Source organism: Arachis ipaensis, chromosome B10, assembly GCF_059453495.1.
Source record: "Arachis ipaensis isolate K30076 ecotype BB chromosome B10, ASM5945349v1, whole genome shotgun sequence".
Classification (NCBI taxonomy): Eukaryota; Viridiplantae; Streptophyta; class Magnoliopsida; order Fabales; family Fabaceae; genus Arachis; species Arachis ipaensis.
The window spans coordinates 70,876,941-70,949,029 of NC_142435.1; the positions used below are offsets into that span (position 1 = coordinate 70,876,941).

Consider the following 72,089-nt stretch of genomic DNA (forward strand, 5'->3'; position numbering starts at 1 on the left):
AAAGAAAACATGCAGGACACCAAACTTAGAATTCTTTAATGCTTGGACACTAAGAATTCAAGAATGCATATGATAAACATGAAAAGAAACAAAACAAAAAATCATCAAGATCAAACAAGAAGACTTACCAAGAACAACTTGAAGATCATGAAGAACACTATGAATGCATGATATTTTCGAAAAAATGCAAGATGCATATGCAAGTGACACCAAACTTATGATATGACTCAAGACTCAAACAAGAAACACAAAAATATTTTTGATTTTTATGATTTTCTATTTTTTTGGATTTTTATTTTATGTTTTTCAAAAAATAATTTTGAAAAAGAAAATAAGGATTCCAAAATTTTTAATATGAATTCCAGGAATCTTATGCTCTAAAGCTCCAATCAAAGGGTCAGGCATGGCTTAATAGCCAGCCAAGCTTTAGTATGTAACTCAGACATGACACGCCTGACATTCCTTACATTCAACAGCCAATTGGCTAAGAAAGATAAAGAAGCTCTTTTCTTGAGTATAAGAATTGAGACATGGCTTTACAGCCAGCCAGGCTTCAACATGCTCCATGAAACACTAGAATTCATTCTTAAAAATTCTGAAAGGAAAATATATTTTTGAAAACATTTTTATTTTTAAAAAAATTTTTTTTTTCGAAAACAAAGGAAGAATTTTTGAAAGATTTTTGAAAAATTTTTTGAAAACAAGACAAAAAGAAAATTACCTAATCTGAGCAACAAGATGAACCGTCAGTTGTCCAAACTCGAACAATCCCCGGCAACGGCGCCAAAAACTTGGTGCTCTGATCTTAATTCGTAATTGTCACAACTTCGATACAACTAACCAGCAAGTGCACTAGGTCGTCCAAGTAATACCTTACGTGAGTAAGGGTCGAATCCCACGGAGATTGTTGGTATGAAGCAAGCTATGGTCACCTTGTAAATCTCAGTCAGGCAGATATAAAGTGATAATGGTGTTTTCGAATATTATATAATAAAATAGGGATAGAGATACTTATGTAATTCATTGGTAGGAATTTCAGATAAGCGAATGGAGATGCTTTCGTTCCTCTGAACCTCTGCTTTCCTGCTATCTTCGTCCAATCAGTCTTACTCCTTTCCATGGCTGGCTTTATTCAAGGGCATCACCGCTGTCAGTGGCTACATCCCCTCCTCTCAGTGAATAATATGCTCACGCACCCTGTCACGGCACGGCTATTCATCTGTCGGTTCCCGATCATGCTGGAATAGGATTCACCCTCCTTTTGCGTCTGTCACTAACGCCCAACAATCGCGAGTTTGAAGCTCGTCACAGTCATTCAATCATTGAATCCTACTCAGAATACCACAGACAAGGTTTAGACCTTCCGGATTCTCTTGAATGCCACCATCATTCTAGCTTACGCCTGATGCCGAGGCATCTTAGGCTAGTTTCACTAGCATTTTTCTGTTAGTTTTAGTTGTTTTATGCATTTTCTTGAGCTTAAAGTAACCAAAAATGGTTAAATGAAGAACAAAGCAATGAACCATCCAAACAGTATGATTTTAATGCAAATTCCATGAGTTTTAGTTATATTACTTGAATGCTATGAATGGAAGATTTCTCATGAAATTTTGCAAGACTTTGATGCATTTGTTTGGATGATTTCAGGGAAGAAGAGGCTAAGCAAGGAAGCAACAAAATCAATAAAGGAAGCTTGAATATCACATGTGGAGTTTAAGTTCCAGTTTAAGCCTAAATTGGAGCTTAAACGCCAGAATCATGAAGGCTAAGAAATGCAGGAATTCAAGTTTAACCTCCAGTTTAACCTTAAACTGGAGGTTAAACGCCAGAATGATAATGCCACTCAGGAAGGAGTTCCACGTTTAACCTCCAGTTTAACCTTAAACTGGAGGTTAAACGCCAGAATGGGAAAAGCACCAGGGAGCCATTTCCACGTTTAAGCTCCAGTTTGACCTCAAACTGGAGCTTAAACGTGTTCGACCAAGTTTTCTCCTCCAGGGTTGCTCTCTCCATTTCCACGTTTAAGCTCCAGTTTGACCTCAAACTGGAGCTTAAACGTGTTCGACACCTCCAGGGCCACCCTTCTAAGCTTCCACGTTTAACCTCCAGTTTAACTTTAAACTGGAGGTTAAACGTGTTCGACCTCCAGGATGCCTCCTTCCATTTCCACGTTTAACCTCCAGTTTAACCTTAAACTGGAGGTTAAACGTGTTCGACCTCCAGGGCTGCCCTTCCTATATCCACGTTTAAGCTTCAGTTTAACCTTAAACTGAAGCTTAAACGTGTTCGACTACATGACTCTCCAGGGCTGCTTTCTTCCATTTCCACGTTTAAGCTTCAGTTTAAGGTTAAACTGAAGCTTAAACGTGCTTCTACAAAAGGCCTCACTGGAAGTGTCTGGCGTTTAAGCTGCAGTTTAAGCTTAAACTGCAACTTAAACGCCACTCTTGGAAAAGGTTTCTGGACCAAAAATATTGTGGTTTAAGTTAGTATTTGAGCACAAACATTAACTTAAACTTATTCTGGTATGAAACCCAATTGAATATCATGGTTTATGGGATTGGGCCTGAAGGATTGATGAGTTTGAAATCTCAATTTATTGAGTCATGTGTCATTATTTGATTATCACTAAGTTGGCTCAATGAATGTTACAGAATTTGGATCAACAACCCCATCAAGATTATGGATCATAAACCCAAGGCAAAAGGAAAGCAGGGAGAGGCCTCAAAGCCCAAGAAACACAACAGAAGCTCAATATAGAAAGTGTATAAATAGGATAGAATTTAAGTTGGAAAGAACTTTTACCTTCACTTTTAGCTAGTTTTCATATCTTTGTAATTGAATTCAGAGCTATGACTCACTAAACCCCCTTTCATTGGGTTAGGGAGCTCTATTGTAATTCAATGAATCAATAATAGTTTATCTTCTTCTTCAATCTTTTCTCTTGAATTTTGTTAGAAAGCTTCTCGATCTAATTCCATTGGGTAGTTGTCTTGGGAAAGAAACTACCCATAATTGGAGTCCTTCGGAACCTTGGGAAAGGAATGGAGGATTCATGCTAGAGAAGCTTTCTCACAGTGAATTGGATTGGGGTTCGGATGGATATTGTGACATGTAATCCTACCAAATTGTGGTTCATGAAACTGTGTGGTATAATCGGTGATCGAGCATCATCTCTTCTTATGAACATTTAAACCAAGGGATTGGGAATTTGTTTGTTTTTAGAGAGAATTGGTGAGCCAAGGGATTGGGATCCAATCATATAAGATTGCCAAGCAAAATTTAATGAACGCATTGGTTGAGGAAGAGATATACATGTTTTGATTCGGAGATCTCAATATCTCCTAACACCCAATGAATTCCCCATTTCTGATTTCCAATTTCTCTTTACATTTTGCAACTCAATTCTTGCAATCACCCCCATTCCCTTTTAATTTCAGCAATTTACATTCTGCTCTTTAATTCATGCAATTTAAGATTCCGCCATTTCAATTTCTTGTCATTTACTTTTCCCGCCAATTTTACATTCCGCAATTCTCATCTCAATCTTGATTCCGCTCAACTAGAACACACTTCTAATCCGAATTGCTCACTCAACCAATCCTTGTGGGATTCGACCTCACTCTATTGTGAGTTTTTACTTGACGATAACCGGTGCACTTGCCGGAAGGAATTTTGCCGATCGTGCAATTTCCTAAATCGTAGCATAACTAGTTTATGCGCATCAAGTTTATGGCGCCGTTGCTGGGGATTGGTTTTCGATTGACAATTCTCAAATTGGAAGTTAACTAGATTGAGCAATTTTTCTTGCTTTGTTAATTCTGTTCAAGTTACTTGTTGAATTTTAATTTCTGCACTCGGTTACATGCTTTCTTTCTTTATGCCTTTAAATTCAAGCAACTAACTCACTGACTCACTAACTGTTTGAATTAATTCCTCAATTGCTCTAACCATACTCTTCCATTAACCAAGAGTATTTCACTTGTTTGTGCCTGTTCTGTGTTCTTGTATGATAGGTAGGAGAGGAGAGACATCAACTCCTCCATATACCGAACCAGAGAGGACCCTTCATAGACTGAGAAGGGAAGCAAGAGGGAAGAGAGTAGTGGGAGAAGAGGAATCTGAAGGAGAATCTGAGGACAATTTTGAGGAAGCATTAGATCTCAACATGGATAGAGAAGTTCACAACCATGAGAGAGCTGATGGAAACAATGCCATTCCTGAGAGGAGGGTTCTTAGTTCATACATAAACCCAACCTCTGGGAATTGTGGTAGCAGTATCCAGAAACCACCCATTCAGGCCAACAATTTTGAACTCAAACCACAGCTAATATCACTTGTGGAGAATCATTGTTCATTTGGTGGAAGTGCTAATGAAGACCCAAACCAACATCTCACAAAATTCCTGAGAATTTGTGACACTGTGAAGTCCAATGGAGTCCAGGAAGATGCATATAAACTGCTTTTGTTCCCATTTTCACTTAGGGACAAAGCAGCTAAGTGGCTGGAATCATTCCCAAGGGGGAGTCTAACAACATGGGATGAGGTGGAAAGCAAGTTTCTGGCACGTTTCTACCCCCCACAAAAGGTCAATAGGCTTCGATCTGAGGTTCAGACTTTTAGACAACAAGATGGTGAAACTCTCTACGAGGCATGGGAGAGATTCAAGGACTTGACAAGGAAATGCCCACCAGACATGTTCCACGATTGGGTGCAATTGCATATTTTCTATGATGGACTCTCTTATGAATCAAGGAAGGCTGTAGACCATTCATCAGGAGGTTCATTGAACAGGAAAAAGACTGTGGAAGAGGCCATTAAGGTGATTGAGACAGTGGCTGAGAATGAGTACTACTATGCATCAGAAAGGCACAACACTAAGGGAGTCATGGAGCTGAACCATGTTGATACAATTCTAGCCCAAAACAAGGTGTTTGCCAAGCAACTAGCAGAGCTTACCAGGCAATTAGAAACAAAGCAAGTGGCTGCAATACACACACAAGATCAAGAGGAAGTAAGCATTGAAGGAGGTGATTGGGAAGAGGCCAACTATGTGGGAAACCAACAAAGGCAATCATATGATCCACACTCCAACACTTACAACCCAGGATGGAAAAATCACCCAAACTTTGGGTGGGGGAACCAACAAATCCAACCATCATATCATGGCCAAAATAATCAACCTACCCAACTTAATCCGAACCAACAATTTCAAGATCAATTAAACCGGATAGAAGGAATGATGGCAACCATGAGTCAAGACATAACCGAATTGAAAAGCTTCAGGGATGATGTGAGAGCTACCTTAAGAAACCATGGTGAAAAACTCAAGAGGATGGAGTCTCAAGTAGGAGAGCTATCTCAACAGGCCGTCAAATCAACTGCAGTGTTCCCGAGTGACACAGAAAAGAATCCTAAAGGGGAACAAAAGAGAGTGAGATGGGAAGAATGCAAGGCCATCACCCTATTGAAGGAAGTTTCAGAAGAAGAAGGAATCAGGCCCTCAGAGCAGGAGCCAGAAATCTTGAAGGAAGGTGTGGAAGAAGTTAAGCAGGAAAGTGGAACTGAGCAAGCCAAGGAACTGCAAAAAGGCATGCTGGAAATATACCAACCAAAAGCACCATTTCCTCAGAGGTTAGGAGGAGGTGAAAAAGAGAAAACCTATTCAAGGTTTTTAGAGACATTTAACTCTCTCCATGTCAATATTCCCTTTCTTGAGATTCTCCAGCAAATGCCTACACACATCAAGTATTTAAAGGAATTGTTAAGCAAGAAAAGAGTTTTGAAGGGAGGACAAACGGTAACAATGAACAAAGAATGCAGTGCTCTCATCAAGAAGGACACACTCTCTAAGAAAACGGACCCAGGAAGTTTTCATATCCCTTGCATCATAGGGGAAACAAAAATTGACAGAGGATTCTGTGATCTAGGAGCTAGCATAAATGTGATGCCTCTAACTCTTATGAAGAGGCTACAACTGAATGAGGTGAGATCCACTGATGTAATCATACAACTGGCTGACAAAACTCAGAAGCAAGCTGAAGGGGTAGTTGAAAATGTGCTGGTGAAAGTGGGGGATTATTACTTCCCCACAGACTTTGTCATTGTGGACATGGAGGAAAGCTACTTACACCCTATCATTCTGGGGAGGCCATTTCTAGCCACTGCTAGAGCACTCATAGATGTAGAACAAGGAGAGCTAATTTTGAGAATACATGATGAACAGCTCATTTTTAATGTTTTCAAACCTGCATCTGAGCCTGAACCAGAACATGAAAAGCCTAAGGATGAGAGCAGCCATCTGTGTTTGGAGGAAGGCAATCCAGCAGCTGAAACTCTGAAACAGTCCTTGGAAAGCAAACAAGAATTGCAAGAGTTAAAGCCACAAGAATCAATAGAAACAGATCAGAAGGATCCTCCTGGCATAAGGGTCAATGAAGAAAGCTTCAAGAGAAAGGGAAGAATTGTAAAGAAATTGCCAAGAGGGTGGAGAAACAAGAAAATTCCCACTGAAGGTTTCTCTCCGGGAGATAAAGTGATATCAAGTCATTATCTGCCAATCCCACCTGGCCTCAAAACAATTCCTTCCCAGCGCACTCAAGTGTTCACAATCAGGAAAGTTCTTTCTATGGAACATTTAGAGGTCATGAAGGAATCAAGTGGGGACGTTTGCATAGTAAGAGGAGAAGACGTCAAGCACTACAATCCACCCTAACAAGGGACAACCGTCAAGCTAGTGACGTTAAAGAAGCGCTTCATGGGAGGCAACCCATGTTTTTAGTATCCTTAATCTTTAGTGCTTTGCTTTACATCTAATAAAGCATGGTTCCTTATGCATGAACTTGAATCCTCAGGACAACTATTGATAAAGTGCACTAAACTTTGCATGTAAATTACAATTGGTCTCTAAGTTTGGTGTGCCTGAAGGCACTCCCAAATCTTACTCAAATTGGATTCCATCTTTCATTCAAGGTGCACGACCAAACATTAAGTTTGGTGTTCCTCTTGAACACAGTTTATGAAAAGCAAGAAGTTCCTCTGGATTTCAAAATTCATGACAAGTATACCATTCGCATGTTTTAATTTTTTGGTTTCAATTACTTAGGGTAGTAAATTTGTTTAGAATCAAAGAGCCAAGGTGACTATGATTTATTAGAATTAAGCACATTCATTAAGGACAACCAATATGGATTTCATGTCATCAGGAGACTTGACCAAACACTAAGTTTGGTGTCCAAATAATAAGTGTGCATACATGTAGAAGTCACGGCTATAAGCTCATAAAGACAATCATTGATTTACATGTGCAAGTACTATTCATAATTCACATGGACCGAAAAATGATAGCAAACTTGTTTGTTTGTGCAGGTACAAAAGAAAAGACAAAAATGGAGGAAAAAGACAAAGGGAGGTACGATGCTTGGTCAAAAAAGAAAATTCACAAGTCTTTGAAACTAACACATGGGAAAAAGAAGTTCTGCAAGAAAAGATAGCTACATGTACAACCTAATGCACCCAGAATACTTCCAAGAAAATGAAAAGCAATTCGTCCTTCTCCCTAATTCATATATTTACCATCAAGCCACCCTTCACAAATCACCCTAGCCGTCCATTTTGCACTTACGGGCACTATAAAGAACCACTTGGGGAACAAGTTCAACACCACCAAATCTCCTTCATGCACATTTCCTTCATCATAGCATAAACTATCTCTTACCGAAAACAACCTCCCCACACTTCCAACAACACTTCTTGCTTCACCTTGTCAACTTTAGCTTGTCACTTACCAAAACTAAAGAACCAATGGCAGCTTCATCTAGCCACAAAAGGAGAAAAGACAAGCAGCCAATGGAGGAAAACAGGGAATTCGATGCATGGAGATACAGATCAGTTTTCCATGAGATTCAAGCCGAATGGATGAGACCTAAAACGGTACTAGCTGAGGTTCCCTTTGACCTTGAAAAGGATGAGTTCCCAGGTGTTTGGGAAAAGATCAAAAAGAGGAAGTGGGAGCTCCTGACTAAGCCAATCACTAAAATCAACATCAACTTGGTGAAAAAGTTTTATGCAAATGCAGTAAGAGAGGATCCAACCAAGAAACCCACATACAAAAGCTATGTGAGAGGGGTGGAAGTTGACTTCAGTCCCAAAGCAATCATGAAAACCCTTGGCCTGAAAAACATACATTTCAGCCAAGCAAGTTATGAAGAAAGGATGATAGGAGAACCTGACTATGCAACTATTGCTGAAGACCTTTGTGCCATCAGAGCTGAATGGGTGAGAAAAACAAGAGGGGCTCCAAGAGTCTTGAGAAGGGGAGACCTAACACCTGAAGCTAAAGGGTGGTATGCAATAGTTAGGAGATCCATCCTACCCACTGCAAACTCTTCAGAAATAGTCCCTAAAAGAGCCATCTTGCTACATTGCATTATGGTGGGAGGGGAGATCAAAGTTCATAAACTCATTGCTGAACAGATACAAGAGTTTAGTGAGAAAAGTGACCCTGAATCCTGGCTCCACTTCCCTAGCACTATCATTAGACTATGCATCGATGCCCAAGTACCACTTGAGGATGAAAGACCTAATTGGCTATATCCTGGATTGGCCATAACTGCGTACAGAATGACTCTTGGCCCAACTCCTCCAAGACATACAAGAAGAAGAAATGAAGAAGGGCAACAAGTGGAAGCCGAGCAAGAAGCAGAACAAGAAAGACAGGAAGGAGAAGACAGAGAAGAAGAGCAAGAAGAGCAAGCAATTCCAGAAAGAAGACAACGAATTCCCAGAGACCCCATGGATATGAGCAGAATGCAGGAAATCATGGAAGGAATGTCTCAACAATACATGAGGTCTCAGGAGAGACAAGAGGACTTTCACCTAAAAATGATGGATATGCAAAGGAACTTTGAATCAAGATTCTTCGATCTGCAAAGGGAACAGAATTTACACTTACAGGAATCCTTCAGCCACATATGCCAACACCAAGATGCCAATGTCTTGGCAATCAAGGAAGCCACCACTTTACAGAATGCAAGATACTCAGTCCAAGCTGATTACAACATCAGTTCGCAAATCAAGCTTAACTACATAGGGGAACATCTACACAAGATGGACCCAGCATTCCCAGCTTTTGATGAGTATTTCAAAGGGAGGAAAGAAGGAGAAATAAACAAGGCAATGATCATTGAAAAAGGAGTGGAAGAAACGATGAAAAAGGCTGGATTCTGGAAAAAGCTCATAAGAAAAGACAAAGGAAGCACAAGTGGTCAAAAAGAGGTAGGAAGCAAGAAGAAGCAGGATCCCAAGAATTAAGAAGAACCAAGCAATAAATAAGAGGTGGTCTCGTTCCTTAATAATCAAATGATCATTGGTGGATTGTCTTTATGAGCTTTCTTTCATCATAAGTCATTTAAGTGTTATGTGGAGTTTTTTTTTAGTATGAGTGTCTGTTTATTGCTTTGAATAAAGCGAATGCCTAGATGTTTGGATATAACTTCACCTTCTTAAACGAGTGCTTGCCATATTTGTTCTGTTTCCAAAAATAAAAGAAAAGTTTGAACAAAAGTAACTTGGCTAAATTAGTGACAAATCAAGTAGAATTAAGTGGTGGTATGCATGCTTGATTGTTTAGTCAGATCACTGGAATTAGAGTGTAGAATTATCATTCTTTGTGTAGAAATTGAAAACTGTCTATGGATCTTGATGAATAAATGTCTTTGGCCATGAAAAAGAAAGAAAAAGAAGAAGAAAAAGCCACTGAAAAAGGGCAACCAAAAAGCAAAAAAAAAAAATTGAGAAAATAAGCTAGGTACCAATGGTTTGAACTTCTGAGACAAATGCCTGTGGTGTTTATGTATTAAGGATATGCTTGGATGAATAGGTTCTGAGGAGTGTTTCAACACTTGGTAACTTGGGTTAACTAACCCGGGATTATCAACCAAAAGTCCATTATCAAGAGCAACCTAAATACAAAACATTTAGTCACACAAAGAGGTGCTGGGCACCAATGTCTCAAGAAGAAATGTGAACTAAAATGCCTAAAGTGGATATGTGTAGTGCACTGATAAGAAAAAGAAAATGCCAAAGGCTTGTGCAACACATGACACTAAGCAAACAAGGAGCAAAAGAAGCTCTAAGAAAAAGAAAAGAAAAACAAAGAGAAAAGTGCCAAGGACATAAGAATAACAAGAGGCCATAGCAGTGTTTGATGGATGCAATGAAAAAGTGATAATCTTACCTGATAAGTATGAAAAAGTGATGCTGCAACTTTCTGCATAAAACCCTTCTGATGAACTTCAAATGCTTGCTAATATAGCCAATGTAATTGCTTTCTGTTTCATACTTTCTTCTCAAATAACTCAGGACTTGCTTAGGGACAAGCAAGTATTAAGTTTGGTGTTGTGATGCCGAGGCATCTTAGGCTAGTTTCACTAGCATTTTTCTGTTAGTTTTAGTTGTTTTATGCATTTTCTTGAGCTTAAAGTAACCAAAAATGGTTAAATGAAGAACAAAGCAATGAACCATCCAAACAGTATGATTTTAATGCAAATTCCATGAGTTTTAGTTATATTACTTGAATGCTATGAATGGAAGATTTCTCATGAAATTTTGCAAGACTTTGATGCATTTGTTTGGATGATTTCAGGGAAGAAGAGGCTAAGCAAGGAAGCAACAAAATCAATAAAGGAAGCTTGAATATCACATGTGGAGTTTAAGTTCCAGTTTAAGCCTAAACTGGAGCTTAAACGCCAGAATCATGAAGGCTAAGAAATGCAGGAATTCAAGTTTAACCTCCAGTTTAACCTTAAACTGGAGGTTAAACGCCAGAATGATAATGCCACTCAGGAAGGAGTTCCACGTTTAACCTCCAGTTTAACCTTAAACTGGAGGTTAAACGCCAGAATGGGAAAAGCACCAGGGAGCCATTTCCACGTTTAAGCTCCAGTTTGACCTCAAACTGGAGCTTAAACGTGTTCGACCAAGTTTTCTCCTCAAGGTTTGCTCTCTCCATTTCCACGTTTAAGCTCCAGTTTGACCTCAAACTGGAGCTTAAACGTGTTCGACACCTCCAGGGCCACCCTTCTAAGCTTCCACGTTTAACCTCCAGTTTAACCTTAAACTGGAGGTTAAACGTGTTCGACCTCCAGGATGCCTCCTTCCATTTCCACGTTTAACCTCCAGTTTAACCTTAAACTGGAGGTTAAACGTGTTCGACCTCCAGGGCTGCCCTTCCTATATCCACGTTTAAGCTTCAGTTTAACCTTAAACTGAAGCTTAAACGTGTTCGACTACATGACTCTCCAGGGCTGCTTTCTTCCATTTCCACGTTTAAGCTTCAGTTTAAGGTTAAACTGAAGCTTAAACGTGCTTCTACAAAAGGCCTCACTGGAAGTGTCTGGCGTTTAAGCTGCAGTTTAAGCTTAAACTGCAACTTAAACGCCACTCTTGGAAAAGGTTTCTAGACCAAAAATATTGTGGTTTAAGTTAGTATTTGAGCACAAACATTAACTTAAACTTATTCTGGTATGAAACCCAATTGAATATCATGGTTTATGGGATTGGGCCTGAAGGATTGATGAGTTTGAAATCTCAATTTATTGAGTCATGTGTCATTATTTGATTATCACTAAGTTGGCTCAATGAATGTTACAGAATTTGGATCAACAACCCCATCAAGATTATGGATCATAAACCCAAGGCAAAAGGAAAGCAGGGAGAGGCCTCAAAGCCCAAGAAACACAACAGAAGCTCAATATAGAAAGTGTATAAATAGGATAGAATTTAAGTTGGAAAGAACTTTTACCTTCACTTTTAGCTAGTTTTCATATCTTTGTAATTGAATTCAGAGCTATGACTCACTAAACCCCCTTTCATTGGGTTAGAGAGCTCTATTGTAATTCAATGAATCAATAATAGTTTATCTTCTTCTTCAATCTTTTCTCTTGAATTTTGTTAGAAAGCTTCTCGATCTAATTCCATTGGGTAGTTGTCTTGGGAAAGAAACTACCCATAATTGGAGTCCTTCGGAACCTTGGGAAAGGAATGGAGGATTCATGCTAGAGAAGCTTTCTCACAGTGAATTGGATTGGGGTTTGGATGGATATTGTGACATGTAATCCTACTAAATTGTGGTTCATGAAACTGTGTGGTATAATCGGTGATCGAGCATCATCTCTTCTTATGAACATTTAAACCAAGGGATTGGGAATTTGTTTGTTTTTAGAGAGAATTGGTGAGCCAAGGGATTGGGATCCAATCATATAAGATTGCCAAGCAAAATTTAATGAACGCATTGGTTGAGGAAGAGATATACATGTTTTGATTTGGAGATCTCAATATCTCCTAACACCCAATGAATTCCCCATTTCTGATTTCCAATTTCTCTTTACATTCTGCAACTCAATTCTTGCAATCACCCCCATTCCCTTTTAATTTCAGCAATTTACATTCTGCTCTTTAATTCATGCAATTTAAGATTCCGCCATTTCAATTTCTTGTCATTTACTTTTCCCGCCAATTTTACATTCCGCAATTCTCATCTCAATCTTGATTCCGCTCAACTAGAACACACTTCTAATCCGAATTGCTCACTCAACCAATCCTTGTGGGATTCGACCTCACTCTATTGTGAGTTTTTACTTGACGATAACCGGTGCACTTGCCGGAAGGAATTTTGCCGATCGTGCAATTTCCTAAATCGTAGCATAACTAGTTTATGCGCATCAACGCCACAAAGATTCTGGTTAGGAGATCTAAGAGATACTCATTCTAGCTTAATTCATGTAGAACAGAAGTGTTTGTCAGGCACGCGTTCATAAGGGGGAAGGATGATGAGCGTCACACATAATCATCACCTTCATCACGTTCTTGGGTGCGAATGGATATCTTAGAAGCGAAATAAGAAGAATTGAATAGAAAACAGTAGTACTTTGCATTAATCTTTGAGGAACAGCAGAGCTCCACACCTTAATCTATGGAGTGTAGAAACTCTACCGTATGAAAATACATAAGTGAAGGTCCAGGCATGGCCGAGATGGCCAGCCCCTCTGATCTAAGAACCAGGCGTCCAAAGATGTCAAATACAATAGTAAGAGGTCCTATTTATAATAAACTAGTCACTAGGGTTTACAGAAGTAAGTAATTGATGCATAAATCCACTTCCGGGGCCCACTTGGTGTGTGCTTGGGCTGGGCTTTAAGTGTTGCACGTGCAGAGGCCATTTGTGGAGTTGAACGCCAGTATTTGTGCCAGTTTGGGCGTTCAACTCTGGTTTTGGATCCTTTTCTGGCGCTGGATGCCAAATTTGGGCAGAGAGCTGGTGTTGAACGCCAGTTTACGTCGTCTATTCTTGGCCAAAGTATGGACTATTATATATTTCTGGAAAGCCCTGGATGTCTTCTTTTCAACGCAATTGGAAGCACGCCATTTCGAGTTCTGTAGCTCCAGAAAATCCACTTTGAGTGCAGAGAGGTCAGAATCCAACAGCATCAGCAGTCCTTTTTCAACCTCTGAATCTGATTTCTGCTCAAGTCCCTCAATTTCAGCCAGAAAATACCTGAAATCACAGAAAAACACACAAACTCATAGTAAAGTCCAGAAATGTGAATTTAACACAAAATCTATTAAAAGCATCCCTAAAAGTAACTAGATCCTACTAAAAACATACTAAAAACAATGTCAAAAAGCGTATAAATTATCCGCTCATCAATAACATCTATTGATTGCTTAGAATATGTTTCTCACATGTTCTTACATCATTACATACTTTTGTTTCTTTATAAGCACATCTTATGTGGAATTTATGGGGAGTGTTGCGTGTTTTAGGTTACTTGAGCAGTTTTCATGATTTATTTTTCATGTTTTTTAATAGGATTGAGGAGGCCAAATTTCGCATTGAATATACATTTGGTTGCAGCTGAACGCTCGTTTTGATAAGGTTTCTTAAGCACATTGCTTGAAATGGGATACAATTATGCTTTCTGTATATTATGTTCCCCTATATTAACAATGCAAATGAGTTATCAACAATGCAAATGAGTTCTTTTCTATTATTTATTTATTTTGATCAATGAAGAAATTCAATGAGTTACCGCAGCAGCAAGTATAACTTGCAAAGTTCCAAAAGCAAGAAACTAAATATAGTTTATCTTATAGCCTTATTTTGTTGTATATATATTACATTATTAAAAGCATTTTTGCTCTACTGTTCTAACATGTGCATTTCTTTTGCTTGAGGAAGACATGATGTAATGAAGCAAATATGTTCCAAATCAAATATGACATGAGATAGGACTTACAATGACTTTCGTTATCTAAATGCAATATTTTGATGTGTTTTAGCTACTTTTTGAAAAGAGACTTTACTCCGTATTATATGTAATTGGATAAATTACACTCTATTTTGATTTGTGTTGTTTAGATTAAAATTTAAACATATCAAGCTTATAATGAAATTTTTATGATTTAGATTTCTTGAATTTCTTATTTCTAGATTTATTTTGTGATTATCATCTTTTGTGATGTTATTATACTTTAAAAAAAATTAAATCTCATAAAATAAAGCAACTTATAGTCACCATTTTAAAATAGGGTGACCATAGATAACCTATGGTCACGGTAAAAATCGTGACCATAGATAAGGCTATGGTCACAGTTTTAAGGAGGGGTGACCATAGAGGCTATGGCCACGGTGAAAACCGTGACCATAGACTATGGTCACAGTTTTAAGGAAGGGTGACCATAGAGGCTATGGTCACGGTAAAAACCATGATCATAGATCAGACTATGGTCACGGTTTTAATGAGGGGTGACCATAGATAAGGCTATGGTCACGGTTTTAAGGAGGGGTGACCATAGAGGCTATAAACTGTGACCACAGATAAGGCTATGGTCACGATTTTAATGAGAGGTGACCATAGATAAGGCTATGGTCACGATTTTAAGGAGGGGTGACCATAAAGTCTATGGTCACGGTTTTAATGAGGGATGACAATAGATAAGGCTATGGTCATGGTTTTAAGGAGGGGTGACCATAGAGGCTATAAATTGTGACCACAGATAAGGCTATGGTCACGATTTTAATGAGAGGTGACCATAGATAAGGCTATGGTCACGATTTTAAGGAGGGGTGACCATAAAGTCTATGGTCACGGTTTTAATGAGGGATGACAATAGATAAGGCTATGGTCACGGTTTTAAGGAGGGGTGACCATAGCGCCTATGGTCACGGTTTTAAGGTGGGGTGACCATAGAGGCTATGGTCACGGTGAAAACTGTGACCATAGATAGGGTTATGGTCACGGTTAAAAACCGTGGCCTAAAGTGTCAGAATTTGAAAATTGTAACCGTGACCATAGAAACCATGACCATAGATAAAAAAATCGTGACCATAGACTTATGGCCACGCCAGAATAGGCCACGGTAAAAAACCGTGACCATAGATCTATGGTCACCCTTTTCACTAGCTTTGGTCACGGTTTTTTACCGTGACTATAGGCCTTTTTTTTTTGTAGTGGCAATTAACTGGAGGCGTTTAATAAGTGATTCTGCTAACCCATTTTGTGTGTGAACATGAGCTACTGGATGTTCAACACTTATTCCGTTAGCCATACAATAAGCATCAAAGGCTTGGGAAGTAAATTCACCAGCATTATTAAGACGAATTGCTCTGATTGGATTTTCTAAAAACTATGGTTTTAATCGAATAATTTGAGCAAGTAATCTCTCAAACGTCAGGTTGCAAGAAGACAATAAGCACGCATGTGACCATCTCGAAGATGCATCTATTAGGACCATAAAATATTTAAAAGATCCACATGGTGGGTGAATAGGTCTACATATATCACCTTGAATCCTTTCTAGGAATTCAGGAGACTCAAATCCAATCTTTACTGGTGATGGCCTTAAAATTAGCTTTTCTTGATAACATGCAGCACAACAAAATTCACTAGATTTAAGAATCTTCTGATTCTTTAGTGAATATCCATGGGAGTTTTCTACATCATAGTTGTTCATGCATGACCCAATCGATCATGCCAAGTTATGAATTCATTTGGGCTAGTAAACTTCTGGTTTACAATGACATGTGATTCAATTGCACTAATTTTAGTATAATATAACCCAGATGAAAATGAGGGTAACTTTTCTAATATAACATTTTTATTTGAATCATGAGTTGTGATATACAAGTACTCATGATTTTCCTCATTCATGGTTTCAATATGATATCCATTTCAGCGAATATCTTTAAAACTCAATAAGTTCCTTAGAGACTTAGTAGATAATAGTGCATTATTTATTATAAATTTTGTTCCTCCAAAAAACAAAATTATAGCTCTTCTGGAGTTTTCTATCACATTGTCTGAGCTAATAATAGTATTAACATATTCTTCTTTTGGCACAAGATGAGTAAAATATATATTACTTTTGAGAATGGTGTGCAAACTTGCACTATTCACAAGGCAAACATCTTTACTGTATGTCATTGCCATTTTCTTCAAAGACAAATAATAATAAATGAGTAGAAATATTTGCGCAGTAAAATTATTTTCTTGATTGAAAATATTTTTCTAAGAAGTATAGTATATTCTAAAAATTTTATTATTATTATCTTGGCACATTTAGCAATTTTAAAATTCATAAATATTTTATTAAACATTATTTATATACATCGTACTTGAAATTTAAATACATTGAAAATAAAACTTAACAAGAATTTTTTTTGTTACATTATTTATTTATATGAGTACTTTAACAAACCCACGTATTAAACTTTTTCATCATTGATTAAATGGCCAATATTTTCTTCAAGATTCTCAAAGAAATCAGATACATCATAATGAGTGGTGTAATTTTCAACAACATTATTTGAAACAAAATTCGTCTCCTTTCCTTCGTCGTCCTTTTTCAAAGATACTTGATAAAGATCGAACTAGGTTCCTTGGGGTAAGACAGGTACGCGACCAATGGCCCTTTCCACCACAACGGAAACATTTATCCTCTATTGATTTATTTTTCCCATTGTTTCTTTCTTTATCTCACTTCTGGTGAGATCCTTTCTTGTGAACATAATTTTTCTTCATTTCATAATTTTTTTTGTTGTCAAAACCTTGCCATTTACCTCTTTTGGGGTTATGATTTGCCGCATTTGCTTCAGGAAATGGGGCGGCACCAGTTGGGTGCGTTTCATGATTTTTTAAAAGTAACTCATTGTTGTGTTCAGCAACAAGAAGGCAAGAAATTAACTCAGAATATTTTTTAAATCATTTTTCTCGATACTGCTACTGCAGGAGCACATTTGAGGAATGGAAGGTCGAGAAAATTTTCTCTAACATATAATTATCAGTTATCTTTTTTTCACATAATTTCATTCGTGAGGTAATTCAAAACATTACTGAATTATATTCACTTATGGATTTAAAATTCTATAGACACAAGTGCGTCCATTCATATCAAGCTTGAGAAAGTATCACTATCATTTGATGATTATACCTTTCTTCAAAATTTTTTTACAGATCTGCAGGATCTTTTAATGTGAGATACTCATTTTTTAATCTTTCGTCAAGATGACGACGAAGAAAGATCATGGCTTTGGCATTATCCTTTTGAGATGCATTATTTTCAGCCTTAATGGTATTGTCAAGATCCCTTCAATCAAGATGGATTTCACCATCTAATATCCATGATAAGTAGTTTCTAGATATATCAGAGCATTAAATTCAAGATGAGAGAGTTTTGACATAATAAAAATTTGTTACCTAAGTCTTCTTAAAATTTGATCAAAATCTCGTACTGATAACATATTGTAAAATAAATAAATAAATAAAAAAGAGATAATAAATATAAAATAAAGAAGTATAATTAGATAACTCTAATATTAATATTCACCACAATTAATATCTCAATATAATAGAATTGATTCATATATATATATATATATATAAGATAGAAGAGTGTTTTGCCAGTATATATATATGTAGTAAAGTATATAAAAGAAAGAAGAGTGTTTTGACAATATAAATTAAAAGAGAGATAGAATTGTTATTGATTGTATGTATTACTTTAAATACATATCTTTATTTATACATGCATAAAGATCTCTTTTTTCACTCTCATTAAATATAACTTTTTTTGATAACATAACATTTTAATATAAAAAAGTTGAGCCACCCATATTAAATGAACATCTATTTTATTCTTATCACAACAGAATTGAATCATATATGTGTTTTTGTTATCCCCTTCAATGTTTTTAGTAGTAGTAATTTATTTAATGGACCTGTGGTATAACTTGATATTTACTATGTTCATATTTTTCGTTGTCTATCTAACAAAACTGATCTCATTATTAATGAGCACATCTATCAAAATTTTCATCAATCATCAAATATATATGCTTTTATTATATCCCAATTTTCAGTTTCACCAAGAAAAGATGCATGCATGATTCATTTGTGATTTGGTCTTTAATGGTTTACTCTTATTAGCAGTAGATCTAAAAACTAAAAATTAATAGTTAAATTTGTCCTTAAAAATGGTTTATTTTATAAATGTTATTAAATAATTTTTTTAGTTATATTGATCTTTAAAAAAATAAAATATTAGTCAAATTAATTTTTCTGTCAGTTAGATAATGACGTGTCACGTTAAATACTACGTGGTATGATAATGTGGTAAGTTAATGCCATATGTCACAAAATGATTAGTTGATGTATTATTAGTTCAGTGACACCTAACATACCATGTGTCACATGACACGTAAAATTAAAAAAATTATTTATAATTAAAATAATCCCTTAAAGTCTAGGTATAAATCGTTTTCATCCCTAAACTTTTAAAAATTAATCAAATTAGTCCTTATATAAATTTTTTTTATCTTTTTATAATATTAAATTTGAAATACTTTTTTATAAAAACTAATTTTAATATTATTTTTTAGACTTTAATAAATAAAATTCTGTTTACATAAAATAATAAAAATAATTATATTATAAAGTTATTTTGTCATTTGTATTTTAAAATTTTATATTTTCAAAATGTAATTTTTTTATAGTAAATTTTTTTTATGTAAATGAGTTTATCAAATTATTGTTGATTATATATTTAAAATTTTAATATTTTGAATCTCACTAAAAAATATAGTAGTTATTTTAAAATTTAAATTTTTTAGATTTTTTAAATTATAATTCTTATTATTGTTTAATTTATATAGTAGAATTCAATAATTGGAAAACCGATTTATGGGATCATTTGTTAAATCTTAATATTTTAATACAATTTTTTTTAAAAATAACTACTACATTTATTTAGTGAGATCTAAAAGATTAAAATATATAAAATAATTACTATATTTATTTAGTGAGATCTTAAATATTAAAACTTTTAGTATATAATTAATAATAGTTTGATAAATTTATTTATATAAACATTTTTCACCAAAAAAATTTGAAAATAAAAAATTTAAAAATACATATAAGAAAATAACTTTGTAATAATTTAATTATTTTTATTATTTTATTTGAAAAAAATTATTAAGGTGTAAAAATAATATTAAAATGAATAGGATTAAAAAATATTAAAAATTTAATATTATAAAAAAATTTATATAAAAATTAATTTGATTAATTTTTAAAATTTTAGAAATGAAAATGATATATATATATATATATATATATATATATATATATATATATATATATATATATATATATATATACTTTCAGGAACTAATTTGATTATAAATAAATTTATGACATGTCAAATGACACGTGGTATGCCAAGTATCACTGACTTAACACGTCAACTAATCGTCTTGTGACATGTAGTATTAACTTATTACATCATCATGCCACGTAGCACTAAACATTATACGTCATCATCTAACTAACTAATAGAATGATCAATTTAACTTATATTTTATTTTTTAGAAATTAATATAACTAAAAACATTATTTTTTTTTTTTTTTTGAATTAAAGGGAGCTCAACACAACAGAGTGGAGCAAAGAAAGATGCTAAAGGTTCTGAAAATATGAAGTACAAAACAACTCCTATTTATCTACTACATGGTGTCAACATCCAAAGGGTTCACCTCCAATCCATTCCTCAGCAAACGCAAATGACTTGTTTATAATATCCCGCAAACTGGATACGTGATTTCGAAACAGCCTGCTATTCCTCTCTAGCCAGATTGTCCATACAACTGCAAAGAACCCAATGAACCACCTCTTTCTCTCAATCTTCCATATTGCCATGCTTATCCAGCTTTCGAAGTGGTCCTTGAGATTACCAGAGGGGCACCAACTCCTTCCAAATGCATGCAGCCAAGCACACCACACCTGCCACGTGATATCACAACCAAGAAACAGGTGGAACACAGTTTCCTCAGCCTTAGAACATAGCACACACTGGTTGTCATTCTGATCAAGAACACGTAGTCTTCACAGGCGATCCTTAGTATTCATCCTTCCAACTAGCACAAACCAAGACAAGAGCTTAATCCTTGGAGGGACGAACCCTTTCCATATGGCACGAGTGAAGCTATAGCTTGTAATTTCAGCCGGAAGGGCTTCTGCTTGCATCATCTATGTAAAGGAGCTCGTTGAATAAACCCCTGTGTTATCAAATTTCCATGTCACCGTGTCCTCTCTTTCATTTGTTGGCTTGGCTGACTGCAAGGTCTCATGAAGTTGTCTTACCAGATCCAACTCCCACTTGAACAGCTCCCTCCTCCACTGGAAACTCCAAATCCAGTCTAGTCCATCCCAAAACCCACAATCCCCTATGACGGCCCCGGTAAGGGTTGAAACCGAGAAGAGCCTAGGAAACTTATCTTTCAACGCCCCATTAGGCAACCAGCTATCCTTCCAGAATCGGATTGTTCTGCCATTCCCAAGCTCCATAGACAACCCGCTTATCATCTTTTCTCTCAACCGCGGCACACAAACTTGAAGCTGACAGATATCCTTCCAAGGACCTCCTCGTGTGGGCACAGGCTGGTCTCGCAACATCACCGCAGGATTCATATTGGTACAAGAGCAGACCACTTTCTTCCACAAGGGGCAGTCTTCTCTCGAGAACCTCCACCACCACTTAAACAGCAATGCTGTATTTCGAATAACTGCATCCCCGACCCCCAGTCCACCTGCTTTCTTTGGAGCCATAATAACTTCCCATTTTACAAGGGGCAACCCTTGCTTCCCCCCATCTGTACTCCACAAGAACTACCGTTGTAAAGAAATCAGCTTCTCAGCCATGGACTTTGGCATCTTGTATAAGCTGAGATAGTAAATAGGGAAACTACTAAGCACCGATTTAATTAGGACCAGCTTGCCTGCCTTGTTCAGAGTCTTTGCTTTCCACAAGCTCAGCTTCTCCTCAACCTTATCAATTACTGGTTTCCATGTCTTCACCCTTCGTGGATTTGCACCCAGGGGGATGCCCAGATATCTAATCGGTAAGGACGCCTCTGTACAACCCAATAACAGACACATCCTACGGACCCACAAGCTATCACAGTTGATCGGGATAATGTTAGACTTTTCAAAATTTATACTCAGGCCAGACATCAGTTCAAAACACCGCAAAAGCCGCTGATAATTTCTAATGGCCGCCTCCTCAGGTGGGCAGAAGAGAATAGTATCATCGGCAAACTGCAAGTGAGACAACTCAATGCTATCCTTCCCAACCAACAACGGTGATATGCGTCCGTTCCTCACTGCCTCTCCAATCATCCTGTGCAGAACATCCACAACTAAAACAAACAGGAATGGTGACAGTGGGTCTCCTTGTCTCAACCCCCTCTCCATTCTAAATGGCTTCGACGGTGATCCATTGATAAGCATTGACATAGAGGCAGAGCATACACATTCCCTGATCCATCCCCTCCATCTCTGGCCAAACCCCATCTTCTGCAAAACAATATCCACAAAGACCCATTTGACTCTATCATAGGCCTTTTGGAAGTCCAGCTTGATTATCGCAGAGATCCTTTTTCGTGTTTTCAACCAGTGCACAGTCTCACAGGCGATCAAAGCTCCATCATGTATTTTCCTGCCCTTCACGAACGCACTTTGTGTCTCACCTACAAGTCCCGGCATTACCTCTCGCATTCTCCGAACCAGAACCTTAGAAATCACCTTATAAACACAACCCACCATACTAATTGGCCTTAGATCCTTAATTTCTCTTGCACCAGTAAATTTTGGCGCCAGCGCCACCCAAGTGACATTCGACTCACTAGGTAGTTTACCAGATTGGAAGAACCCTGTCACCGCGCCAGTGAATTCGTCACCTAATTCCCCCCAACACTTCTTTATAAAATTCATATTATATCCATCGCTTCCTGGTGCCTTTGTTGACTCACAATCCCAGACTGCCTCCTTTATTTCTGCATGTGTTGGCATCCGCTCTAGCTCCGTTGCCTCTTCCTCCAAGATTCGCTTTACGAGCCCATCCCTAAATCCAATAGTCGGCGAGGGTTCCTGATGGTACAAGTCCTTATAGAAATCCCTTATGGCAATCTTTATCCTTGCTTGATTCCTTACCAACCTCCCATTAACCATTAGAGCATCAATCCGATTGGATCTTCTCCGCGCTGAGGCTAGAGTGTGGAAGTAGCGTGTGTTTTTATCCATCTCCTTTGCATGACGAGACCTTGACATCTGCTTCCAATGTAATTCCTGTCGTATGTACCATTTTTTACAACAACTTACAAGCGCCTTTCTCCTAGCTTCAACAGTCCCATCATCCACTCCAAATCCTGCAATATCATCCACTTTTTTTATTTCATCCTCAAACTGTGTAATCCTTTTATCCACATCTCCAAAGTTCTTTTTATGCCATCTGCTCAGTGGAGTCGTCAAACCCTTCAACTTGTCCATGAACTGCATGTCACCCAAAGCCCTCCACTCCTCTTTTACCATCCTTAGAAATCCAGCATGCGTGAACCAAGAATCCAAACTTCGAAACAGTCTCGGCCCTCCTCTCAACTGAGAGACCTCCATGATTAATGGGCAGTGGTCAGATAACCCTCTTGGGCCACCTCGCAGCCTGGTTTCCGGAAACACTTCTAACCACTCCAAACTCACCAGTACCCTATCAATGCAACTGCATGATTGCCCTCTGAACCAGGTGAACAATCGGTCAGTGATTACCACGTCCACTAACTCCATATCCTGGATCCATGCTTTAAACTCCGCGGCAGACACCGTCAAAGAATCAGCCCCCTTCCTATCCTCTACTTGAGTTATCTCATTGAAATCTCCCAGATAGCAAAACGGAACTTGACACAACCCAAATAGGAAACTCAATTCTTCCCAAGTAGCAAGCTTGGCTCCCCTCTCATACGGGCCATAAACCAGGCAGAAAGCACAGGAGAAATTATTTCGAAGTAACACACCCTCCACACACAACCAACGACTTCCCTTATAGCATGTATTCATCTGAAATACCGTCTCATCCCACATCAATAACAGGCCTCCAGAAGCACCAGTCGACCCAACATACTCCTATTTAACAGCACCAGCACCCCACATTTACACTACATCAAAGGTTGTCACAACTTCTTTTTTTGTCTCTATCAAGCCTAGCATATTTAACTTAAATTTCCTACAAAAATTCTTTAGCATGCTCAATTTACCAACTCCCGCCAATCCCCTAATATTCCAGGAACTAAAAATCATTTTAAAGCACTTACACACACCTTTCTCTGATTTTTTGGTCTACTCCGCCGTGCTTTCTCCTTCTGCTTAGCCAGTCTTTTCTTCTCCGCAAGTGCCTCGTTCTGTGCCTGAAGTATTGCCATGATGTCATCTTCCTCATCATACTGCACAGCTCCGGATTCCACAGCAAGCTTCCATGCTTCCCGGTTTTCCTTCATTTCAGCTTCTCTTTTACTATTAGCGGACACTTCCGGTTCAGGCTCTCTCCCAATCTCACCAGTGTCATTCATCGAATCCGCCAAATGTTCCCCTACACCCCCCAATACCGAATCTGCAGCCCCCTTGGAGCCCCCTTTACCATTATCCTCCCCACAACCCTCTCCCTCCGATCCACTCCTTTGTTTCCCTACCCCACCACCATTCAATATTATTTCCACCCGTGGATTTCCCAGGCTTAACCCATCCCTTACCATCTGGCCGCACGCCATATCCTTCGGGCAGCCTGCATCCGGGCCACTAGTAGCCAATACCGAATCCATTCCGCCACTAGACGGCAGCACCACCAATCCATCATCCATCAATACCGTTTCCCTAGCACCATCCCCCCCAGATTCGCCCTCCCTTAGAGCTTCCCGAGCCCCATTCTGGTCGAACCCCGTTCGTCCCCTTCGAGGCTTCATGCCCGAAATACACAGATCCTGGTCCAGCGCTCCCAGACTCACCCCATCGCCATCAGACCGAACCCACCACGGAGGCGAGTCCCCTGCCGCCAGACCCATCAGCACGCCAACACCATCCCCGACGACGGGTCTGCCACCCGCACCACATCTGGGCGTCGTGTTCGCCGAGTTCCGAGATGCACAGGTCTCCCTTCCGCTTCCCGCACCAAGCTCGCCGTCACTGCCAAGCTCCCTCTCATTATCAACCCAGCAGCTCTCCAATGGACCACTCCTTCCAACCCGACCCGACCGAAGACTCCCCTTCCCATTGCCTTCATTCAGCTCCCTTGGAGGCCCATAACTAAGACCCACTTCTAGCCCAACTAAATTTGCAACAGATGGGCCTATTGATTTTGGTTCCAAATCTACCACCGTTGGTTTAGGTAATCCCAATTGGGCCCCAATCGCATTACTATGCCTCCCCAATCCATTAGCATGCTTCCCTACCTGCACCTTACTTGTGATCCTATTCCCATGCTGCCTCCTACCATTTACTACCGTATCTGCACCAGAATCAGCCAATTCCTTTCTAGGAGAAAAATCCGCACACCTTGCCGTTGAAGTTTTCGAATTCAAAAAATTGTTACCCCATTCGTCCAAGATCTCAGGCTAAATTCCCGTACTACCCTTCTGTACTCCCTCCAGCCTATGCGGTATGGCCACCAACTCAGCCACCGTGTCCCACCTCTCCAGCGTTCTTGGCGTCCGGTGACGGACAGGCTGACCGGCACTAGTCTCTTCATGGCGTTCCACAGCATCATGCGCCATGTCCCCTGTCGATCCATACGCATCCTTGCCCATCTCCGTAACAAACACGTCAAAGCCACACGACCCTACCAGTAGACGGAGTCTTTCAGAGATTGGATCAAATCTCCACGTATCCACTAGCACACGTCCAGCTCAGAACGACGTGGCTGAGCGTGTTCCATCATCAACTTCAATCACTTCACCCCACTGTGTCCCGATTGCACAGAATGTATCTACCGTCCAAGCATGCAGCGGAATACCATAACACATAAGCCACACCCTTCTCCTGTCGCACCGTTTTTGTTCTTGCCAGAGGCACACATGATGAAAGATCTGCCGGATCTCATCCCCAGAACTTTCCAGCGCTTCCTCCACGCTCCGGGTGCTATCAAAAACCAACAAAGCCTTATACCTCCCCACATCACAGACTTGGACAACGTGTGGCCATACCTTCCGGATAGAGTCGTTCAATGATCGAAAATCAATTGCTCTCCCGGCTCTCCCAACAACACTCCTACTCAGCCAATCCAAGTTATCCTTGGAGGCAGATACCTCCAATTCCTTCGTCTCCCCCACCTTCGGTCCCTCAACGCGTGTATAGGTTGAGTTGGCTAAATCCGTCTGACCAATCCCATGGCCTCCGTTATCATCCGGCGTTAATTCCCCTGCACGCACCTCTATGCCAGTATTGACCTCATGCTTCTTAGGATGGATCCTGCTCCCACCCATCCCCACAACAGTAGCTCCCCGCCCCTTAGAATTATCTCTCCTATATTTGGCCTCCCCTACAAAAATCTCCGATCCCCTTAGTCGCAAGTGATTCATCTCTGCAATCGCTTTCAGAGCTCCCCCCTTCGTGGTATACCTGATGAATGCGAATAGGTAAATGATCCTATTCCTCATCTTCCATGACAGATAGATATCGTTAATCCGCCCCGTCCAAGAAAAAAGCTCAAATAACTCCCGTTTTGAAATATCACCTGGTAATCTGTCCACGAATACACTGAACGAATCCCGCTCTAAGCGCACGTACTCCTCACGATTCCAAACTCTTGGGTCCTTCTCCAACCTGGTGGAAGCCCAACCTCTACCCTGCGCGGTGGTTCCCCACCCTTCACCCTCTCGCCTGGAAAATGCTCTCATTATTCTGTCTGCCTTCTCCTCACTCTTCTATATACTTCATTCGTGGAAGTAAGAATAACTAAAAAAATTATTTAAAAACCAATTTAAAAATTAAATGATCTTTAAAGAATAAATTTTACTATTAACCCTTAAAAGTAACTACTCAACTAAGTAAATGACCTAAAGTTTCTGTATTTTAATTTAGCAATTGGCATTGTAATAACAGAACCAACAATTTGAGTGTTTTCCTTTAAGGCCTATGCGATTTCAGAAATTCTAGAAGGCTAAATTGAAAACAGTTCGTTAGCACGTTAAATTTTTTCAATTTTTACATATACATATATAAATTAGTATAATTTGTATTTACATTATACAAAATTTGCACATACAATTCTAAGAGAGTAGTATATAGATATGAACAAACGCATAAGTTTACAAATAATGCTTTTCTTTTTTCTTATGATATATGTTTTTGGATATTTTGAGTTTAATTTTAATACGCTAATAATATAAAACGTTATATATATTCGTTTGTTTATAATTATTTATACAATTAATTTATAAAATAATTATTTTTGTTAATATAATATTATAGAATAATTAAATATAAATATAAAATTATTTTATATTAATAATATGTTAAAATTAAATTTTATTTTTTTTCAAATTAAAAAGTAATGAATTTCTTGAATGATAATTGAAAGATCCTGCTTGACGTACATACCTAGTGTATCAGCTGATCAGATGTAGGCATGTAGGAAACATGCATGCATGCTAGTCAGACTTGAATAAAAAGATAGACACCAAGTTAAATGAAGATATTAAAAAAAATTTTTATAAAGAGTTTTATATTAAAAATATATTTTATTTGTTTAGCCATTAAAAAAAATATTTTATAATATATCAAAATTAAATTATATAATTTATTATTTAATAATAAAAAAACAACTTTACATAAAAATAATTGTAAAATTTTTATATTAGTATCTACTTATAAAATTTGTTACTTAATTATCCAAAAAATTTAAATAGTTAATATTTAATTTAAAAATATAAAATTTAATCATTTTAAATATTAAAATTTATTATAAAAAGAAAGTTAGATAAAAATTAAGCATCCACACCATAAAATTAATCATTATAAAAACATAAAAGTGTACGTCCGAATAATATAATGTATCAGGCTATTAGCAAAGTGCACGGTCTAAACTTAGGGTATTTTTTTCCAAACAGTAAATTGAATTCACTCCCTTTCACCTACACGTAACAAGAGGACAATATAGTAGGAAACTAGGAATCTAAAAGAATAAACTACAAAAAATTGCACTCAAAATATTTTTGTCATATTTTATTCATGATAAAAATATTTTCAAATTTTATCAATAAAAATATTTTTAAATTATTTAAAAACATGATAAAAATACATATATATGAACTAAGAGGTTCTATATTAACGAAAAAAATGATGTCACAAATAAAATTTTTTATGTTGTAAATAAAATTCTGATATTGACAAGTAAATCATGTCATATTTTTTTATTAATAGAGTAGATTTGTGATCATAATTATGTATATGAATGTTGGAAGTCTACTTTTATTTTTTTTTTTTTTCATTTTTTTCATTATTTTCTTTACGCATTTTATTTTTACTTCTGTTCTTTAAGTATTTTTGCTTTTTTTCATTTTCAATTTGAAAGTTTCATCCGTTTTATTGCAATTCTTTATTATTTGTCACAATTCAAACATCTCATACATTTCGACACGAACGCTAAGTAATTTTCGGGTCAAACTCATTCTTTTTCAGAGGAGTCGTATCTGCTTCCGATACTTGAGATCTTGATACAAGTTTGATTTGACACCCTATCAAAAAATCCTGTCGAGGATACCAAAAATCAAGTGAAATAAATTAGCACGCCCAGTGGAATGCTGGGTTAAATAATGTGTCAAATTTTGCATGCGATTATGCAATGACAAATTAATAATGACTGATAGATCTTCTACTTCGACGGATACGTCGAATAATGATGCTGGTGAAAACACATGAGGCTAAGAGGCAGAGGCTGGCCCATTATATCAAATGACAAACCCTGTTATTACAGAGGAAATTTCGTCGGCTGTATCCAGTACATGGCCTTTATATGAAGTATGGCCTCCATACAGAATGCCTCCAAATTATGCTCCATCAGTGAAAAATTCCAGCACGGGATATATAAGAGATACAAGCACTACAAGAAACAACCCCTTGTATAGTTCGACACCTCCTCCAAGTTACCTTCCAGTGGGTATATAGACCCACTATGACCTTAATATAGCAAATCACAATGCTTATTAATATGTGATGAATAATCTCCCATATTTAGGGTCGGTACCCATATCTTTGCAACCTAATATAATAATGCCAAATGTCATTTCAACACAAGGTACAGGAGCAATCCAAGTAAGGTTGCTAGTTAGTGGAGGACTGATAAAAACAAAATCGCCGGCTTAAAATTTTCACAAATTAAGTTCCGTTCCAAGTATAGTTCCAAACCAACAAGTAATGTTCAAGTCAAATTTTTAAATTCTAAGAATGTCACAATACAAAACAAATATAAACTGAGAGTATTTAAACTCCCGGGTCGTTCTCCCTAGGAATTGCAATTAAGTGTCCTATTATTGGCTATGAGAAATTTTGGGGGTTGATTATAAGAGGCAAGAAATTAAAGTGCAAGGAAGTAAATAGACATTCAAGAAATTAAAGCTCAAAGCAAGTAAATAAAAAATGTAATTCAAGTGGCAAAAAGTAGGAACTCTTAGCAAGGATTGGGAGTTAAGGATTCCTATCATAATCATAGACCACAAACATGATAATTGCTAAGAATTAATCCCAATTAGTCTATTCTAACATCGAGAATAAGTCAAAAGGGCATAATTAATCTCAATCCACAAGTCCTAATCAACTCACTAATTAACTTAGTGAAAGACTAGCCTTAGTGGAAACCAAACCAACTAACAATTCTAATCACAATATCGAATGGACATCTATGACTCAAGGTCACCTAATTATCCAATTTCAAGCCAAGAGTGTGAAAAACTAGGCAAAAGCTAAAAGAGACATTTTATCAAACACCTAGCATGCATAAAAGAAAAAACATCATAAATTGTAATAAAAATAAATCTAGACCAATTATAATAAAATGATAATAACAACTCAAACAAGCGTTAAAGAGAGACATAAAATATCAAAATTGCATTAAATGAAATTGAAAGTAACAAGAGTGTTCATAAACTAGAAATGACAAAATTGAGAAAATAACAAAAGAAATGAAGATGATCAAGACAAGAAAGCAAGAAACATAAATGAAACTACATTAAAACAAGAATTAAATGCTGAAATTAGAGAGAAAGTAAACTAAAGAACCCTAATTCTAGAGAGAAGGGGGAGCTTCTCTCTCTAGAAAAACTAAGCTAAAACATGTAAAAATCTAAACCTAAGTGCTCCCCCCTTCATCCTTCTTCAATTTGGCTTGAAATAGCTTCAGAAATGAGTTGGATTGGGTTTTGGGGGCCCAGAAATCGCCCCTAGCGATTTCCAATTAATGAGCTCACGTGCCAGGACTTGTGCATACGCACAAATTTTGTGTGTATGCACACTTAAACGTATGTAAGCTATAGCAAATTATATATCATTTTGAAGCCCCAGACGTTAGCTTTCCAATGCCACTAGAACTGCTTCATTTGGACTTCTGTAGCTCAAGTTATGATCAATTTAGTACCGAGAGGTCAAGATTGACAACTTTCCAAGTCCTTCATTTCTTGAATTCTTCCACTTTGTATGCTTTCCTTTCTCACTTCTTCAATCCATACTTGCCTTATAAACTTAAAATTACTCAGCAAACATATCAAGGCATCAAATGGAATTAAAGTGAATAAAATTTAGCAATTAAAATGCCTAAAAAACATGTCTTTACTTTCAAGCACAATTTAGGAAGAATTTATGAAACTATGCTATTTCAATGGATAAACGCAAGAAAAGTGGATGAAATCCACCCAAATAGAGCAAATAAATACCATAAAATATGGATTCATCAAGGACGTACCTCCATATTTCAAAATATATAGAGACAAATTTCTGTCAAAATAATGGCTCATAACACGGTCGAATCTTTAGCTGTATTTAGACTTCAAATTGAGGATAGCCATAATGATTTGGTCAATATGCTTACACAGCAGATGGCTATAATTTTAAATCCTATAATGAAGAATAATAATGCAAGAATAGAGCAAATAGCTCGACGTGTCGATAATATTGCAGGAGCAGTCAATCGATCGTTTATACCACCGATAGGTGGAATACAGGATGATAATCCTTCCTTAATGTTAAATAGAGGAGATAATCCAAATAGAATTTTGAATGAGGCTAGAGCAAACAATGCTGCTCAAGCTTATGGTCAGAATATAACCCAAGTGTCGAATAGATTTTGAATCAAGCAGGGTTAAATATTAGGGTGAGAAATAAACCCTGTTTCATTTCTCCCTTTCCAGATTATGTCTTGCAAGCCGAACTCCCTAGAGGAGTCAAAACTCTCAAATCCCTCAATAAATTTGTAGGTGAGAGAAGAGAATTTATAGTCGAGCATATAGCTCGCTATACAGTCAAAATTGGTGAGTTAAATGGTAATGAATATTTAAAAATGAGATATTTGTCCTCTTCTTTGACAAAGAATGAATTCACATGGCTTTTAAATTTGTATCCTAACTCAATCTACAGCTGGGTTCAGTTGGAAATGAGTTTTTATGATCAATTCTTTAGAGGTGAAATGAAAGTAACTTTGTCTGATTTATTCACAGTGAGAAGGGAAAATATAAGTGGATCAATGACTATTTGATCCGATTCAAGAATATAAGAAACAAATATTTCACTCCTATTCCTGAACCTGAAATAGTCAAAATGGCCATCAATGGTCTCAACTTCAATATTTGAAAAAAATTAGTAAGCCAACAATTCCTTGACTTGGCTCAGTTAGTTGATAAGGTTCAACAAATTGAAAAGTTGAATAAAGAAAAAGAAAAACTTAAATCGAGCAAAAAAACCTTTCTTTAATAAAAAATAAATTATGTCGACTGTATTGGTGAAGGAGAGTCGAGCAATGAGTCTGCCTTTGCTGTAGAATTAAAAGATGGACCCCATATGTGTGTTGATCTCTTAATCCAGTTGAAGACAAAACTCTTTTGACAGGAGGAAGAAGTTATTCTTTTGACTTGACAAAAGCTGAACAAATTTTTGACATGTTATTAAAAAACAAACAGCTTGTACTCCTTGAAGGGAAAAGAATACCATTTGTTTTTGAAATTAGAAATAAAATGTTTTGTAAATTTCATCAAACCTCTGGACATTATACTAATAATTGTGTCCGTTTTAGGGACATGATACAGAAGGCAATTGATGATGGTCGATTAAAGTTTGCAAAGAAGGCTGAGATGAAAGTAAACTCTTATCCTTTCCAGGTCACGTCAAACTTTTCAGAAACATAGAAATTGACTTTCTCGATTAACATGGCGTTTGTCGAGCCTACAGGAAAAAATAGTCAGTTCGAACTCGACATGTTCAAAATAGAAAGAACCATTTATCCAAAGGCAGGAGATGACCTGTTGGATTTTTTACTATGGCAAAGAGAAGAGGAAGGAAATGTTGCTATTTGTCCTCGATGCAGTGCCTTGTTCGACGCCTTAACTGCTAAAGCTTTTGACTTATACAAGAGAACCAAGAATGTGTTTCTCAAAAGAAACTAAGGCAAGCTCGACTGAAAAACAGGGAAGTAAGGGTCGAGGCTGGTGCAAAATTTACAATCCACAACTTACCGACAAGTAAACCGGATCGTACCAAGTAATAAACTCAGGTGAGTGAGTATCAATTCCACAAGGATTAACGGATTAAGCAAACAATAGTAAATTAATTATTCTAGTCAGGCAACCAAAACTTAGGGTTTCAATAGCAAATAATGTAAAAATAGAGAATTAAATAAAAGCAAACAAAAATTGGTTAAGAAAATAATATGATAAAGATAGTTAAGGTGTCAAAGATATTTAAATTTTTGAATTAATATTCAATCTTAACTACCTTGCATGCAAAGATTATGTTTATGGAAAACCCCAAGTGATTAAATTCCTATTCCTAGGCAATTCAATCTCCTCTAATGCAACCAACCGCCAATCTCTTGATCACTCAATTGCATTAGAGGGTGAAATTACAATTCTGATGTATATGCCACACAACCCTTAAAACCCAAAAGCATAATGCAGTTATATGTCATGTACCATATTAAGTCTAGATAATTAGGAACTATGAGAGATTGGTTTCAAGCTGTAATTCTAATGATATAACCTTTCCAAGACTCAAATAGAATTCAAGTTGAATTAAATTTATTTCCCAATAATCACTAATTCTTAGAATGAAGAACGAAACCAATTCTTAAATAATAATCAAAATATTAATCAAGAGTAGAAGAACAAATAATTATTAATCTATCAAAGTAAATAGAGCTCCAAACCTTAACAATGGAGGATTAGTTTCTCATAGTGTGGAAAAAATCCTAGCAGAGAAAAATTATAAAAGTGCAGAGGAGGAGGAGGAGGAGGATGAGAAGAAGAAGAAGAAGAAGAAGAAGAAGAAGAAGAAGAAGAAGAAGAAGAAGAAGAAGAAGAAGAAGAAGAAGAAGAAGAAGAAGAAGAAGAGCATGGCCAGGGGCCGAGAGAGCGTAAGTGATAAGCGGATATTTTATACCTTTTTGGGCTTATTTTCTTAGTGTTTTTAATATTTTTTATTAAGTTTTATTATGTTTTAGTAGGTTTTAGTGCAAAATTCACATTTTGAATGCTACTTTGAGCTTTTGTAATTTTCTTATGATTTTAGGTGATTTTTGGGTGAATTTGGTAAGTTTTGGTAAAGTCTGATTCAGAGGCAAAGAAAGGAGTGTAGATGTTGTCAGATCCTGACCTCTATGCATTCAAATGAGCATTTATTGAGCTAAAGAGGTCCAATTGACACTCTTTTAACGGCGTTGGAAAGCTAACTTCCAGAGCTTTCTAGCAATATATAATGATCTATACTTTTCTTTGGAATGGATTGCCCAAAATGGGCGTTGAACACCCGATTTACCCCCTTTCTGGCCTTCAACACCCCAAAAGGACCAAGGCCAGTGTTGAATGCCCAAAATTGGCATTCAACGCCACCATGGGAGCGTTCAATACCCACTTTTCCAAGCTAAATGCCAGCTTATCCCAAACACTCACCAAGTGGGCTTAGAAGTGGATTTTCGCACTTTTCTGCTTAGTTTATTTCATTTTTGTAATTCTTAATTTTTAGATTAGTATATATAGGCGAAGATCAACCGTGTTTAGGATCTGCAGCCTCTCAGAACTTATTTCCACTTTATCTTCTGTAAAATATGAGCGGCTAAACCTCCTAGATTAAGGATAGGAGCTCTGCTCATTCCTATGGATTAATATCATTACTTTTCTACTTTAATACATGCTTGATTCCATTCTATGATGTATTGTCATTCTTAATCTTTATAAATCTGGGGTGGAACAAAAGTATGACCCCTTATTCTACATGAGTTCTTACGAGTCCTAACCCGGATAGTATTGAGCTATAGCTTGAGAGTACATCACAGGTTCCAACAAGTTATTTGGGCTAATTAGGATATGTGACATGAAATCTCATTAGTCATGGGTAATTGAGGTCCCTGTGGCATTAAGGCTAGAATCATAAAGCTTCATTCTCCAATTCGAAAGATCCGACCTTGTCTGTGGCATTTTGAATAGCATCATCAGAGATTGAATTGCGTGAGCTTCACCCTCATCCAGATTGACTGACTTGTTCGGCCGTTTGGTTTGGACAAGAGGAGATTAATGACTACTACCCCTGGCTTAATCACTTACAGCCTTGCCGTTGAATGAGTCGCTCATTGTTAAAGTAGTTAGTAAGAAGTATTAATCCGGAAGAACAAGCATCTTCAAGGCCTTAACTATTTTCTCACTATTGTTCTACATCAATTCTTTATTGCTTTCGGTATTGTTTTGTCTATGCGCCTACGGCAACAACAATCAACTTTCTATTTGCCTGACTAAGATTTGCAGAATAACCACAGCTTGCTCAATCCAACAATCCTCGTGGGATTCGACCCTCACTCACCTAAGGTATTACTTGAACGACCGGGTACACTTGTCGTTTAAGTTGTGGGAAATTCGATTTTTCCGCATCAAGATTTTGGCACCATTGCCGGGTGTTCGAGATTGACAAACTAACGGTTGTCTTGCTCCTTAGATTAGGTACTTTTTACTGTTTTTCTTTTAATTGTGCTTCTTATTTTCTTTTTCAAAATTAATCAAAAATATTCTCATCTTTTATTTTGTTTGAGTCTTGTGTCAATTTTTAATTTTTGTATCCCTGTGGTTTTTGTTTCTTTTCTTGAATTTTCGAAAATTGTTCTTGTTTTTCTTTCTTGGTGTTCAAAATTTTGATTATATTTTTCTCTATTTGATTTTAAAATTTTTAAGTTTAGTCTCTTTTAGTGTTTATCTTTCTGTTTTTCAAAATTTATAATATTTGATATCAAAATATTTGAGTTTGGTGTCCCTTTAATTTGTTTCCATTTCGAATTTCAAAAATATTTTGAAACTCCTTTCCTTTTTAAGCCTTAAAATTTGAAAATTTTAGATTAATTCTTCTCTTTCTATTTTGAATTTTACGTCCTTATTATTAGCAATATTACTTTAATTTATTTCATATCTCTTTAGGACATCTGACTAGGAGCTCTCTATCCTTTGACATAGAGGCCCCTGATATTTTCTTGCTTTGCTTCTTGTTTGTGCAAGCAGGAACAGGAAAATATCATTACGGATCCACTTGAGAGTGCACAACCAAGAAGAACTCTGGGGTCTTATACAGTCCCCACTCCTGACTTCTATGGAAGAAGTATTTGTGTGGCACCTATTAGAGCAGCCAATTTTGAGCTCAACCTACAACTAATTACCTTATTACAGCAAAACTGCCAGTTTCAGGGACTTCTACAAGAAGAACCCACGAAATTCCTTGCAAACTTCCTGTAGATTTTCGAGAGAGTAGACCAGGATGTCTACAGACTCCTGCTCTTCCCATTTGCTGTAAAAGACCAAGCAAAGAGGTGGTTAGATAACCAACCCAAATTGAGCTTGAGAACATGGGATAAGCTGGTGGTCAAATTCTTGAACCAATACTTTCCCCCAAGGAAGCTAACCCAGCTAAGGCTGGACATTCAAGACTTTAGACAAGAAGAGAATGAGTCTCTTCATGATGCCTGGGGAGATACAGAATGAAGCTACAGGAATGCCCCACAGAAATGTTTTCATAATGGGTAAAGCTAGACATCTATTACGGACTCACAGATAGAGCTAAGATATCCCTAGATCATTCTGCAGGTGGTTCAATCCACATGAGAAAGACAATTGAAGAAGCTCAAGAACTAATTGAGACAGTCACCAGCAACCAGCATTTATACTCATTTGGTGAGACTACAATAAGAGGAGAGGTCAAGGCAGTGTCCATGAAATCATACCTTCCAAAACAAAGTGAATCATTGACCCAGCAGCTACACGCCCTCACACAACAGTTGCTAAATTTGAAAGAAATGTTGCAGAAAACTCATGCCTCCAACAAGAATATAAAGGCACGATTGAACCAGGTTGAACAGCATTTGTCTGAACAGATAAGAGAAGAGTGGCAAACCATCCAATTGAGGAGTGGAAGGTTTCTAACCTCCCAGTCTCAGAACAGTAAGAAATAGGGGGAAGGGGTGATGCACCGCTATTTGGTGATGCATTCTATGCTGAATTTAGGGGATTTTATCACCCTTGTCCCACATTTATCCACTAAAATAGCATGGTTTTATATATTCTCCCTAATTTGTGCTTAAGAGTGAAAACATACTTTTTAGGCCTTAAATTAGTTAGTTTTAATTCACCTTTAATTCCACTAGATGCTTTGCTGTGTGTGTTACTGATTTCAGGTTGAAAAGGCTAGGAATGGGTCAAAGGAATGAAGAGAAAAGCATGCAAAGTGGAGAAATCATGGAAAATCAAGGACTGGAAGAAATTCAGCCCACGAGCATGCGTAGCAGACGCGCACGTGTGGAATGTGAAAGTCGCCAGGTGATGCGTACGCATACATGACACGTACGCGTGGAACACAAATTGCCAAGCAACGCGTACGCGTGACCGACGCATACGCGTCGACGCTCGCACGTGACTTCATTAAAGGCAAAATGCTGGGGGCAAATTCTGGGCTTCCCAGGCCCAAATCCATCTCATCTCTGAGCCTATTATATGCAGAAATCAAGAGGAGATCAAGTAGCTTTTAGTTTAGGGAGAGTCATAATTGAATTTTGGAGGGAAATGCTTTAGTTAGATTCTAGAGAGGGAAGCTCTCTCTTCTCTCTAGAATTAGGATTATGTTAGATTAGGATTTCTTATATCTAGGTTAATTTCATGCTTGGATTTACTTTTCCTTTTCAATTCCTTGTTCTTCTACCTTTCCTCTCTCTAGTTTTGTATTTCATTCTTGCAATTCTTTACTTTTATATTGATACACTTTTGTTTCTTCTATTTCTCTTTTAATGCAATTTATATCTCATGTTTTTTTATTGTTGAATTGATTTGTTGTTGTTGATTTCCTTGCAATTAGTAGTTGTAGATTTATAATTCTTGCACTTTTATCTTGCTTTCCTTTTATGCCTTCCAAGTGTTTGATAAAATGCTTGGAAGGATGTTAGAATAGAGTCTTCTCCTCCTGGCTTTGGTTGAGTAATTGGAGACTCTTGAATTATCAAATTACTTTGTTGATTGATAATTGAAAGTTACTAGTTGACTTGAATTCCACTAACTCTAGTCTTTCCTTAGGAGTTGATTAGGACTTGAGGAATCAAGTTGATTTATCCATTTGACTTACCTTCATAGTTAGAGGTTGACTAAGTTGGAGCAATGGACAATTGATGTCACAATTGATGATGATAATGAGGATAGGACTTCTAATTCTCATTCCTTGCTAAGAGCTTTCTTAGTTATTAGTTTACTTCTTTTGCAATTCATCTTTCATGTTTCTTATCCAAAATCCAAAAGATATATAACTCATAACCAATAGCAAGAACACTTCCCTGTAATTCCTTTGAGAGACGACCTGAGGTTTGAATACTTCGGTTATTATTTTTAGGGGTTTGTTACTTGTGACAACCAAATTTTTGCATGAAAGGATTATTTGTTGGTCTAGAAACTATACTTGCAACAAGAACTTATTGTGAAATTCTATACCATCAAAAATCCACTCATCAAGGGGAAACGTCAGAAGGTGGAAACACAGCAACCCAGGGCATTGCCAAGGGCACTGAACACCCATAGGGGAGAAACATTGGCGTTCAACGCCCAGTAGGGGCCAATGATAAACTCCCACATTTATTCAATGAAATAGCATGGTTTTTTGAATTTCTCCTGAATTGGTAAAAACATGATTTTTAGGCCTTAAATTGGTTAAATTTAATTTACTTTAATTCCATTCGATACCTTGATATATTTGTTAAGTGATTTCAGGATTAGAAGGAAAATATTGGGTTGAAGGAATGAAGAAAAAGCATGCAAAAATGGAGAATTCATGAAGAAATGAGGATTTGCTGAACTCAAGGCCACGCGCACGCGGCACCCACGCGTACGTGTGAAAAAGAAATTCTCCATCGATGTGCGCGTCACCCACGCGTACGCATGAAGAAGAATTTTGCTAGTGACGCATACACGTGACCCATGCGTACGCGTGACAAGCGGCACGTGACCTCACTAAAGGCAATACGCTGGGGCGATTCTTGAGCTCAAGGAGGCCCAAATCCAGCTCATTTCTGATGCTTTTGAACCCAAGGATTCCAAGGGAATGGGGGGAGGGGTCATAGTTTAGTTTTCATCATGTTTTAGGTTAGAATTCTAGAGAGGGAAGCTCTCCCTTCTCTCTAGAATTTATGGTAGTTTAGGTTAAATTTTCTTAGATCCAAGTTTTAATTCTTGTTTCATTTTAGTTTTCCTTTACTTTTATTTGTTCTACCACCTTGGTTTATCTACTTCTCTTGTTAATTTCTTATTTTTCTCTCTTTTATGTTTATGAACCCTTGTCGGATTTCGATTTCTTCTAATGCAATTTTATGTTTCCATGTCTTTTTATGTTTATTTTAGTTGCAATTGTTGATTTCTTGCTTATGTTAGTTATAGTTTTTATTAATTCTTGCATTTTGTGATGTTTACTTTTATTGCACTCTAGGTGTTTGTTAAAATGTTTTCTTTACTCTTGGCTTAAGCTAAGAGAATTGGGTGACCTTGAGTCATTAGGTCTCATTCAGTTGGTGATTTGAGAATCCTTAGTGGTCAATCAGTAGCTAGGTTGGGACTTATGGGTTGATGTTGATCAAGCCTATTTAACGTACTTCAAGCATAGAAGTAGACATTTGACGTACTTCAAGCAGAGAAGTAGACTTGATGGGTTGGTCCCTGATGAGCGGATAATTTATACCCTTTTTGGCATTGTTTTTATATAATTTTTAGTATGTTTTAGTTATTTTTTATTATATTTTTATTAGTTTTTATGCAAAAATCACATTTCTGGACTTTACTATGAGTTTGTGTGTTTTTCTGTAATTTCAGGTATTTTCTGGCTGAAATTGAGGGACCTGAGCAAAAATCTGATTCAGAGGCTAAGAAAGGACTGCAGATGCTGTTGGATTCTGACCCTCCTGCACTCGAAGTGGATTTTTTGGAGTTAAAAAAGCCCAATTAGTGCGCTCCTAATTGCGTTGGAAAGTAGACACCTTGGGCTTTCCAGCAATATATAATAGTCCATACTTTTCCCGAGATTTGATGGCCTAAACTGGCGCTAAAACCAGCCAAAAACTTTCTGGCGTAAAACACCAGAACTGGCACCAAAACTGGAGTTAAACGCCCAAATTGTCACCCAAGCTGGTGTTTAACTCCAAGAATGGCCTATGCACGTGAAAGCTTCAATGCTCAGCCCAAGCACACACCAAGTGGGCCCCGAAAGTGGATTTCTGCACTATCTGCACTTAGTTACTTATTTTTTGTAAACCCTAGTAACTAGTTTAGTATAAATATCACTTTTTACTATTCTATTCGTATCCTTTGTCAACCCTAAGACTTTGGACATTTGGAACCTCTTTGGGAGGCTGGCCATTCAGCCATGCCTAGACCTCTTTTCACTTATGTATTTTCTATGGTGGAGTTTCTACACCCCATAGATTAAGGTGTGGAGCTTTGCTGTTCTTCATGAATTAATGCAAGTACTATTGTTTTTCTTTCAATTCACGCTTACTTCTTCTTCAAGATATACTCTTGTACTTAATTCAGTTGAGTCAGAATGAAGGGGTGACCCATGACAATCAGCCACTATTTTCGTTACTCGCTTAGCCAAGATCCGTGTGCCTGACAACCACAAGCGGTCTACATGATGTTCAACATAGTCATTGGACGATAGCCGGAGTATATTCTCTTGGGTCTCTAATCCGTGATTCACATCGTCTCTCCTGACAACAGAGCATCCGAATCTGAGACTAGAACTTTCGTGGTATAGGCTAGAACCATTGGCAGCATTCCTGAGATCTGGAAGTCTAAACCTTGTCTGTGGTATTCCGAGTAGGATCTGGGAAGGGATGACTGTGACAAGCTTCAAACTTGCGAATGTTGGGTGCAGTGACAGTGTGCAAAAGGATAGAGAGATCATATTCTGATGCTAGTGAGAACCGACAGATGATTAGCCGTGCGGTAGCTGTACCTGGTATTTTTCATCCGAGACGAGAAATCCGGCAGTTGATTAGCCATGCAGAGGCAGTACCTGGTATTTTTCATCCGAGAGGATCATACAGCTTGCCATGGAAGGAAGCACGCATGATTGGATGAAGACAATAGGAAAGCAGAGGTTTAGAAGCAACAAAGCATCTCCGAACGCTTATCTGAAATCCCCACCAATGAATTACATAAGTATCTTTATTTTATTTTATGTTTTATTTATCTTTTAATTATCAAAAACTCATAACCATTTGAATCCGCCTGACTAAGATTTACAAGATGACCATAGCTTGCTTCACGCAGACAATCTCCGTGGGATCGACCCTTACTCACGTAAGGTATTACTTGGACGACCCAGTGCACTTGCTGGTTAGTTGTGCGGAGTTGTGAAAAGTGTGATCACAATTTCGTGCACTAGTCCCTCACAATTGTCAATACATGGTTTGTAGACAAAGATGGTGATCTCAATTTCCATGCCTTAGCCAAGTGTTATTTTCCTTTCTTTTATTAGTTAATTGTCATTTACTTTCTTGTTATTTACTTTTCTTGCCAATTACCAAATCAAACCCCCTTGTTCCTTCATAGCCAATAATTGAGCACTTCATTGCAATTCCTTGTGAGACGACCCGAGGTTTAAATACTCTCGGTCATTTTATTGGGGTTTGTACTTGTGACAACCAAAATTTAAACATTGATTGAGTGTTGTTTGTTGGTTGAGAACTATACTAACAACAGAATTATTTTGTGAAAATTCCTAACCAATGAAAATACTTTTTTAGTCAATAAGGGCGTCCAATGCCCAGAAGGTGGCAATGTTGGCGTTCAACACCAGGAAGGGATCAGCATGGGCATTGAACGCCCAGATACAGGAGGCCAAGCACGTGCCAGTTCAGAGAACACTCATCCGAAGCAAGCTGGTAATCCTCAGTCTAGAACCATGAACACTCACCCTGCACCACTCAGCACACCTGAGTACAGGACTAGGATGCCATATCCTCAAAAACTCCGTCAAGCAGAAAAGGATAAGCAATTTGCTAGGTTTACGAATTACCTCAAGACACTGGAGATCAAGATCCCATTCGTAGAAACCCTTAAACAAATACCTTTCTATGCCAAGTTCATGAAAGACATATTAAGCCATAAGAAGGATTGGAGGGAGGTAGAGACAGTCATCCTCACTAAAGAATACAGTGCAGTCATTCAGAGGACCCTTCTGGAGAAACTTCAAGACCCTGGAAGCTTTGTGATACCCTGCACTCTCAGAGACGGTTACACGAGGAAAGCCCTATGTGATCTTGGAGGAAGTATCAATCTGATGCCTTCATCACTACTAAGGATACTTGGGATCCAAGAAGTCAAGCCTACCCGCATCTACTTTCAGCTTGCTGATGGCTCTATCAAGTTTCCATCAGGAGTAGTTCAAGACATGTTTGTAAGGGTTGGACCCTTTGCATTTCCCACAAACTTCGTGGTGTTGAATATGGAAGAACACAAGAATGTATCCATTATTCTAAGGAGACCCTTCCTAACTATAGGAAGGACCCTCATTGATGTGCAAAAAGGGGAAGTAACATTGAGAGTCAATGAGGACAAATTCGTACTAAATGCTGTCAAAGCCATGCAGTACCCTGACACCCCAAAGGATTGTATGAGGATTGATATCATCAACCCCCTGGTAGAAGAGGTACATGCAATTGAGAGATTCGAGGAGGAGCTGGATGACTTCCTTGGGGATGACACGCCTGACATAAAGGCACCAAGAGAACAGGAGGAATCGTTAAAAGCTCCTAAAGTGGAAGATAGACCACCCAAACTCAAGTTGAAACTACTACCATCATCCTTGAAATACGTGTTTCTAGGAGATGGCGACACTTATCCAGTGATCATAAGCTTTTCTCTAGAGCCGCAAGAAGAACAAGCACTGATTCAAGTGCTGAAGGCCCATAGAACAACTCTTGGGTGGACCATATGTGACTTAAAAAAATTAGTCCAACTCGGTGCATATATAAGATCAGGCTCGAAAAAGATGCTAAACCAGTAGTGCAACCACAGGGGCGACTAAATCCAGCTATGAAAGAAGTAGTTCAAAAAGAAGTCACAAAACTATGGGAGGCTGGGATTATCTACCCCATCTCAGATAGCCCCTGGGTAAGCCCTATCCAAGTCGTGCCGGGATGACAGTGATCCACAATGAGAAGAATGAACTGATTCCTATGAGTACAGTTACAGGATGGCGTATTTGTATTGATTATAGAAGACTCAACAACACCACAAGAAAGGATCGTTTCCCCTACCATTCATTGACCAGATACTGGAGAGACTGGCTGGGCATGCATTCTACTGCTTCCTGGATGACTATTCAGGCTACAATCAAATTGTAGTAGACCCTCTGGATAAAGAGAAAAAAAAATTCACATGCCTGTACGGAGTGTTTGCTTACAGAAGAATGCCATTTGGTCTTTGTAATGCACTTGCAACCTTTCAACGGTGTATGCTCTCAATTTTTTCAGACATGGTTGAGAAATTCATTGAAGTATTCATGGATGACTTCTCTGTCTTTGGTATCCTTTGATTCCTGCCTTAACCATCTATCCTTAGTTCTAAAACGATGCCAAGAAACAAACCTGGTTTTAAACTGGGAAAAATGTCACTTCAAGGTGATTGAAGGAATTATTCTTGGACATCAGATTTCAAACAAGGGAATAGAGATCGATCAGGAAAAGGTGGAAGTAATTGAATGATTACCACCACCCACTAATGTTAAGGCAATCAGAAGTTTCCTGGGACATCCAGGTTTCTACAAGAGATTTATAAAAGATTTCTCCAAAATTGCAAAACCCTTGTGCAATCTCTTCGCCACTGACACTCCTTTTGTTTCTGACAAAGATTGCCTACATGCTTTTGAGACTCTGAAGGCAAAGCTTATCTCTGCACCTATTATCTCTGTACCCAACTGGGACCTGCCATTTAAACTGATGTGTGATGCTAGTAATTATACCATTGGCGCAGTCCTAGGACAGAGACATAATAAGCTCCTACATGTCATTTATTATGCCAGCTGTGTTTTAAATGACGCACAAAAGAACTACACCACCACAGAGAAGGAGCTACTTGCGGTGGTCTATGCCATTGACAAGTTTAAATCCTATTTAATAGGCTCTAAGGTCGTTATCTATACTGACCATGCTGCTCTCAAGTATCTTCTTTCCAAGCAGGGCTCTAAACTAAGATTGATAAGATGGGTATTACTCCTACAAGAATTTGACATAGAGATCAGGGACAGGAAAGGATCAGAAAATCAGGTGGCCGACCACTTGTCCCGCATTGAACCTGTATTAGGGATGTCCCCTCCCACTGCAGAGATATCTGAGACCTTCCCTGATGAACAACTCTTTACAATACGCAAAGCACCTTGGTTTGCCGACATTGCAAATTACAATGCGATAAGGTTCATCCCCAAGGAGTACAGTAAACAGTAAATTCGAAAACTCATCCATGATGCTAAGTACTATTTGTGGGACAAACCATATCTTTTCAAAAGGTGCTCAGACGGTATAATCTGCCATTACGTGCCTGAGGAAGAAACGTAGCAAATCCTATGGCATTGCCATGGCTCAGATTGTGAAGGTCATTTTGGAGGTGAGCGAATAGCCACCAAGGTCCTTTAGAGTGGCTTCTACTGGCCAATGCTCTTCAAAGATTCCCGGGAGTTTGTCCGCAACTGTGACAGTTGTCAACGGGCTGGAAATCTCCTTCACAATCACGAGATACCTCAACAGGAGATCTTGGAAATTGAGATGTTTGATGTGTGGGGGGCATAGACTTCATGGGCCCTTTTCCACCCTCATTCTCAAACACATACATCCTTGTGGCAGTAGACTATGTGTCTAAATGGGTTGAAGCAATCGTATCACCCACTAATGACACTCGAGTGGTGATGAAATTCCTCCAGAAATACATCTTCAGCAGATTCGGCATTCCAAGGACACTGATTAGTGATGGAGGCAATCATTTTTGTAACAAACAACTCGACTCCATACTGTACCGTTATGGCATTTTCCACAGAGTAGCAACTCCCTACCATCCACAGACAAATGGGCAGGATGAAGTCTCCAACAGGGAGCTCAAAAGAATCCTGGAGAGAATAGTGAGCGCCTCTAGGAAGGACTGGGCAAGAAAGTTTGACGATGCCCTTTGAGCATATAGAACAGCTTTGAAGACCCCTATTGGAATGTCTCCCTACCAGCTGGTCTATGGCAAGGCGTGTCATTTACCAGTGGAACTGGAACATAGAGCTTACTGGGCAACTAGATTCCTCAACTTTGATGCCAAGGCTGCAGGAGAAAAAATGATACTCCAGCTAAATGAGTTGGATGAATTCCAACAAGATGCTTTTAACAATGCTAAAACTTACAAGGAAAGAGCCAAGAAATGGCACGATAAAAAGGTCTCTCCCAGAATCTTTGAGCCTGGCCAAAAGGTTTTACTCTTCAATTTCAAACTCAAGCTCTTTCCTAGGAAGCTAAAGTCACGATGGACAGGACCTTTCATGGTCACTAATGTATCACCTTATGGTCATATAGAGCTCCAAGATAGACACTCTGATAAAATATTTACAATGAATGGATAGGGAGTCAAGTATTACCTAGGGGATAATCTTGAGCAAGAAAGCTCTACATTGCTGCTAACATCGCAGCAGTAAAGTCAAGCTATTGACGATAAAGAAGCGCTTGTTGGGAGGCAACCCAACCATCAGTAGCGTATTATTATTTTCTTTCTTTCATTTATTCTCATTTAAATTCATTTTCAGTTCATTTCTTATTAATTTTCATAGTTTTCCTTTGCTTTTTAATGTTTATGATCATGCGCAGCACTTAGAATAGAGACAGAGATGTTCTGAATTGAAACCAAAATATCCTGGAGAGATCCCCTTGCTGGCATTGAACGCCAGGCAAGGAGGAAGCTGGGCATTCAATGCCCAATCAGGGGAGAAGGACTGGCGTTGAACGCCAGAGAAGGAGTATTTTGGGCATTCAACACCCATTGAGGGGCAATTGCTGGCGTTGAATGCCAGACCTGGAGCAAGACTGGGCGTTCAACGCCCCCTAAGGAGCTGAGGAGGGCAACTTTCTAATCCCCTATGGGCGTTGATGAACGGATATTTTATACACTTTTTGGCATCATTTTCATATAGTTTTCATTATGTTTTGCTTAAGTTTTATTCTATTTTCATAGATTTTAGTGAAAAATTCACATTTTTGGTTTCTACTTTGAATTTTTGTGTTTTCATATGATTTCAGGTAAATTCTGACTGAAATTGAGGAGTTTTGGCAAAGTCTGATTTAGAGACAGAGAAAGGACTGCAGATGCTGCCAGATTCAGACCTCCATGAACTCGAAGGAGCATTTCTGGAGCTACAAAGATCCAAATGGCACGCTCTCAACGGCTATGGAAAGCTAACATCCAGGGCTCTCCAAAAATATATAATTGTCCATACTTTGTATTGGAAATGAAGGGCCAAACTGGCATTCAATGCCAGCCACCAGTCCCATTCCTAGCATCTAACACCCAAAAGGGGGTAGCTAGCGTCCAACGCCCATTACAGAGTCCCAAGCCAGTGTTCAACACCCCTAAGGGGTACTAGCTCGTGGAAACACTCCAAGCTCAGCCCAAACACTCACTAAGTGGGCCCTAGAAGTGGATTTTTGCTCTATCAACCTAGTTTATCTTGTTTCTGTAATCCTTAATTATTAGATTAGTATTTAAAGGAGAAGATCACCTTTATTTAGGATCTTCTGCCTCATCTTCTTCCCCCACTTTACATTGGAACATCATTATGTACAGTATGAGTCACTAACCTCCTAGGTTAAGGTTAGAAGCTCTGCTGATTCTTATGAATTAATAATATCACTATTCTACTTCAATCTATGCTTGATTCTATTCTAAGATGTATCTTCATTCTTCATCCTAATGAATTGGGAGTGTAACTTGACCGTCATCCCTATTCACATGGGTTCTTGTGAGTCCTTAACGGGATAGTACTGAACCACAAGCTTGATTATACATCTCTTAGACGGCTAATCCACGGCTTCGTTGGAGACTTCTCGAGTCATCAGTTCAGCCGAGGTGCGGGGCGATTAGGGACTTTGTGGTACAGGCTAGAATCCAAGAAGCAGGGTTCTTTGATCCGGAAGATTCAATCTTGTCTGTGGCACTTTGAGTATGATCACCAAGGGAATGGATTGCTAGAGCTTCACCCCCATTCAGATTGGATGATCGCTGACTCGGCGTTTGATCAGAAGCAGAGAAGATTAATGACCGCTGACTTGTAGTTAATCATTTACAGCCTGCCATGGAAAGAATCAATCAGAAGTTGGAGTAGATGTTGAGAAAAGTTGATCCAGAAGGAAGAAGCATTTCAAAAGCCTCAACCATTCTCATACCATTGATTACACACCTATCTAGTAACGTTTTATTTAGTTATCTATTTTATGCGTTTTCTTGTGACAACTATAATTTCTATCCGCCTAACTAAGATCTGCAAGGTAACCATTGCTTTCTCAAACCAACAATCCTCGTGGGATCGACCCTCACTCACCTGAGGTATTACTTGGACGACTTGGTATACTTGCCGGTCTATCTATACGAAACGTGCAGAGTCAGTTTTGTTCACTAAATTTTTGGCGCTGTTGTCGAGGATTGTTCAGATTTGACAAACTACCGGATTATCTTGTTGCTTAGATTAGGTACTTTTTACTATTTTGTTTGAGTCTTTTATTTTCTTTTTCAAAAAAATAAAAAGATTTTCAAAAAAAATCTTTGCTGTTGTTTGAGTCTTTTTGTTCGTGTTCTTGTTAAAGTTTCGAACTTTCTTGTTTTCTTTTCCAAAAATTTTTAAAAATAGTGTCTTTTGTTTGAGTCTAGTGTCAGTTCTTAAGTTTGGTGTCATTTGTGTGTTCTTTGTGTCTTTTGAATTTTTGAATTGGTTCTTTAGTGTTCTACTTAGTATTCAAGTTGTTCTTGTTTCTTTTCTTGTTTTGATCTTAAAATTTTTAAGTTTGGTGTCTTTTCGTGTTTGTTTTCTTAATTTTTGAAAACTAGTGTCTTTTGATATAAAAATTTTAAGTTTGCTGTCTTTTGGTTGTTTTTCTCTTTCTTCATAAATTCAAAAATAAAAAAATATCTCTTCTATCTTTATTCAAATTTTTGAAATTCTTAGCTATCTTATCTTTTCTTGATTTAAAAATTTTTTTAAGTTTAGTATTTTCTTGTTAGTGAAGTCAAATTTTAAATTTTTATCTTCTTAAATCTTTTCAAATCTTTTCTTTTAATTTGATTCTTTCCTATCTTATCTTTTTTTAATTTTAAAATTCAAAACTTTTTCAAATCTCTATCTTATCTTATCTTAATTTCAAATTTCAAAATCAAATCCTTTTCAAAAATCAAATTTCAAATCTTATCTTTTCAACTTATTTTCAAATCTTTATCTTATCTTCTTTCAATTTCCATTTCAAAATAAAATATTTTTCAAATCTTTTCAATCCTTATCTTATCTTGTTAACTTTTTCTTTCCAATTTTAAATTTCAAAATTTTTAAAATCAAATCTTTTTCAATACTCCTATCTTATCTTAATTTTAAATCTTTCTTAATTAGTTACTTATCTTATCTTATTATCTTTAATACTCTTCTTCTCTTTCCTATTTTTCCAAACATCCTAAATAATTCTTCTCTTTTCTATTTTTCGAAAACTTCTTACTTCTCTCTCTCTTCTTTTTCAAAAATCATCTTTCAATTTTCAAATCTTTTTAGTTAATTAGCTTTTAATTTCCTTTTTGTTTGTCGAACTCAATTAATAAATAAAATAAAAACAAAAATATTTTAATTCTAGTTTCCCTTATTACTTTTTAATTTTTAAATTCCTAAAAAAGTTACCCTTTATTCGAATTCTATCTCTTCTTCTACCTCCATTCTCTTTCTTCTTCAAGATATCTCACAAGGAATTCTCTATACTATGATATAGAGACTTCCATTCTTCTTTTTTCTTGTCTTTCTTTTTCTTGTTTATGAGCAGGAACAGAGATAAAGAACATCTCTTTGATCCTGATCCCGAACCTAAGAAGGCCCTAAGGAAGCGTTTGCAAGAAGCTAAAGCACAACACTTCGGAGGAAACCTCACAGAACTTTTCGAACAAGAAGCTAAAAGTACAACCATGGCAGCCGAGCCTAATAATAGAGGAGATGTAAGGAAGGTTCTTGGTGACTTCACTGCACCAACTTCTGACTTCTATGGAAGAAGCATCTCCATACCTGTTGTTCATACCCTGGGTCGAGCTATCCGACCTGGGATGTTCAGTAACAAAGCAACCGACCTCTTCAGGTCAGGCTATCCGACCTCTTCTTAAAGAGCTCAGCTAAATCGACAGGAAAGCCCAGTAAAGGGCCTAAATAGAGGAACATGACCCAAATCCAAAGGCAGTCCAAGCCTATAGAGATAAAGGCGGTTCCCTTGAAGATAAGCTGACCTCACACCATTATAAATACACTGGAGCACCCAGGTATAACTCATACTCTGATTCTACTAAAAACCTGCTTAATACCCATGCTAACTTAAGTATCGGAGTCTCTTGCAGGTATCCCCCACCCTTCGGTGACGAAGGATCAGCAGTGTAGCCAGTCCCACAAGTCGGACACGATAGCTCCAGCCGCCATCCACCAGCCGGACACATCATCTCCGACCAGTACAAAAGATCTCATCTGAGATCGACCTACAGTTTCAAGTAACCCTCGGAACATTGGCGCCATTGCCGGGGAACTTAGAAGTTATCCCATCATCATGGCGGACGACCATGACATTGACCACGATTCAGATCTAGAGGATAGAACACCGCACAAAAATGCAGACAATACACTGAAAAATACCCCGGAACCTAACGGGGACAAAAACTCATCAAATCTGGGAGTGATAGAAGTGCTTCAAGATTGTTTAAAACAACTTGAAAAAGAAACCCAGCATCAACGAGAAGTTGGAAAGGATCTACAAAGAGAGGTAAGGCGACGTCGAGATTTAGAAGATAAACTTCTAAAACTCGAAGCCGATCTCAAAGCCAAAGCTACTCGGTCCACCCCTGAAGACAACTCTCGTAAGGATCAAGATCCATTCACTAGGGAGATCATGAAGACCAAAATCCCTAAGGACTTCAAACTTCCGGATATGACTTATACGATGGCACTACAGATCCCAACCATCACCTCAGCAATTTCAGAAGTAGAATGTACCTCACCAACGCCTCAGATGCAGTTCACTGCAAAGCTTTTCTAACAACTCTCACAATGACAGCAATTAGATGGTTCGACAACCTACTTCCGAAGTCCATCTCAAGCTTTGATGACTTAGCCAAAAAGTTCCTAGCCAGATTCTCCATCCAAAAAGATACGGCTAAGCACGCCCCCAGTCTATTAGGAATCAAGCAAGGAGATTGGAAAAGTCTTCGCAACTACATGGAAAGATTCAACAAAACATGCCTAGACATACAAAGTCTACCAACAGAGGCCGCCATCATGGGCCTCATCAATGGCCTACGAGAGGGACCTTTTAGCCAATCCATATCAAAAAAATACCTCACATCTCTGGATGAAGTGCAAGAACGTGCGGAGAAATACATCAACATGGAAGAAAATTCTCGACTAAGAGAAACCTCAAAATCCGGATTCACCTACCGAGACAAAGATAAAGAGCCCAAAAAGAAGGAAGATCGACAAGGGGAAAAAATTAAAAAATATCATAATTACACTCCTCTTTGGGTGTCCCTTGTGGATGTTTACAAAGAAGTCTACCACACAGAAAAAATACCCCCAGCTCGACCACTCAAAGGCAAAAGAGGGGGAGGAAACCGGAATGAATATTGTGAATACCATCGAGTCCGTGGACACTCCACCAACGAATGCTTTGAATTAAAAAATGTCATAGAAAAATTAGTGAGAGAAGGAAAACTAGATCGGTATCTGGCCACCCGGGACGATGAGCAAAGAAAAAGGAGAAGGGACAAGGAGGTTGGACGGACTGAGCGATCACCTCATACACCAGAAAGACATGTTCATATGATACACAGAGGGTTTGCAGGAGGAGGAATCTCCAAATCATCTCGCAAAAGATATCTCAAAGAAGTATATCATGTCGAAGGAAAGGAAGAAGCACCCGACATCCCTACAATTACGTTTACCAAAGAAGATGCATCCGGTATCATCTCAGGACACGACGATCCCATGGTCGTCACCATTATACTGGCAAATGCAAATCTCCACCGCACACTAATAGACCAAGGGAGCTCCGCCGACATCTTATTCAAAATTGCCTTCGACAAGCTCGGCTTGGAAGAAAAAGAACTTAGAGCATATCCAAACAGCCTGTTCGGACTGGGAGACACTCCAGTGCAACCACTAGGATACATCCCACTACACACAACCTTCGGAAAAGGAAATCAATCCAGAACACTCAAGATAGACTACATCGTGGTCAACGTGAGTTTAGCCTACAATGCCTTAATAGGTCGGACAACATTAAATCAACTCGGCGCAATAGTCTCAACTCCACATCTATGCATGAAATTCCCAACTGCAGAAGGGATAGCTACGATAAAAGCATATCAGAAGATGGCGCGCCGTTGTTATAATGAAAGTCTAAACCTCAGAGGAAGAGGAGAAGAATTCCACACAATTGAACTTGGTGGAGTTCAGAGGCGAGAAGAACTCTGTCCACAACCTGAAGGTGAAGTAGAGAAAGTCCAGATCGGAGACATCCCGGACAAAACAACTAATATTAGCAAGATTCTAAAAGGAGACATAAAAGAATCACTCGTACAGTTCTTACGAGATAACGTCGATCTCTTTGCTTGGAAAGCTGCAGACATGCCAGGCATAGACCTCAAACTAATGTGCCACAAGATGGCGGTCTACTCAGGATCTCGGCCAGTACAGCAGAGACGAAGAAAACTTGGGCCAAAATGATCCCAAGCTGTGGAAGAGCACATACAAACCCTACTAGAGGCAGGATTCATAAGAGAAGTCAAGTACCCACTATGGCTAGCTAACTTCGTCTTAGTGAAAAAGTCAAACGGGAAGTGGCGAATGTGCAGTGATTACACTGATCTCAACAAAGCCTGCCCAAAAGACCCTTATCCACTCCCAAGTATCGACGCTCTGGTGGATGCCTCATCCGGATATAAATACCTCTCGTTTATGGATCCATATTCCGGATTCAATCAAATCCCAATGTATCCACCCGATCAAGAAAAAACCTCGTTTCTAACACTAAAAGCAAACTATTGCTACATCGTAATACCTTTTGGTCTTAAAAACGCGGGAGCTACTTATCAAAGGCTAATGAATAAAGTCTTTTCAGATCATATCAGAAAAATCATGGAAGTCTATGTGGACGACATGTTAATAAAGACACAAAGTGAAGAGACATTATTGTCTGACCTGGTCCAAGTGTTCGACACTATAAGGAAGCATGGCATGCGACTCAATCCTGCAAAATGCACCGTTGCAGTAGAAGCTGGCAAGTTCTTGGGTTTTATGCTCACACAAAGAGGAATCGAGGCAAATCCAGATAAATGCCAGGCCATACTCAACATGAAAAGCCCAAATTGTGTCAAAGAGGTACAACAACTCAACGGGAGGTTAGCAGCCTTGTCCAGATTTCTAGCGGGATCAGCAATAAGGTTTCTCCCCTTCTACGCCACTCTAAGGAAGGGAAAAAAGTTCGAATGGACAACAGAGTGCGAGCAAGCCTTCCAAGATTTCAAAAGTTTCCTGGGACAACCACCTATCCTAACTCAACCACGAGAGGGAGAGCCACTCATATTGTACCTCGTAGTAGGAAGTCGGGCAGTAGCCTCAGCACTAGTTCGAGAGGACGACAAGGGGCAACAACCTGTATACTTCATTAGTAAAGCACTACAAGGGTCCGAGTTGAACTACCAAAAAATAGAAAAATTTGCCTATGTACTTATACTAACATCTCAACGACTTCGCCTGTACTTCCAAGCTCTCACCATTAAGGTTCGGACCAACCAGCCCATAAAAGGGATATTGCAGAAAACAGATCTAGCAGACAGAATCTTACAATGGGCAATCAAGTTGTCTGAGTTCGACCTTCAATACGAAGCTCGGACAGCTATCAAATCACAATACTTAGCCGACTTTATTGCAGAATTTACAGACACCCCAGAAATCCTCACAGAATGGAATCTCTACGTGGACGGTTCCTCGAATAAGACTGGAAGCGGCGCAGGTGTGATAATTGAAAGCAACCAAGGAACCCAAATTAAACTCTCCCTCAAACAACCAGGCGGAATATGAGGCACTACTAGCTGGTTTAAAGCTGGCTAAAAATGTCGGAGCTCAAAGACTCATTATCTTCAGCGACTCACAGGTGATCACTTCACAAATAACGGGAGGCTACCAAGCCAAGGACTCCACAATGAAAAAGTACCTGGGTAAAACCAGGGAACAGCTCAGACAACTCCGGGAATATGAGATCCACCACATACCCCGCGAACAGAATGCCCGAGCTGACGCACTCTCAAAGCTAGCCAGCCCCAAACCAGGAGGCAACAATAGAAGCCTCATCCAGGAATACTACAGAACCCGTCAATCTCGGAAGAGGAAAAAGTCCTAGCCATAACAGGTCTAGATCAAGGATTGATGACTCCTATAATTAACTACCTCAAAACAGAAACACTTCCTACAGATGAGAAGGAGGCAAAAAGGTTAAAACAGGAGGCACAACATTACACTATCATAAATAATACTCTATACAAAAAAGGGATTTCAATACCATTGTTAAAATGTGTGCCGACTTCCAATACAAGGGAAGTTTTAGAAGAAATACACAGTGGCATTTGTGGCAACCATCTCGGAGCACAAGCACTTACCAAAAAAGTACTTCGGGCAGGATTTTATTGGCCAACTCTACAAAAGGAGGCCACAGAGTTCATAAAGACATGTCCACCATGTCAAAAACATGCCAACTTTCACATCGCCCCGCCAGAGGAGCTCATCAGCGTAACCTCACCTTGGCCATTTGCAAAATGGGGTCTCGACCTCCTCGGACCCTTCCCTCAGGGGTCAGGACAAGTTAAATTCCTCATAGTAGGGGTAGACTATTTCACAAAGTGGATCGAGGCAGAACCCCTAGCTAACGCCACTGCTCAAAGAAGTAAAAAATTTCTGTATAGAAACATTGTCACAAGATTCGGGGTCCCATACTCCATCACCACAAACAATGGCACACAATTCACAGATACAGGCTTCAGAAAGTTAGTGGCCGACTTAAACATAAAACAACAATTCACTTCCATAGAACATCCTCAAGCCAATGGATAAGCCGAAGCTGCCAACAAAGTCATATTAGTTGGGATAAAACAGAGGTTACAGGACGCAAAAGGAGCCTGGGCTGAGGAGCTCCCACAAGTCCTATGGGCATATCGGACAACGCCACATTCCACCACAATGGAGTCACCCTACGGAACGGAGGCAATGATCCCAGTGGAGATCGAGGAAGGGTCACCTAGAATAGTCCACTACAATGAAGAAGCCAACTCCCAACTTCAAAGGGAAGAGCTCGACCTACTTCCCGAAATCCAAGAAAGAGCTTAGATCAGGGAAGAAGCATTAAAACGTCGAATGGCTTCCAGATATAATCAAAAGGTAGTACCACGAGGTTTCGCAGAGAATGATCTCATCCTAATCCGAAATGATATCAGAACAACTCGACCTGAAGAAGGAAAGCTAGCAGCAAACTGGAAAGGACCCTACCGAGTCATAGAAGTACTTGGGAAGGGCTACTACAGACTATCCGAACTCGAGGGGCGAGAGCTTTCTAGGTCATGGCACGCCTGCAACGTAAGAAGGTACTATAGTTAGGAATGGTAAAGGATCTCAGCATAGGGTGTACTCTTTTTCCTGAAAAGGTTTCTTACTGAGGCACCAAGTTGAGATCCACAAATTATCCGACATAAAAGGATAAAATCTCCACATGTACATATTTGCATTTTCCTTTAAATAAAATATGTTAGATGTTCTACAAGTTTTCAAGACGCATTAATCTGAAACATTCATCGCATGATTATAAAGCAACAGATCGGCAGAAAGTGAAACATAAAATTAACTGCACAATCACGATAAAGACCAACAGAGATGAAAACCAAATTCATCTAAAGGTCGACTAAAGGATTGAACTCACCTTCTACAAATCGGCAAAGATGAAAACAGAATAATGCAAGAAGTTATCGAAAGTGATCCGGAGAAAGGACCTGATGAGGTCTTAATGGATTGCTAAATAATAACTTAAAAGACTGGCCGACGTTAAGAAGTCGGAACAAGTCAACCAAAGTTATAAGTAAACCCTGGAAAGAGGTCTGGCCAACCCTATAAAAGAGGATTACTTTAACTTAGAAGGGCTCGACATAACAAAGTCGGCCCAAAACATAAAAGTTATAAGAAGTAATCCCTGAAAGAGACCTGAACAAGGTCCAAGAAAGAGGATTACAAAAATAACTTAGAAGGGCCCGACATGATGAAGTCGGCCCAAAATATAAAGTTATAAAAGTAATCTCTGAAAGGGACCTGGACAAGGTCCAAGAAAGAGGATTACAAAAATAACTTAGAAGGGCCCGACATAACGAAGTCGGCCCAAAACATAAAGTTATAAGAAGTAATCCCTGAAAGAGACCTGAACAAGGTCCAAGAAAGAGGATTACAAAAATAACTTAGAAGGGCCCGACATGACGAAGTCGGCCCAAAACATAAAGTTATAAAAGTAATCCCTGAAAAAGACCTGAACAAGGTCCAAGAAAGAGGATTACAAAAATAACTTAGAAGGGCCCGACATGACGAAGTCGGCCCAAAAAATAAAGTTATAAAAGTAATCCCTGAAAGAGACCTGAACAAGGTCCAAGAAAGAGGATTACAAAAGTAACTTAGAAGGATCCGACATGATAAAGTCGGCCCAAAGCATAAAAGTTATAAAGGTAATCCCTGAAAGAGACCTGAATAAGGTCCAAGAAAGAGGATTACAAAAAATAACTTAGGAGGACCCAACACGATGGAGTCAGCCCAAAACGTAAGGTAATCCCTGAAAGAGACCTAAGCAAGGTCCAAAAAAGAGGATTACTAACAACAACTTGGACAAAATTGACATGGCGAAATCGGCCTCTCGAAAGCTTTAGCGTTATACAAAGTAATTTCGGATAATGACCCGAACGAGGTCCAAACAACACAAATTACTGGAAATAACATCAGGCAAAGGCTCAAGCCAATCCAAAGAGATCAGACAACGAAAATTCCAACACTCCCAAAAACCTAGAAAGGTACCTAGACGAGTGCAGAAGGACATGTTACGAAAAAACACAAGTTATGATAATAACAAGCCCAAGAGGTTACCAAAACCAACCCCAAGAGCTTGGAAATTACTTTGTTTTTCAAAATAAAGTTACTAAGCAAGCAGCTAGGAGTGCAGCGAAAGTCAGAAACATCATTTACAAAATAAAGAGTTTAAAAAGCCCACAAGCCGGGCTACGTACACAAGTAATTAGAAAATTCATTAAGGATCCAAAGGCTGCTTAGCAGCATCAACACGGGGCAAAGGAGGACGAGTCTGAGGAGGCACGGCATCCACAGTCCCATCATCCCGATTCAAGATTCGACAGTCAGGTTCTGACTTGGGATGACTGGCCTCAACCGAAGGAACTGAAGAAGTCGGCACCACAGAGGCTTTGGCAGCAGGCACGGAGGGAGGTTTAACATCATCGTCATCAGGGTCGTCAGAGACAATCTTGCCATCCTTTACAACATTGTCCAGACTAAAGAGAGTAAGGTCGGCCTCAGGTGCAATAACTTGAACCTGCTCCTTCAGGTTCTCATAAGCAGCATTTACACTGCCCACAAGGTGACCTTGGAGCTCGGCATAATCAACCCGGGCCGACTCCAACTCCTCCCTAAGACACATCACTTTCCTATAGGACATGACGTAGCTATCCTTGTGCCTTAATGCTGTGTCTTCAGCCAACCTCACAGAAGCCGCCAAAGCAATAGAACTAGCTTTCTCGCCCTCCAACTCCTTCTCCAGTTTGGACACCTTCACTTCGAGCTCCTCCTTCAAACCCTTTATCCGGTCGAACTCCTGCTTAGCCTCCTCCATAAAGGCTTTGGTAGCATGCAGAGGAAGGTCTTGGGCAGTTCGGTACAGGGCAGCACCCATATGCGCCATCTTGATGCTACTCCGAGTTATAAAATCTAAATGGCGAAGGAGAGAAACATCATCCATAGAGAGGGCAACATAAGGACCAATCTGCTGATCTACAAAGCCAATAGGATCAAAATCAGGCGCATCCAGATTAAAGGGTTCAACAGTCTGAGGTCTTTTGGAAGGAGGAATAGCCGGAGGAGAAGATACAGCAGCAGCAGAAGACTGCGGAGGATCCATCAAACGGACTCGAGGAGTAGGAATCATTCTCCTCGGACCAGGAGAGCTCGGCATAGATGGTTTCGACGTCATCTGAGAAGATCCTTTCCCATCCGTCTTGGTCGAGATGTTCTGAGCTGTAGTAGCCTTTCTCGCCTTCTTGAAAGCTTTCATTGCATCGTTATTCTTGGCCATCTCTGCGAAATGTAAACCAGCAGTTTTACAGACCAGGAAAGAAGAAAAAAAAAAGCAGAGTAAAAATAAGAAGTAATATATATCAAGCAATACCCAACGCAGTTCGGATGAGGGAGGGGTCCCCCAAAGACTTTTTAGTATCCAGATGAGGAGGTTCCCCCCAAAGGTTCTCTAAAACTGTTACAAAGGCCTGCTCAATCTCGTCGAGCATTTCCCATGTGTAGCGGGATACTACTACATTTTGCTACCAATGCAGAGGGAAAGATGGCTCATCATTCGCTTCCAGGAAAAAGGGACGAGCTCCTTCAACAGCTCGAACCTTGAAAAAATAGTTCTTGAAGTCCCTAAAGGATTCGTCATACATGGTAAAAACCTTATGTCCTTGTGCAGGTCTAAAAGAAACCCACGAGGCTTTCTTTTTTGCAGAAATCCCGGGCTTAGTTAAAACAAACAAATAAAGAAAAAGAGTTTGAGAAGGGGTAACATCTAATTCTCAGCAAAGAAGCTGAAAAATCTTAATAAAGCCCCAGTAGTTCGGATGAAGTTGGGATGGGGCTACATTACACGACCACAACAAATCGGTCTCAAAGGAAGTGAAGGGGAAAGTGATGCCCAACTGGCTGAAAAAATAGTCGTAAGCATAAAAGAAAGGGCGCTTCCCCTGGGTCTGGATAGGGAAGCAAACCCTCTCCTCGGAGTTAGGTGCTACCAATCCATAATTTCTCTGTTGATCTCTACTCTTACAAAGGCGGTGATGTTTCCTAAGCTCCACACAGAATTCAGCATTGACCACAGAAACACACATCAAAACAAGGGAGTCCAACCAATCGGACATTCCCACAGGGACCTTAGAGGACGTCTCTACAATATTTTTGCGAGAAGACATGACCAACTAGTCCTACAAACAAGAAAAGAAGATTGAATTACTAAAAAACATCTCGGAAGAAAACAAAACAACTCGGCCAACATAATCCAGTGCAGTACAAACAACAAAAGGAAACCCCAGGACCCACACCAAAAAGATCCAGGGGCATCCTTTGGAGGCAGTTAGCAGGACAGAGACTCAGGAAACCTACAAGCCTACATCTCGATACGTCCCAACAAGAAAACAATAAACCCTTTTTTCTTTTTCTTTCAACTAAAGCGACACTTTGAGAAGAAAGCTATGAGCCACAGATCATCAAAATAAACTACCTCCCAGATTCACTATCCCAGCTTTGATCAACGAACGAAGCTACTAAACAACAAATATCATCAAAGACGCAACCTTTTCTTCAGAGAAATAAAATCCCCCTCCGAACAAACAAAGTAAATCAAAACAAAGCATCGATTATCTCTTACAAAGGTTCAGCAGCAAGAAAAGCTATCAACAGGGAAAAAATCAAGGGGCAATCTTTGCAGAAGTAAACAAATACAATTTTTAAAGTATCAAAAAACAACCAGAAGCAACAGCAGAACATGCAAAGCCCTAGAAAGCCTCAACAGAAATACCAAGAGTATGCCTAAAGACGAAAAAGAAACCAGAAAAAATACATCACAGTAACAAGCAAACACAAGACTATAAAAAGGCTCAAGCATTCCCAACGTACATTTAGTCAGAATCAAAGCCTTATCAGAAAAAAGGATGAGAACAATGAAAAGAAGAACCAACCTGAACAACGGAAGAAGTTTCGTAGAAGATCGAAGACGGAGGGACAGAATCGCCTTTCGAGCAAAGAGAGACACCAAGAAATCACCAAATGACGTCGCAGGGAAGAAATGTGAAAACCGCAAACTTCAGGAAACAGAAAGGGAGAAAGAAAAGGGAAGTTACAAGTATAAATGGAGAAGAGAAACCGTTTCTGTGTGTAAAGTTCAAAATAAAAAGCCAAGAGAAACAGGCAATTAAAACCAATTAATGAAGGTATTAAACCCTCGCACGTTCCCAAGAACAGAATGCTAATATAAAAGCGCGCGCTTTCAGAAGAAAACGTTCCACATTCAAAAAAGGAAGATTCTACAAAGAAAAAAGTCGACAAATGCTTGAGTTCGGCTTCACCAGAGAAGGATCAAAGTCTTAAGAACTAGGACTCGACCTCATAAAGAAAGACCGAGCTCGAGCAGGGGCATTGTTCACACCCTCGGTCAAGCTATCCGACCCGGGATGTTCAGTAACAAAGCGACCAACCTCTTCAAGTCAGGCTATCCGACCTCTTCTTAAAGAGCTCGGCTAAATTGACAGGAAAGCCCAGTAAAGGGCCCAAATAGAGGAACACGACCCAAATCCAAAGGCAGTCCGGCCACCGTCCACCAGCCGGACACGTCATCTCCGACCAGTATAGAAGATCTCATCCAAGATCGACCTACAGTTTTAGGTAACCCTCGGAACACCTGCCATTAGAGCAAACAACTTTGAGCTTAAGGCTCACTTAGTCTTTCTAATGCAACAGAATTACAAATTTCATGGACTTCCACTGGAAGATCCACATCAATTCCTATCAAAATTCTTGCAAATCTGTAATACTGTCAAGACCAATGGAGTGGATCCTGAGGTCTATAGGCTTATGCTTTTCCCTTTTGCTGTTAGAGACAAAGCTATGATATGGTTGAATTCTCAACCTAAGGAAAGCTTAGACTCTTGAAAAAAGCTGGTCAATGCTTTCTTGGCCAAGTTCTTTCCACCTCAATAGATGAGCAAGCTCGGGGTGGAAGTTCAAACCTTCAGACAAAAAGAGGGTGAATCCCTCTATGAAGCTTGGGAAAGATACAAGCAACTAATCAGAAGATGTCCTCCTGACATGCTCTTAGAATGGACTATCCTAGGTATCTTCTATGATGGTCTATCTGAGATGTCCAAGATGTCCTTGGACCAATCTGCTTGTGGATCACTCCACTTGAAGAAAACACCTGCAGAGGCACAAGAACTCATTTAAATGGTTGCAAACAACAATTTTATGTACACTTCTGAGAGAAACCCTGTGAACAATGGTATAGCTCAGAAGAAAGGGGTTCTAGAGGTTGACACTCTGAATACTATATTGACTCAGAAAAAGATTTTGACCCAACAGGTGAATATGATCTCTCAGCATTTGACTGGAATGCAAGCTGCAGCTGGCAGTACTCAAGACACCTCCTATGAGGGAGATGCTTATGATCTAGATCAACCCACCATAGGTGAATTACATGGGAAAACCCTATGGAAATACCTTAAGCTTGAAATTACTCATCAAACATATCAAAACATCGAATGGAATAAAAGTGGAATAAAATTGATTAAATTTAGCACAAAATAACATGTTTTCACAATTAAGCTCAATTTAGGGAGAAAACACAAAAGCATGATATTTAGATGAATAAATGTGGGTTTATGTGATGAAATCCACTCGAATCAAACCAAAATATATCAGAAAATATGGACTCATCACACCTACAACCCCTTATAGAGGAATCATCCTAACTTCTCATGGAAGGATCAATAGAAGCTTTAACAAGGCTTCAACAATAATCAAGGTGGAAGAACCCAGAATAGGTTCAACAGTAGACCACCATTTCTACCTTCTCAGCAACAGATGGAGACTTCTAAGCAGAGCCTTTCTGACTTAGCAACCATAGTCTCTGAACTCTCCAAAACCACTCACAGCTTCATAACAGAATCAAGGTCCTCCATCAGGAATCTGGAGGTATAAGTTGGTCAGCTGACTAAGAGAATCCTTGAGACTCCTCATAATACTCTTCTAAGTAACACTGAGGTTAACCCAAGAGAAGAGTGCAAGGCCATCATTGTATAAACTGAGGCCGAATCTGAAGGGGATGCATTGGAGTTGAACGCCAGTAAGGAAGTCCTTACTGGGCATTCAACGCCTATAGGAGCACCATCAATAGCATTTAACGCTAGTAAGGAGGTCCTTACCGGGGTTTAATGCCCAAGAAGACACAACATCTGGCATTGAACGCCAGTAAAAGGACACAAGTTGGGCATCCAATGCCCAAAAAAACACAAGTCCTGGCATTGAATGCCACAATAGGAGTAGTTGGCTACCCTAAGCCCACTGAGAACTTTCCTATTGAAGAATTGATGGAACCCAAGGTTCATAAGGAGCCCACTGAAGTTCCCTTGAATCCTTGGTTGAAAATTATAGAATCTGAAGAGTACTCCTCCTCTAATGAGGAAGAGGAAACTAGGAAAGAGCAAGTTGTTCGGTACCTAGGAATTCTCACAAAGCTGAATGCCAAGCTATTTGGCACAGAGATATTAGAGGAAGAACCTCTAGTGCTCACCAAGGAACTCAATGCCTTGGTTCAGCAGAACTTAACTCAGAAGAAACCAGATCCCGGACGCTTCTTAATTCCTTGCACCATAGGTACCATGACCTTGATAAGGCTCTGTGTGACCTAGGATCAAGCATAAACCTCATGCCTTTCTCTGTAACAGATAGGTTGGGAATCTTTGAGGTATAAGCTACAAGAATCTCACTAGAGATGGCAGACAAATCAATGAAGAAGGCATATGGTCTGGTAGAGGATGTCTTAGTAAAGGTTGAGAACCTTTACATCCCTGCACATTTTATAATCTTGGACACTGGGGATGAATAGGATAATCCATCATCCTTGGAAGACCATTCCTAGCCACTGCCAATGCCATCATTGATATAGCAAAGGGAGAACTGATTCTACAGTTATGGGAGGACCATATCTTATTCAAGATGCCTAACCCCAACTCTCCCTCTGACAGAAAAGAGACAGTTATGTAACACTTAGTGTTCCAACCCTCTATCTCAGCGTAGAGCTATACAGAGCCCCCAGACACCAACTCTAAGTTTGGTGTTGGGCAGCTATTATCAAGCATTGAAAACACTGGTACTAAGAAGAAAGTACCTAAAGGCCGGAGGGACAAGAAGATCCCCACTGAAGGCCTTTCACCTGGTGATGAGCGGATAATTTATACGCTTTTTGGCATTATTTTTACATAGTTTTTAATATGTTTCCGTTACTTTTTATTATATTTTTATTAGTTTTTATGCAAAAATCATATTTCTGGACTTTACTATGAGTTTGTGTGTTTTTCTGTAATTTCAGGTATTTTCTGGCTGAAATTGAGGGACTTGAGCAAAAATCCGATTCAGAGGCTGAGAAAGGACTGCAGATGCTGTTGGATTCTGACCCTCCAGCACTCGAAGTGGATTTTCTGGAGCTACAGAAGCCCACCTGGCGCGGTCTTGATTGCGTTGGAAAATAGACATCTTGGGCTTTACAGGAATGTATAATAGTTCATACTTTTCCCGAGATTTGATGGCCCAAACTGGCATTAAACGCCAGCCAAAGACCCTTTTCTGGCGTAAAACACCGGAACTGGCACCAAAACTGGAGTTGAACGCCCAAAATGGCACCCAAGCTGGCGTTTAACTCCAAGAATGGCCTATGCACGTGAAAGCTTCAAAGCTCAGCCCAAACACTCACCAAATGGGCCCTGGAATTGGATTTCTGCACTATCTGCACTTAGTTACTCATTTTCGGTAAACCTAAGTTACTAGTTTAGTATAAAAACTACTTGTAGAGATTCATTTTGTAACTTATGACATTTTACATCTCATATTGTATCTTCTACGGCATGAGTCTCTAAACCTCATAGGTGGGGGTGAGGAGCTCTGCTGTGTCTCAATGGATTAATGCAATTACTATTGTTTTCTATTCGATCACGCTTGATTCTGTTCTAAGATACTCACTCGTACTTCAATATAAAGAATATGATAATCTGTGACACTCATAATCATTCTCAAATTTATGAACGCGTGCTTGACAACCACTCCCGTTCTATCTGAGCTCAACGTAGTCATTGGGCGACAGCTTGAGTGCGTATCTCTTGGGTCTCTGATCCACGGATTTGACTTGCCTCTCTTGACAACAGAGCATTCGAATCCGTCAGATTAGAACCTTCGTGGTAGAGGCTAGAACCAATTGGCAGCATTCCTGAGATCCGAAAAGTCTAAACCTTGTCTGTGGTATTCCGAGTAAGATTTGGGACGGGATGACTGTAACGAGCTTCAAACTCACGAATGTTGGGCGCAGTGACAGTGTGCAAAAGGATAGAGAGATCCTATTCCGACACAAGTGAGAACCAACAGATGATTAGCCGTGCGGTAACTGTGCCTGGTATTTTTCATCTGAGACGAGAGATCCGACAGTTGATTAGCCGTACAGAAACCGTACCTAGACCATTTTCACTGAGAGGACGGATGGTAGCCATTGACAACGGTGATCCACCAACATACAGCTTGCCATGGAAGGAAGCCACGTGTGTTTGGAGAAGAAGATAGTAGGAAAGCAGATATTCAGACGACAGAGCATCTCCGGATCCTCAACCTGTTCCTCATTACTGAATCACAAGTATCATTCATTTCATATTATTTACTTTTCATAAACAAAATCGTTTTTATCACTAATCTCATGACTAAGATTTACAAGATAACCATAGCTTGCTTCAAGCCGGCAATCTCCGTGGGATCGACCCTTACTCACATAAGGTATTACTTGGACGACCCAGTGCACTTGCTGGTTAGTTGCACCGGAGTTGTGAAAAGTGTGATCACAATTCCATGCACCAAGTTTTTGGCGCCGTTGCCGGGGATTGTTCGAGTTTGGACAACTGATGGTTCATCTTGTTGCTTAGATTAGGAAAACTTTATCTTTTTTGGTTTAGAGTCATTAAATTTGAGTCTTTTATTTTCTTTTCAAAAATTTTATTTTTCTTTTTTAATCTTTAATTTTTCTTTGAGTCTTTTATTATTGTTTTTGTTAAAATTTTAAAATTCTTGTTTTCTTTTTCTAGATTTTTTTCGAAAATTTTTAATAAATAGATAAAAACCAATAAACTAATAATTATGTCTTCTGTTTGAGTTTAGTTTCATGTTTTAAGTTTTGTGTCAATTGCATGTTTTTATTTTCCTTCAATTTTTCGAATTGCATGTTTTTATTTTTCTTCATATTTTTAATTACATGTTCTTAGTTCTTTCTTGATCTTCAAATTGTTCTTGATAATTTTCCTTATTTGATCTTTAAATTTTCTTGTTTGGTGTCTTCTGTTGTTTATCTTATACATTTTCGAATTATTATTGTCCAAAGTATAAAAATTTTTAAGTTTGGTGTTTTTTGTGTCCTTATTTCCTTAAAAATTTTCAAAATTTGTTCTTGGTGTTCATCTTGACATTCAAAGTTTTCTTGTTTGTTTTCTTTGTTTTGATCTAAAAATTATAAGTTTGGTGTCTTTTTATTGTTTTTCTCTTTCCTCACTAAATTCAAAAAAATATCTTTTCCTTTATTTACTCATCATTTTCGAATTTCTCAGGTTGACTTAGTCAAAATTTTTTAAATTTGGTAGTTTCTTGATAGTCAAGTCAAAATTTCAATTTTAAAAATTTATCTTTGTAAATCATTTTCAAAACAAATTCATTTTCAATTTTCTTTTTTCTTTATTTTTCGAAAACTTTTATAAAATTTTTCAAAATCTTTTTCTTTTTTTTATAATTTTCGAATTACTTGTCCTATTTTATTATTTTGATTGAAAAATTTTAAGTTTGGTGTTTTCTTGTTAAGAAAGTTTCAATCTTTAAAATTTTAAAATCATATCTTTTTCAAATTTTTTCTTTTATTTATTTTCTTTCAAGTATCTTTAATTTTAAGACATATCTTTTTCAAAACTTCCTAACCACTTTCTCTCTCTTCATTTTTCGAAAATCCTCACCCACAATTTTTCAAATCTTTTTAATTAATTAATTAATTTAGTTTTATAATTTCTTTTATTTCTTTTTCTTTTCTTAATTTTCGAAACTTGCATCAATCTCTTTTATTTACTTTATTTTAATTTCTTTAATTTCAAAAAAAAAAGGAATAAAATTTTTATTTACAATCCACATCATCTCCCTTTCTCCATCATGGACCTAAGTGGAAATGAATAGTCCAGAAGGACTCTGGGGTCATATGCTAACCCCACTACTACTTCATATGGGAGTAGTATCTGTATACCCCCCATCAGAGCCAGCAATTTTGAGCTAAACCCTCAGCTCATTATCATGGTACAACAAAATTGCCAGTATTCCGGTCTTCCACAGGAAGAACCTACTGAGTTTCTGGCACAGTTCTTACAAATTGCTAACACAGTACATAATAAGGAAGTGGATCAGGATGTCTACAGATTATTATTGTTTCCATTTGTTGTAAAAGATCAAGCTAAGAGGTGGTTAAATAACCAACCTACAGCAAGCATAAGAACATGAAAATAGTTATCAGACAAATTCCTGAATCAATATTTCTCTCCTAAAAGGATGACACAGCTAAGGCTGGACATCCAAGGCTTTAAACAAGAGGATAATGAATCTTTTTATAATGCCTGGGAGAGGTACAGAGAGATGCTGAGGAAATGCTCCTCTGAAATACTTTCAGAATGGGTGCAGTTAGACATCTTTTACTATGGGCTTACAGAAAAGGCCTAGATGTCTCTAGACCACTCAACTGGTGGATCTATACATATGAGAAAGATAATTGAAGAGGCTCAAGAGCTCATTGATACAGTTGCCAGAAATCAGCACCTGTACTCAAGCGGTGAGACCTCCATGAAAGAAGAGGCTGAGGCAGTATCCACTGAACTTAGTTCTTGAACAAATTGCTGAACTCAATCAACAACTATCTTCTATAACAAAACAGTTAGCAGAATTTAAAGAGATGCTACAAGAAACCAAAGATGCTAACCAGAATATGGAAAAACAATTGAATCAGACAGGACAGCAGTTATCTAAACATATAACAGAAGAATGCCAAGCTGTTCATTTAAGGAGTGGGAAGACATTGAATGTTTCAACTCAAAGCAGTAGAAAGCCAAGAAAGGAACAACTGACAGAGGATGACCAGACCACTGCCCAAAATCCCTCTGAGGACAGTAAGAGCTAGAGGACATTTTTAAAGATGTTCAGCCTGATCTGGAGGAACCAGAGAAAACAAAAGAGCCTCTGAAAACTCCTCAAGAAGAGGAGAAGCCTCCTAAACCTGAGCTCAAACCACTACTACCATCCCTGAAATATGTATTTCTGGGAGAAGATGACACTTTTTCGGTAATCATAAGCTCTTGTTTAGAGCCACAAGAAGAGAAAGCACTAATTCAGGTGCTAAGGACACACAAGATAGCTCTTGGGTGGTCCATAAGTGATCTTAAGGGCATTAGCCCAGCCAGATGCATACACAAGATTCTATTGGGGGCTGATGCTAAGCCAGTGGTTCAACCACAGAGGTGGCTGAATCCAGCCATGAAGGAGGTGGTGCAGAAAGAAGTCACTAAGTTATTAGAGGCTGGGATTATTTATCCTATTTCTGATAGCCCCTGGGTGAGCCCTGTCTAATTTATCCCCAAGAAGGGAGGCATGACAGTAGTTCAAAATGAAAAGAATGAACTGGTTCCTACAAGAACAGTTACAGGGTGTCGTATGTGTATTGACTACAGAAGGCTCAATACAACCACCAGAAAGGATCATTTTCCTTTACCATTCATAGACCAGATGCTAGAGAGACTAGCAGGTCATGAATACTATTGCTTTTTGGATGGCTATTCAGGTTACAACCAAATTGCGGTAGATCCTCAGGACGAAGGGAAAACAGCATTCACATGTCCATCTAGAGTATTTGACTACAGAAGGATGCCATTTGGCTGTGCAATGCACATGCAACCTCTCAGAGGTGCATGCTCTCTATCTTCTCTGATATGGTAGAGAAATTTTTGGAAGTCTTCATGGATGACTTCTCAGTATTTGGAGACTCATTCAGCTCATGTCTTGACCATCTAGCACTTGTTTTGAAAAGGTACCACGAGACTAACCTAGTTTTAAACTGGGAGAAATGTCACTTTATGGTGACTGAGGGAATTGTCCTTGGGCACAGAATTTCAAACAAGGGAATAGAGGTGGATCAAGCTAAGGTAGAGGTAATTAAAAAATTACCACCACCTGCCAATATTAAGGCAATCAGAAGCTTTCTAGGACATGCAGGATTCTATAGGTGGTTTATAAAGGATTTGTCAAAAATTGCAAAACCTCTGAGCAATATGCTAGATGCTAATACACCATTTATCTTAGACATAGAGTGTTTGCAGGCCTTTGAGATTCTGAAAGCTAAGCTGGTCACAACACCAGTCATTTCTACACCAGACTGGACATTACCATTCGAACTAATGTGTGATACCAGTGACCATGCCATTGGTGCAGTATTGGGATAGAGGCATGACAAGCTTCTGCATGTCATTTATTATGCTATCTGTGTTTTAAATGATGCGCAGAAGAATTACACAACCACAGAAAAGGAGTTGCTTGCAGTGGTTTATGTCATTGACAAGTTCAGATCTTATTTAGTAGAATCAAAAGTGATTGTGTACACTTACCATGCTGCTTTAAAATATCTCCTCACAAAGCAGGATTCAAAACCCAGACTCATAAGATGGGTGTTGCTTCTGCAAGAGTTTGATATAGAAATAAGAGACAGAAAATGGACAGAGAACTAAGTAGCTGATCACCTGTCCCGGATAGAACCAGTAGCAGGAGCGTCCCTCCCTCCTACTGAGATCTCTGAAACCTTTCTGGATGAGCATCTCTTTACCATTCAGGAAGTATCGTGGTTTGCAGATATTGCAAACTATAAAACTGTGAGATTCATACCCAAAGAGTACAGTAAGCAGCAACTAAAAAATTGGTTTCTGATGCAAAGTACTACTTGTGGGATGAACCATATCTCTTTAAGAGATGTACAGACAGAATAATCCGTAGATGTGTGCCTAAAGAAGAGGCACAGAAGATCCTATGGCATTGCCATGGATCACAATATGGAGGACATTTCGGAGGTGAGCGAACAGCCACAAAGGTTCTCCATTGTGGCTTTTACTAGCCTACTCTCTATAGAGACTCCCGAGAGTTTGTACGTAACTGTAACAGTTGCCAGAGAGCTGGTAATCTGCCTCACGGTTATGCCATGCCTCAGCAAGGGATCTTAGAGATTGAGTTATTTGATGTATGGGGTATTGACTTCATGGGGCCTTTCCCACCATCATATTCAAATACTTATATTCTGGTGGCAGTAGACTATGTATCTAAATGGGTAAAGGCAATTGCAACACCCACTAATGATACTAAAACAGTGATGAAGTTCCTCCAGAAGCATATCTTCAGCAGGTTTGGTGTCCTTAGGGTACTGATCAGTGATGGAGGCACTCATTTCTGCAATAAACAGCTTGACTCTTCTCTGATCCAATATGGAATTAACCACAAAGTGACAACTCCATATCATCCACAGACAAATGGGCAGGCTGAAGTCTCAAATAGAGAACTAAAATGAATCCTGGAATGGACTGTAAGTACCCGTAGAAGGGATTGGGTAAGAAGTCTGGATGATGCTCTGTGGGCATACAGAACCGCATTCAAGACTCCTATAGGGACCTCTCCATACCAGCTTGTGTATGAAAAAGCCTGTCATCTGCCAGTGGAACTTGATGCTAAGGTAGCTGGAGAGAAAAAATTACTAAAGGTAGCTGGAGAGAAAAAATTACTCCAGTTGAATGAGCTGCAGGAGTTCAGACTCAATGCTTTCGAAAATGCTAGAATTTACAAGGAGAAAGCAAAAAGGTGGCATGACAGAAAGCTGTCATCTAGAGTCTTTGAGCCAGGACAGAAGGTTCTGCTGTTTAACTCTAGGCTTAGATTGTTCCCTGGGAAATTAAAATTCCGGTGGAAGGGACCATATGTGATTACAAGTGTGTCACCATATGGATATGTAGAGCTTTAGGATATTGACTCTGACAAAAAGTTCATTGTTAATGGACAGAGAGTCAAACATTATCTTGAAGGCAATGTTGAGCAAGAATGCTCAAAACTGAGACTAAATTAAAAGCTCAGTAAAGTCCAGCTAAAGACAGTAAAGAAGCGCTTGTTGGGAGGCAACCCAGCCATTATAAAAAATTAGATGTTTATAACAATTATATGAGTCTATTTAATTTTGTTATTCATGTTACTTAATGCATTTCAGTGAATAAGTCTAGGAAATGGAGGTTCAGGACATAAAGCAGAGGAATCAAAGAGAAAAAGAGCTCACTGGCGTCAAAACGCCAATAAAGGGGCATTTTGGGCGTTAAACGCCAGAATGGCTATCATTCTGGGTGTTTAACGCCAGAAACAGCAGCATCCTGGGCGTTCAGAAAAAAAGCCTAATAACAAAGGATTTCTGGCATTTAACGCCAGCCAGGGTACCTGGCTGGGCATTAAACGCCCAAAATGGCTACCAGATGGGCGTTAAATGCCAGAATGGCTATCATTCAGGGAATTTAACGCTAGAACAGCAAGGGGGAGGTAATTTTGTTTCCAACTCCAATTTTTTCGAATTTTTATGTTTTAATTCAAATTTTTCTGCATCAAAATATTACAAACATTCATTTTTTATTTCTAATTCCAAAAATTATTAATCTTTTAAATTCTTTTTAATTATTTTTCAATTCTTTTTAATTCTTGTCCATATCTTTTTCTAAACTTACATATCCTCTCAAATTCTTTTCAAATCCTTTTAATTTTTTTAACATTAACTAGTTTTTCAAAATTAATTACCTCATTCTTCTTCTACTCCCTTCTATCTTATTTTGCTCGAGGATGAGCCAAGCTTTTAAGTTTGATTGTGGAAAAGTTCTGCTTTTTGCTTTCCATTACCACTTATGGCACCCAAAGTCAGAGAATCCTCTAGAAAGAGGAAAGGGAAGACAATTGCTTCCGCCTCCGAACCTTGGGAGATGGTGAAATTCATCACCAAAGCCCATCACTAAGAAAGAGGATGGAGCAAGCCAGAGGAGGTCAAGCACTCCATTGGACCATCAAGAGGAAGAAGTAGCCGGCGTCACTAAGGTGGACCTGCTCCTTAATTTCTTTGCTTTTATTGTTATTTGTCTATTTTTATGTTTATTTTCTGTCTAAGTCTTGTTTTTATTACATGATCATTAGTGTTTAGAGTCTATATCTTAAAGCTATGAATGATTCCATGAATCTCTCACCTTTCTTAAATGAAAAATACTTTTATTTGCAAAAAAAAAAGAAGTACATGAATTTTGAATTTTATCTTGGAAATAGTTTAATTATTTTGATGTGGTGGCAATACTTTTTGTTTTCTAAATGTATTCTTAAACAGTGCATATTTGAAATTGAAATTAAGAAAAGTTGGCTCTTGAAAGAATAATGAAAAAGGAGACATGTTATTGATAATCTAAAAAATCATAAAATTGATTCTTGAAGCAAGAAAAAGCAGTGAAAAACACAAAGCTTGCGGAAAAAAATGGTGAAAAATAAAGAAAGAAAAAGAAAAAGCAAGCAGAAAAAAGCCAATAACCCTTTAAACTAAAAGGCAAGGGTAAAAAGGATCCAAGGCTTTGAGCATTAATGGATAGGAGGGCCCAAAGGAATAAAATCCTGGCCTAAGCGGCTAAATCAAGCTGTCCTTAACCATTTGCTTGTGTCATGAAGGTCCAAGTGAAAAGCTTGGGACTAAGTGGTTAAAGTCGTGATCCAAAACAAAAGAGTGTGCTTAAGAACTCTGGGCACCTGTAACTGGGGACTCTAGTAAAGCTGAGTCACAATCTGAAAAGCTTCACCCAGTTATGTGTCCGTGACATTTATGTATCCGGTGGTAATACTGGAAAACAAAATGCTTAGGGTCACGACCAAGACTCATAAAGTAGTTGTGTTCAAGAATAAAAAAGAACTTAACTAGGAAAATCAATAACATTATCTATATTTCTGAGTTCCTAAAGAGGCCGACAATTCTGAACTCCAAAGGATAGAGAGATGCCAAAACTATTCAGAGGCAAAAAGCTACTAGTCCCGCTCATCTAATTAAAACTAATCTTCATTGATATTTTTGAAATTTATTGTATTTTCTCTTCTTTTTCTCTTATTTTGTTTTTGGTTGCTTGGGGACAAGCAACAATTTAAGTTTTGTGTTGTAATGAGCGGATAATTTATACGCTTTTTGGTATTATTTTTACATAGTTTTTAATATGTTTTAGTTACTTTTTATTATATTTTTATTAGTTTTTATTCAAAATTCACATTTCTAGACTTTACTATGAGTTTGTGTGTTTTTCTATAATTTCAGGTATTTTCTAGCTGAAATTGAGGGACCTGAGCAAAAATCCGATTCAGAGGCTGAGAAAGGACTGCAGATGCTATTGGATTCTGACCCTCCAGCACTCGAAGTGGATTTTCTGGAGCTACAGAAGTCATGTTGGCACGATCTCGATTGAGTTAGAAAGTAGACATCTTGGGCTTTTCAGCAATGTATAATAGTCCATACTTTACCCGAGATTTGATGGCCCAAACTGGCGTTAAACGCCAGCCAGAGACCCTTTTCTGGCGTAAAATGCCGGAACTGGCACCAAAACTGGAGTTGAATGCCTAAACTGGCACCCAAGCTGGTGCTTAACTCCAAGAATAGCCTATGCACGTGAAAGCTTCAAAGCTCAGCCCAAACACTCACCAAGTGGGCCCTGGAAGTGGATTTCTGCACTATTTGCACTTAGTTACTCATTTTTTGTAAACCTAAGTTACTAGTTTAGAGATTCATTTTGTAACTTATGACATTTTACATCTCATATTGTATCTTCTACGGCATGAGTCTCTAAACCCCATCGGTGGGTGTGAGGAGCTTTGCTTTGTCTCAATGGATTAATGCAATTACTATTGTTTTCTATTCGATCACGCTTGATTCTGTTCTAAGATTCTCACTCGTACTTTAATATAAAGAATATGATAATCTGTGACACTCATCATCATTCTCAAATTTATGAACGCGTGCTTGACAACCACTCCCGTTCTATCTGAGCTCAACGTAGTCGTTGGGCGACAGCTTAAGTGCGTATCTCTTGGGTCTCTGATCCATGGATTTGACTTGCCTCTCATGGAAACAGAGCATTCGAATCCGTGAGATTAGAACCTTCATGGTAGAGGCTAGAATTAATTGGCAGCATTCCTGAGATCCAGAAAGTCTAAACCTTGTCTGTGGTATTCCGAGTAGGATCTGGGACGGGATGACTGTGACGAGCTTCAAACTCACGAATGTTGGGCACAAGTGAGAATCGACAGATGATTAGCCGTCTGATAGTTGTGCCTGGTATTTTTCATCTGAGACGAGAGATCCAACAGTTGATTAGCCGTACAGAAACCATACCTGGACCATTTTCACTGAGAGAACGGATGGTAGCCATTAACAACGGTGATCCACCAACATACAGCTTGCCATGGAAGGAAGCCATGCGTGTTTGGAGAAGAAGACAGTAGGAATGCAGAGATTCAGA

At 38.6% G+C, this 72,089-nt stretch overlaps 1 protein-coding gene and 1 non-coding gene across 2 annotated transcripts; one reads left to right on the forward strand and one right to left on the reverse strand.

Annotated features, from left to right (window-relative positions):
• Positions 1-4,594: 4,594 nt before the first annotated feature.
• Positions 4,595-4,698, reverse strand: LOC148580361 (small nucleolar RNA R71). The gene has a single exon (XR_015899362.1). It is a non-coding gene; the product is annotated as a small nucleolar RNA R71 (small nucleolar RNA).
• Positions 4,699-40,938: 36,240 nt separating this feature from the next.
• Positions 40,939-43,573, forward strand: LOC148580362 (uncharacterized). The gene is made up of 4 exons (XM_088492026.1): positions 40,939-41,132; positions 41,232-42,024; positions 42,349-42,655; positions 42,888-43,573. Exons 1-4 carry the CDS (start codon positions 40,939-40,941, stop codon positions 43,571-43,573), a joined length of 1,980 nt encoding a protein of 659 aa, XP_088348152.1.
• Positions 43,574-72,089: the final 28,516 nt, after the last annotated feature.

Coding starts and splice junctions, on each gene's coding strand:
- LOC148580362 (XM_088492026.1), top strand. CDS start 40,939: ATGGGCATTGAACGCCCAGATACAGGAGGCCAAGCACGTGCCAGTTCA. Junction 41,133..41,231: donor AAGGATAAGCAATTTGCTAG/GTTTACGAATTA, acceptor AGACATATTAAG/CCATAAGAAGGATTGGAGGG. Junction 42,025..42,348: donor AAGAACAAGCACTGATTCAA/GTGCTGAAGGCC, acceptor TATTGATTATAG/AAGACTCAACAACACCACAA.